This window comes from Cervus elaphus, chromosome 14 (assembly GCF_910594005.1).
Source record: "Cervus elaphus chromosome 14, mCerEla1.1, whole genome shotgun sequence".
In the NCBI taxonomy this organism is placed as follows: Eukaryota; Metazoa; Chordata; class Mammalia; order Artiodactyla; family Cervidae; genus Cervus; species Cervus elaphus.
The window spans coordinates 46,112,364-46,173,311 of record NC_057828.1 but is presented as its reverse complement, the minus strand read 5'-3'; the positions used below and the strand labels follow the sequence as shown (position 1 = coordinate 46,173,311).

The following is a 60,948-nucleotide window of genomic DNA, read 5'->3' as shown; positions in this document are numbered from 1 at the left end:
ACAAAAAAAGATTCCCCCAAAGTGAGTGATTTATGAGAGGAGAGGGAGGTGGATACCAAAATGGTCACACTTCCCTGAGCTGGCACCTCCAGGACTGACTCCACACTCAGCAGTGTCCTGGCAGCCTTCATTCAGCCATTAGGACCCCAGCAGTGGTGTTTGTGGACAAGGCTCTGGGCCTACAGAAGCATTCTGGTCTCAGCAAACCCCAGGAAGGGAAAGGACTCCCCAGTAGAGCACTCCGGCTGTGGCTGATGCCCTGCTGCTCTCTGCCATCCTCAGGGCCACTCTGTAAAAAGCCCAGCCACCCCCACCTCCCACATCCTGTTCATCTGGACTCCAGGGAACTGAGGCCTCCATAGCTTAAGTCACTCTGCTTGGGCTGGGCCCTGAGGCTCCTGTCCTGGGGAGAAACAGGTCCCTCTGGGCTGGGGGCTAGACGCGCTCCTGGACCTGGCAGGCTTCTCCCCCAGGAGGGATTCCAGAGTCCAGAACCCTCCGCTTAGCCATCAGTGACCAGCAGCTGGAGAGATTGAAAAGGACTCTTTGGTGAAGCCTTGTTTGCAGTGGACAAGTCCGGGCACTGCTCAGCTGGCACAGGGCCCCTGGCCAAGGCTGGCTAGCCACACCCTTGGACAAGCCAGGTTTTTCCTGAGTGGAAGCAGGGTTCAAATCCCATGTGCTCTGCAGGACCCAGGAGTCAGGCAGGCCATCCGGGTCCCGTAGGAAAGGTGGGGAATGCTGGCCGGCAGCCGGGGAGGGGATGAGAGAGGATGCGGAGACGCTTCCAGGCTGCTTCTCCACCCTCCTGAGTCACACGGGAACGTTTGAGACCAGAGGCAGGTGGCCGGGGCAGGGGGAGGGGGGCAGGGGGGACGGGAACCTTCTCACATTCCCTGCTAGGATCACCGTGGGGATAGGAGGAGCGGGGCCTGGAGGGGGTGAGGGAAGCTGGGAAAAGGCGGGGAGGAGGGTCAGCTGCAGCTTCAGCCTGTTCGCTGCTTCCTCTCCTCCCCACCTCCCTCCTGGCCAGGGATGTGGCCCACCAAGACCTCATTCTCTGGACTCACTGGTGGGCCCCACCCACAAGGACAGGGGACTGGCCTCCCCACTCCCCTCAGATCCCAGGGCAGCCTGGACTCACATTCACCCCACCCCCGCTCTCTCTCACCCCCGTGGGCTCCCCTTTCACTCTATCCCAAACATCCATCATCAAGCCAGGCAGGCCCTTGCAGGGCAGTAAACACCACTCTCACCTCTGTCTTGGCATCATGGCACAGTCTTTCTAGTCCCCACTATGCCCCAATGGGGTCCCTCAAAAATTAGTAACTAAGCAACCAGCAAGAGCTACCTTGCATGACCCTGGAAGAGGTGACTAGAGACCAGCCTGGGTTCCCCCCACCGAGCCCCTGCCTGGGCTTTTAACAGGAGCTGCCCTCAAGCCCCCTCCCTGGGAGGATCCCGATGTCACTGGGATCCACGGGCTGTTTCTGGGCACCGTCCTTGTTTGCCATTTGGTGCTTCGAGCAAGCAGAGCCCTGTTTTGCCAGCTGCCGGCTGGCAGCTCGACCCATCCTGCAGCTGGAGGCCGAAGCAGGGAGCCCTGAGAAGCCCTTTGAAGTCTCGTCTGGGCTGACAACAATTCCCCCTGGCCTCCTACCAGGGGATCCCACTGCCTCTGGTGTGGACAAACACCTCCAGAGCTCCGAAAAGTGCAGCCATCTTTCCAGAAAACATGCAACCAGGCTGGGCCTGCTGGAAACCGTTGCACGCAGTTCTTGGGGCTAGACCCATCGGGGCTGATGGCTCTCTGCAAACTGACATGGGCTTTGGGGTGCAAAGAGGAACCAGAAGACCTCAGGGTGTCGAGCTCAGCCCCACCCCGACTACCTCTTACACAGGCAGGACTGAGGAGAACCTGGCGGGGGTTGGGGGGGCAGTGTTTAGTGCCAGCTGCTGCCTTGTACCCAGGCCTAGAGGGCGGGCAGCGGGGATTAGTCAGAGATTCCAAGTTGGGTCCTTGGCGAGCCCAATCATGGGGATCTTCTCCAAGTGAAAACCTCGGCCCGGGCTTGCATGGAAGTTGGCCTATGAGCTGGAAAGAGCCGGGTCCACCTGGCTGGAGATGTTGATGGCCCAGGCCACGCCAACCTCCAGGGGTCTGGAGCGGGGAGGAGTTTGGCTTTGCTATCTCTGCCCCTGGAGAAGAGGGGTGGGTTCCTTCCTGTCAGGACACATAAGGGGTTTGGGGACTTGCAACTGAGCCTCCAATTCAGCTGCCCACAAACATCCCTGAACAGTGCTCTCTGCCAAGCCCCATGGATGGTGGTGAGATGTGGAAATAGACAAAACCAGTCCCTGTCTTAGAGGAATTCCCAGGAGATAGGCAAATGGCATCACAGATGTACAGAAGCCCAGAGAAGCCACTGAGAACCACCTGAGAAGTGCCCCTGAGTTGAGCCTTGCACTGGGTCAGCAGGAAGGGGTAAGGATGCTGGGAGAGCCCTCTGTAGGCGTGAGGGGGGCCGGGGCTCAATTGCTCAGCCATCCCCTTCCAGTGCCCCCGTGTGCCAGGCCCTGGGAGGTGTGAGCCAGCACACAGCCCCCCACCCTGAAGCCTCTGTCGTCCAGGAGGCCAGAGGCCGCAGCTGCACCTGCCCGGCCGACGGCCAGGGGAAGTGACTCGCCTCCCAGGCTCCTGCAGGCTGCATCTCGAGGGAGCCCACAGGAAAAAGTTTGCAAGTTTTATGGCCACTGAAGTCAACTTGGGCCTGGGCTGGGTGCAGGCCAAGCCGGCCGGTTCTAATTAGAGGACTGGGCTCCTTGCAGTGGCCCTCGGGGCCGGGGGCGACGCCAGGTTTGCAGAATGGCCAGCACTGTTTTGTACTGGTATCTCCTGGCAACGGGGGCCACTCTGACAGAGGAGAGGCACCCCGGGAGCCGGTGAGAGCTGAGGCCAGCCTGCTGCACGGCCTGTGAGCAGCCAGGCCTGGCTGCCCTGGGCTGGAGCTGGGCCTCCCACCCTTGCCGGCCCCTCGAGGGACTGAGCTTGGGGAGACCAGGTCCCTGTGGGGCTGAGGAACCACTGCCCTCTCCTGCCCACGGCACCAGGGCCAGGACCCAAAAGAATGAGGGCAGAGCCTGGTACTGGAAATTACTTTATTGCCTTAGGTTGCCCTGAGCTAGCATTCTAATACCACGCCTGGCACACACATAGTAGATGCTCAAAATAATGAAGGACAATGGGAAGTGGAAGGGAGGTTCGAGAAGGAGGGGGCATATGTATACCTATGGCTGACTCATGCTGATGTATGGCAGAAACCAACATCATACTGGAAAGCAATTATCCTCCAATTAGTGTATTAGTGAAAGTCACTCAGTTCAGTTGCTCAGTCATGTCCAGCTCTTTGCGATCCCATGGACTGAAGCACGCCAGGCTTTTCTGTCCATCACCAACTTCACCAGGCTCCTCTGTCCACAGGATTTCCCAGGCAAGACTACTGGAGTGGGTTTCCATTTCCTTCTCCGGGGATCTTCCCAACCCAGGGATCAAACCTGAGTCTTCTGTATTGGCAGGTGTGTCCTTTATTAACAAGGGAAGCCCAATCCTCCAATTAAAAATAAATTTAAAATTTTTTTAAAAGAAGCCCCCCCCAAAAAAATTAACTTGAACCCAGTGTCCAGATAACACCTAGCACACAGTAGGTGCTCAAAAAATATAGCCTGAATAGCCAAATCCAGTGGTTAGAACTTTGACTGGCCTATGGCAGGAGCCCACTATGAATGTGTTGAATGAAGGAAGCAATGAGATTTATCTTCAGCACAACAACATCGGCTAGAAGCAGGTACTCTGCTGTGCTTCCCCCCCACCCCACCCTGCACCCCCAGTACCCAAGCCGGAGGTTCCTGCCCCACTGCTGGGGGTGGGGGTGGGGGAGAGACGCCCGCAGGCAGCTGGTCAGACAGTGTGAGTCTGGCCTTTGAGTGCTATTCCCGGCAGTTCCTCTGATTCACAGCTGTCCCAGGAACAGTCATGGCTATGTCAATAAATATTGGTGACTCTCAATGACCTCTCCGTCTCGCAGGGCTGTTTGGGCCTTCCTGCTCCAAAAACCCAGTCCAGGCCATTGTTATTCCAGCCAGCGTGTAACTCCTCTGGCCAGTGAGAGGGCCTCGGAGAATGAATGACCTTGCTGAGCTGATAATCCAGGAAGCATGTGCTGTGTCCCAGCTTTGCCTTTTCACATACCCACAGCGCCCCAGACCGCCTGGGAATTTGTGAACCTGGATGTGGACGGCTGGGCAATGTTGGGACCCAGCGCAGAAAGAGGCAGAAAGATACTCAACTTTGACTCTGCCCTTCCCCCCGCACCCCTACCTTGGCTGTCCCTTGTCTGCCTTGGTGATCTGAATGGACACCACACGCTGGGCAGAGACAAGCTGCCCTTGTGGTTTTCAAGGTCCTCGCTTTCCATGGTTCAGACTCAAGAGTTCGAATTTGCAGTACTTCCTCTATTGCACCCTCTTTATGGGGTGCAGATTTTATCACCAAAGGACAACACAGTTATGAGCACAGGAGATTTCCTGTCATCTCCTAGATTCAACTTCAAAAAATATTTATTGCCTGCCATCTATATGCCTGGAACTCTGGGGAACAAAACCAAACCAAAGACAGACTCAGCCCAGCCCTCAGAGAGCTGGCAAAGCAGATGATTAAAGAAGCTACTGCTTAGAGAAGGATTAGGGCTTCTGTGGGCAAGCTCAGATGCTACCAGAAAATCACGAAGACAAAAAGGGCCTGCGACCAGCCACCACGTGTAATTCTTGTTTGGATCCTGGATTAAAGAAAAATAAGGCTGGTCACTAATTTTAGGGACTATTGGAAAATTAAATTATGGATTGCATATTGGATCATATTCCTGTATCAAAGTTAAATGCTTGGGCATAAAAGTGGAATTTGGGTCATGCAGGAGACTGATCAAGACTGATCTCGATCTTAGAAGGCCCTTGTTTAAATATTCAGGAGATGGGACTTCCCTGGTGGTCCAATGGTTAAGACTCTGAGCTTACAGTGTAGGGGGCCCAGGTTCCATCCCTAGTTAGGGAACTAGATCCCACAGGCCTCAAAGGAGATCACGTATGCTACAACTAAGACCTGGTGCAGCCAAATAAATTTTATAAATAAATATTCAGGAGTGAGGGTCACTGTGTCTGTGATTGGCTTGACTATGTGCGTGTCATTGAAGAGTCATCACCTGCAGGCTGACCAGGAATTAGCTGAGAAAAGCGGGGAGAAAGTACACAGGACTGGGGTTAGCCTGGCAGAGGCCAGCATTCAGGAGTGGATGCAGGGAGAATAGGTGAGAGGCAGGACGTCCTAGGACGTAGCAGGCAGGAGGCAGCCAGAAGGCAGGATGGGGATGGTGGCAGTGGGTATGGAGACAAGCAGGGGTAACTGGAGGTAGAATTGACAACGCATGGTGCTGGATTGTATGTGGGGAGAGGGAGTGTGGAAAGGTCTAGAGACCTTCTGGTTTCTGGCATGAGATCCAGGACAATTGGAGGTACACAGTCAGAGGCAGAGACCTGACCTGGAGAGAAGCAGATTTGGAGTGGGAGAAGGTCCAGGCTCGGATCAGACTTGTCACATTTGGGGCTTGTCAGTTCAGTTCAGTCGCTCAGTCATGTCCAACTCTTTGTGACCCCATGGACTGCAGCACGCCAGGCTTCCCTGTTCACCACCAACTCTCAGAGTTTGCTCAAACCCATGTCAATCGAGTTGGTGAGGCCATCAAACCAACTCATCCTCTGTTGTCCCCTTCTCCTCCTGCCTTCAATCATTCCCAGCATCAAGGTCTTTTCCAATGAGTCAGTTCTTTGCATGAGGTGACCAAAGTATTGGAGTTTCAGGTTCATTATTAGTCCTTCCAATGAATATTCAGGACTGATTTCCCTTAGGATTCCTTTGGAGCTTGTAGGGAATCTCAATTAGAGTCCCAGGTGTCCTCCTGCCAATGGAGGAGACGCAGGAGATGGGTTCGATCCCTGGTAGGGAAGATCCCCTGGAGGTGGAAATGGCAACCCATTCCAGTAATCTTACCTGGAAATCCCATGGACAGAGGAGCCTGGCGGGCTACAGTCCATGGGGTTGCAAAGAGTTGGACAAGACTGAACATGCATGCACGGCATGCACTGCCCCCCTAAAACTGTGAAGCCAGAACTCTGACCTCAGAAATGGACTGTGGGATGCTATGTCCTTCTGCAACGCCATCCAGCCTGATGGACATCCAGACAGAAGGACGTCTAGAGCAGAAAATGTGTGACTGCCCATCCCGTGTCTGTTTTCCCAGGTTCCTCCCCATCTGCCTGGAGTGATGGGCAGGACTGGGACCCTGGGACGGTGACATCCTCCATCCCCACGGGGCTCTCGACAGGAGCCAGGATCCCGACATGCACCCAGGGGCCACCCGCCTCCTGTCACAGGTCTGATTTCCCAGAACTCAGTGGAAACAAAGCCACACACTTCAGCCTGGATTTTCTGTGTTCCCACTTGTCTTGTTTACTTATCACTAGCGCAATGCTGCGGCAAGGTTTGATCAAATGGGAGCAGTCTGGGTCAACGTCAGGAATCAGGCTGTGTGCCTGGGCCCTTCCTGACTACCTGCAGGCAAAGAACTCCCCCCACTATTTAGTAGTCACTCAGCATATAATTACTGAGCACCTACTGTGTTTCAAGCATCATCCTTTTTTTTTTAACCAAAGATGATTTGTTTTTTTCTCTCTTTCTTTTTTATTTTTTGAATTATGAAAGTGTAATAATACATTTACAGGAGACTTGGAAAATACAGAACACAGTTACATATAGTTCCACTATATATTCAAATTCTTTTTTAATATTACAATTCTTTTTAAGTAGATAAATTAAGATTTTTAGTTGGAGTTTCAATATCAAGCCCTCAAAAATTAATAGAATGAATAGACAGAAAAGTAGAAGGATATAGTAGACCTGAAAATCACCATGAACCAATTCAACATAATTAAGATTTATACAATTTTCACACAATAGTAGGATATAAATTCTATTCAAGTTCCCACAGACTATAAACACTGAAACATATCCAGGGACATAAGATCAGGTGCAAAAGTTTGATGGTCTAAAAGTATTGAAATCCTACAGAGTCTGTTCTCTTATCACTGTGGAATTAGGTTAGAAAACAACATCCAAAGATATTTGAAAATTACCCATATATTTTCAAATGCAGTGTGACATTTACCAAGAGAGATCTTAGACTTAGCCATTGAAAGCCTCAATAAAGTTGGAAGACTGAAAACATTATTTTTTTTAAAGAAAGTATTTATTTGGCTGTACTGAGTCATAGTTCCAGCACACAGGATCTTTAATCTTCATTGTGGCATGCAGGATTTTTTAGTTGCAGCATGTGGGATCTTAGTTACCCGACCAGGGATTGAACCCAGACCCTCTGCATTGAAAGTGCAGAGTCTTAACCACTAGACCACCAGGCAAGTCCCTCCAGGCATCATTCTAGATGCTGGCAATAGACTAGTAGGCAAAACAAGATGTTGAGCTATGCTAATAATCATTTCTTATTGTGATAAATAATTAACAAAATACAGATAATAATGGGTAAGCCTGTGGTCATGCCTACTATTTATGGAGCACTCAGTTTATGCCAGGCTCTGTGCCCAGTGCCCTCCTTCAACCTTCACAACCACCTATGTGTACTAGTAATATCCCCACTTGACAGAGAGGACAACACAGGCTCAGAGAAGCTAGGTGCCAGCAGCCCTTCAGTAGGTGGGAGTTAAGAAGTTTGAGACTCGATCCTGGTCTAGGTCTGCCCTCAGAGGTTCAGCCTGATGCTTCTGCGTCCTTCAGCTCCTGGGCTCCTCCTCAAGGCTTCAACTGACCACCTTGCTCCAAGCTACCCCACCCAAGGGGATGGCTAGAGAAGAGGACCCAGGGGCCAGTTCAGGCAGATGTGGGTGGCACAGAGTTGCCAAATGTTGCAAGGGACATACTTAGACTAAAAAGTTATGGGTTGTTTATCTGAAATTCTAATGTAACTGGAAGTATTACTTCCACTAGTGAAATCCAGCTGTATTAGGGGTTGGGGTGCAGAGCAAGGTGGACATTCCCAGCAGGAAGAAACATGGGCAAGGGGTTTGGGGGGAACATCCCAGGAAGATTCACCTTTGGGCCCCTTGTTTGTTTATAATTGAAGTCTCATTGATTTATAATATCATGTCAGTTTCAGGTATTCAGCAAAATGATTCAATTATAAATAACCTGTGTATGTATGTGTGTGTGTGCTCAGTTGCTCAGTGGTATCTGACTCTTTGCAGCCCCATGGACTGTAGCCCACCAGGCTCCTCTGTCCATGGGATTTCCCAGGCAAGAATACTGGAGTGGGTTCCATTTCCTCTTCCAGGGGATCTTCCTAACCCAGGGATCGAACCTGTGTCCCCTGTGTCTCCTGCGTTGGTATATGGATTCTTTACCACTGAGCCTCCTGGGAAGCCTGTGTACATATCTATATTCTTTTTTCCCATTCTGTTCTATTATAGTTTATTATAAGACAATGAATATAGTTCCCTGTGCTACACAATAAATCCTTGTCATTTATCTCTTTTATATATGGAAACATGCATCTGTTAATCTCATACTCCCACTTTATCCCTCCCCCACCTGTGGGCCTTTAACATAAAGTCTGAAAAGCTGACTTGGCTCCTGGCTGACCTCGCTAGAACCACTGGGGCCAGTCCAAGCCTGCCAGGCAGGAGGTGCATGACCTGAGTCAAAGACTCATGGCACCCCATCAATTGTTGGGGTGCCCAGTTTGGTGCTCTGTGGTGACCTAAAGGGGTGGGATGGGGGTGGGGGAGTGGGAGGTCCAAGAATGAGGGGATATGTGTATACATACACTGATTCACTTTGTTGTGCAGCAGAAACTAGCACAACATTGTAAAGCAATTATATGTCACTGGGGACACGCTTTTAGCTTCTGCCTGGTCAGGTCGGGGGGTTCCTTGCAGTCTTTGAACCTCGCTCCTGGTTCACTCTCCCGGAATGATGCTCACGCAGGTTCTCAGACATTCGAGAACCTTTCCTTCCTGCCACCTAGAAGTTCAGGTGTGAGCTTCCTGTCTTCTGATGGCTTTCATTCAACCAACATTTGCTTATGAGCTTTACTAGTACAAGAGTGACGTGTGAGTCTGGCTTAGTGCTTCCTATTTACAACGGTAACTAGGACACTTCCTCATCTACTCCCCCACATGCTGCCAACCCCACCCTCACTGATTCCAGCCACACTCTAGAGCTGCTGGGGCCTGTCCCTTCTGCCTAGAACACTGCCTCCACAAGAGAAAGAAAGATAAATGAGCTAGATGACTAGCACCTAACCCGAGCTGGCACAGACAGGATGTTTTGTGAACAAATGGATGATTCAGTGTAAAGGGCTCCGTGTCTAATATTTTGCTTGCTAGGCTGGACTCACCCTGAGTGTGCCCCTCAAGGTCACCCCCCCCCCCACACACACACACCACCCCCAAAAGGCCATCTAGGCCCACAATTCGGCCCTTCCAACCAGCTCAGTACAGGTTCACCTGGGTTGTCTGGGTCATCTCCAAGATGGACCAGCCCAAACCTGGAGGCTCCCACCCTGGGTTCTCAAATACCTCAACCTGGCACACATACCTATGTGCCACATAGCCCCAAGGATGCCCAGCAAAAGTGACTTGATAGGCAGGGAGATGGACCCTCCAGGCCATGGTTACAAGAACCAGTTCCCACCTCAGCTCAGACACACACGTCACCTTCCCACAGTGCTCTGGCTGTGGGGCCATCAGCTGAACTGACACTGCAGATGGAACATTGTCTCTGTGTTAAGAATTTTGACGTGCATACTCACATTCTGTGCTGGGCTGGTAAGTGTTTAACAACCGACTCTCTTGGGGGGAGGTGTGTCCATAAATATATGTGCATAAGTATAAACTTTGCTACAAATAAACACTTGATTACTAAATCCACCTCAACAAAAGAAATCACTCATGTCACTGAAGAGTGAGTGCCATTCTGACATGAAGGTTGATTAATATTTCCATTTAGTGAGGAAGAGAGGAACAGTGAAAATGTGTACTGGAACTTCACTTTTTTGCTGAATTGCATCAGTGTTTAGGGCCTCCCGATATCTCAGCAATAAAGAATCCCCTTACGATACAGGAGACACGGGTTCAATCCGTGGGTCAGGAAGATCCTCTGGAGGAGGGCTTGCAGGACAGAGGAGCCTGGTGGGCTGCAGTCCATGGGGTCACAAAGAGTCAGACAAGACTGAAACAACTTAGCACACATGCACACATCACAGTGTTTGAACACAGGAAGAATACGTTCTTAATTTTTTTGTGCTAGTCACAATGCAGTGACCAGAGACATGACTCACTTTCAAGTTTAACCTGCATTATTATCATATTCTCCATCACTCTCTTAAACCTATAAAATCAACACGACAACAAAGCAAGCCCTGATTAATAGTGTTTACCAACTTCCTTGGTATAAATCTTCCACCATAACTGATTCCAAGCCACTGAGTTGGCGTCACCAGCCATGGAATTGAGAAGAGACACACAGCAGCTGCCACTGCGCAGTCTTTCCAGATGGAAATAAACTGAAGGGCAAAGACAATAGTAACACACAGTAAAATAATAAAAAAGTGATGACTTTTGAATACTTGCTTTCTTTTTAATGTAATTTATTGAATCGTAAGTTGTAAAACTAAATTGTTAGTGATGACCATATTTAACCACTGGCTCACAAAATTCCTGAAAAGTGACCATTCCACTCTCATGAGGCAGTACAAGTCAGCTCCCACAATCCAGTGAGTACAGATCTCATTCCCCTACAGCTCTGTAGAGTAGGTTTTACTGTCCCTGTTTCACAAATCAGGATGTGGAGGCTCAGAGGCCACTAGTCAAGTGCTCGTGCCCAGGATGGTCTGATGCCGAGGTGATTTTAGACACCCACCTGTCACTCAGCTGATGTGAAGTGGGACTGAACCACAGGTGTGTTGGGGGTTTGCTGCTGTGTCAGGAATCTGTGAACACACTATCTCAGCCTGATGAGGCCTCAGATGTCACAGCCCCAGCAGGTAGAATCCACTAAAACAAAGTTAACAACAGCCTTCAAGAGAAGATAACATGGCAGCAGACTTTTCCCTTCCATAACATAATACAGGGGAGCTTTGCCCATCAAGTTCTAAGAAGAGAGGTCAGAGATTTCCCTGGTGGTCCAGAGGCTAAGACTCTGTGCTCCCAATGTAGAGGGCCTGGATTTGATCCGTGGTCAAGGAGCTAGATCCCATATGCAGCAACTAAGACCTGGCACAGACAAATAGATAATTTTTTTTCAATTTTTAATTAAAAAATAAAATAGAGGGGTCAAGGACTTTCCCTGGTACTCCAGTGATTAAGACTCTGCACTTCCAATGCAGGGGGCACAGGTTCAATCTCTGGTCGAGGAACTAAAGCCCCCACATGCTGTGCAGCGAGGTGAAAGAATAAACAAGAGCATAAGCATTAAAAAAGAGAGGCAGGGGTCAAATCTCACAGCCCATATGCTGAAACTCTCCAGCCAAAAATAGTTCAAAAGTATGGGGTTGGGCCTCAAGGTTCCTTAAGCTCAAGACTACTGACGTTTGGGACTGGACTTTCTTGGTTGTACTAGAAGGGAGCCGTCCTGGGCATCAGAGGATATTGAGAGGCACCCCCAGCCTCTGCCCACTATATGCCCTGAGTGGGCATAACACTCCAACCCAGAGTTATGACAACGACCATAAGTGTCTCCAGACATTGCTAAATGTCCCTGGGCAAGGGGTGGAGGAGAGGAGGGAAGAATCACCTCATGGTGAGAACTGTCAGGCTCAGGAAAAGAGGGGCCGGGGAACCCAGCTCAGTGGAAATATGGAGGGACAGACTGATGAATGATCTATGTGTGCCCTGGGCCCCAGAGTTGGCCTAGGGCACTGGCTGAGCAACAAGAAGGCTTGGCCAGAGTGGAAGAGCCCAGGTAACTCTCAGAGCCAGCAAAACGCACTCCAACGGACTGCCAGCCTTGAGTCTTGAAGTCTGGGCTTTTTCTAGAATGATAGTCATGCGTATTTGTGTGAGGGTGAGGCCTAGAACTGTGGACTTCTTTCAGACTCACCAGCTGTGTCTCTGATTAATTTCATAGCTATGGAGGGACTTCCCTGGTGGTCCAGTGGATAAGAATCTGTCTAACAATGCAGGGGACATGGGTTGGACCCCTAGTCAGGCAAGATTCCGCATACCACAGAGCAACTAAGCCCATGCGTCACAACTACTGAGCCCATGTGCTGCAACTACTGAAGCCCATGCACCTTGAATCTACGCTCCACAACAAGAGAAGCCACCAAAATGAGAAGCCCGAGCACCGCAGCTGGAGAGTAGCCCTTATTCAAGGCAACTAGGGAAACTCTGCTCGCAGCAACAAAGACCCAGTGCAACCAAAATAAAATTAACTAACTTTTTTAACATTCTTAAAAAAAAAAAAACATATCTATGGAGTCCGCCATGTGCCTGATGCTGCAGGTGCCAGGGAGACACAGTTGAGAGGGGAGCAGACCCTGCCCTCTGTCCCCTCTGGAATGAAAGCTCTGAGGGGGCAAGAATGTTGGGTTTTGCAGAACCCACAGCAGGTGTTCCATGTGTACCTGCTCAATGGAGGAATGGGAGATGGGAGTTTTCAGTGTGGCTGGGGGCGCAGATACATAAACCTATAGTAATACAGGGTTAAGAAAAACTTTGTGAACCCCTGAGTTGAGAGGAAGCACCGGCAGGAGCCAGCCAGCTAAGAGTGCCGGCAGAAGGCAGAGCACGTGGGAAGACATGAAGGTGAGAGAGCATTGCTGGTCGACTGTATTATTTTCTGGACTGCTGCTGCAACAAGTGACTACAAATTTAGTCAGTTACAATAACATAAGTTAATTCTCTGACAGAACTGGAGGTCAGAAATATAAAATCAGTCATTGAGTGTCACAGACTAACTTGGGATCCTCCCCCCAAATTCCTATGTGGGGTGTGTGTGTGTGTGTGTGTGCACGCATGTTCAGTCGCTCAGTCCTATCCTTTGCGACCCTTTGCACTGTAGCCTGCCAGGCTCCTCTGTCCATGGGATTTCCCAGGCAACAATACTGGAGTGGGTGCTATTTCCTATATGCACAGGGAAGAGGTCAGGTGAGAGCACAGCAAGAAGGCAGTCACTACAAGCTGGGAAGAGAGCCCTCCCTCAAAATCAAATTCTCTGGTACCTTGAACTTGGACTCCCAGCCAACAGAAGTATGAGAAAATAGATCCATGTTGCTTAAACCACCTAGACTACGACATTTTGCCATGGCTTACCCAGTAGACGATACACAAGGCGAAAAGCAGTGTCATGAGGGCTGCTCCTTTCAGAGACTCTAGAGGAGAATCCTCCTTGCCTTTCCCAGCTTCTAGAGGCACCTGCATTCCTTGGCTCATGGCCTCATCCTCAATTCGCTCCAGCCTCTGTTCCTGTTGTCACATTGCCTTCTCTGACTCTGATCCTTCTGCTTCCCTTTGATAATGATCCTTGAGATGACAGGAGGCTCACCTGAATAATCCAGGATCGCCTCCCTGTCTTGAGGCCCTTAACACTAGCCACGTCTGCAAAATCCCTTCTGCCTATGAGGGCGCATGGTTATAGGTTCTGGGGACTGGGACCTGGACATCTTTGTGGGCTCAGTCACTAAGTTGTATCCAACTCTTTGTGACCGCATAGACTGTAGCCTGCCAGGCTCCTCTGTCCATGGGATTTTCCAGGCAAGAATACTGGAGGGGCTTGCCATTTCCTTCTCCAGGGGATCTTCCCAACCCAGGGATTGAACCTGTATCTCCTGCTTGGCAGGTGGATTCTTTACCACTGAGCCACCAGGGAAGCCCATTTTTGGAGGGCCCCTATTCTGTCTAGCAGGTTTCCCCGGTGGCTCAGTGATAAAGAATCTGCCTGCAATGCAGGAGACCCCAGTTCAATCCCTGAGTTGGGAAGATCCCCTGGAGGAGGACGTGGCAACCCACTTCAATATTCTTGCCTGGAGAATCCCATGGACAGAGGAGCCTGGCGGGTTACAGTCCATAGGGAGGCAAAGAGTCTGACACAACTGAAGCAACTGAGCATGCATGCATGCATTCTGCCTAGCACACTGCTGCTGCTGCTGCTAAGTTGCTTCAGTCATGCCCGACTCTGTGTGACCCCACAAACAGCAGCCCACCAGGCTCCTCTGTCCCTGGGATTCTCCAGGCAAGAACACTGGAGTGGGTTGCCATTTCCTTCTCCAATGCATGAAAGTGAAAGTGAAGTTGTTCAGTCATGCCCGACTCTTAGTGACCCCATGGACTGCAGCCCACCAGGCTCCTCCATCCATGGGATTTTCCAGGCAAGAGTACTGGAGTGGGGTGCCATTGCCTTCTCCGCCTAGCACACTACAGTTGGCCAAAGAGAAGCTGTGTGTGTGTGTGTGTGTGTGTGTGTGTGTGTGTTGGGGGCTGCACCAGGTCTAGTTGTTAAAAAATCGACTTGAATTGGTTCCTCCTGAGGACCCAAGCCATATCCTTCAGGGTGGAGCAAGCAACAGTAACCCCTGCGGGCTTCTCTCTTAACAGTACCAGAAGCCAAATCCATCCCCACTTAAGGGAAAAACTCATCCCCACTTATGAACCTTGATCTGAAAATTCGGCCAGCTTCAGGTTCAGGTACAACAAGATCAACAAGGTCAAGTGATATCATCAGGCCTCCATCTTTCCCAAAGATAAAGTCTCCTCTAGGATCAGATTAGCTGGGCAGGGGTGGGGGGGGGGGTGTCACCTGAAACCTAAAACTTGCCATCCTTACCACTCAGCTGCCCCCCAAGGTCATCTACAGGAAAGATAATACCTACCCAGCAGAAAATGCCTAGGAAGACTGGTGTCAGAGATGTGAGTGGGTACCCTGATTGGCAGGTTCTGAGTCACGGGCCCACCCCCAAGAAGAGGAGGGCAGGGTCTTAGAAATGCTGAGAACAGCCTCTTGTGTGATAGTGGGTGCTGCTACGGGGAGGGGGGTGGTTGCTGGTCCTGCAGAAACAGCAGTGCCCCTGGTTGTGGTGGCCCGGTTGAGGCCCCTCCCAGCTTTAGCTCTGCAACAATCCTTCCAGCGGACCCCTAGTCTCTGAGGACCTTTCTGTCCCTGAAACCAGAGAGTCCAATCACAGCACAGAGGGTGGTTCAGGCCTCCATCCTCTGCCTCCAGGTCACCACTTGTCCCTGGCAATCAGTGACTTTGTGGGTTCTGCCATTGATTCTGGGGCACCCTGGTGTCTGAGGCCCCCTGGTACCATCCACAAGGATGTTAGAAGCACAATCTCAACCTAAAATGATTGTCTACTGTATCAAAGGAAATGTGGTAAGAAGTTTCACTTGAATTCCAACGCACCAGGTCTAGACAGGAGGCCAAGAGGTGAGAGACAGCGTTGCTCCAAGTCTGGACTGGAGGTAAGCAGTAGGGTGATGGAGGTTTCCTCTGAAAACAAACCATATACTCTGCACCCAGTGGGTGATTAGCAGATGTTTTTTGATGGATGTAGGCTGTTAGAGAATGGAACCAAAATAATCCCCCACGTTGAAAAATAAAACATGGCCATATCCTGTGCCACGTCCCCTTGGGCCTTGGGAAAGAGCACCTATGCTACAAAACCAGTGCCTCTGCATGCTGGGTTCTGGAGGGCAATGCAGACGGCAGGTCCTGGCCATCGTGTCCCCCACTCCCAAGCCTGCCCTGGTCCCTGGTCCCAAGCCCAGCCTCCCCACCCTGTCCTCATCCTGACCCAGCAAGCAGGGCTTGGCTAGCCTGACCTGTTTTGCCTTTCTAAGTGGAAACAGGCTGCTGAAAAAGAAAGTCAGCTCGGGGCAGAACCTGGTAACTCTTGATTCATGTTCACCTCTGACCAAGACAGAAACTCAGCTGTGGTTATCAGAAAGCAACTGAGAGGCTGGGAGTGGTGGGGTGGGAGGGGAGCAGGAGGAGGAGGAGGGAGGCAGGATGGGAGGTTGGGGGAATAGAGAAGTTCTGAATCACAGGATCTTATTCATGGAGCCCATGTGGCCACAGGGTGGGATGGGGTGAGGGTGGAGAGTAGGAGTCCTCTGTGGGGGCAGGCTGCACAGAACAGGGCTTCCATATCCCCCATCTCCCTCATGCCCCCCACCTCTCCAGAGTGCATAGCATTTCCATGGAAGAGTGAGGGCAGCAACTCTCCTAAGATCAAGGGCGTGGAGATGGTCCCAGGCCTGGGAGGGGTGAGCTGGCCCAGTCTGTTGGGGGTGTATGAGTCAACAGTCACCTGAATCTTGCTAGCAGATTCCAGGGGACCAGGGTGGTGGCCTTGACAGAACCCTGGAGCGAATGTCCCCACCTAAGCAGGGTGAGGCAGGGCAAGGCTCAGCAAGCTCAGGCCCCAGCGAACCTCCAGGGCCAAACCCGCCATTGATTGGCCAACCCACGGAATGGAGGTGGAAACCCACCCTCCCCACCCCCCACCCCCCACCCCCCCTGTGGCCAACAACTGTCAGAACCACTTGAAAAGGGGAAGTCTCCCACTGGTTAGGAATTTCAGACTTTGGAAAGGTCAGGATTAATTAGCAAACTGGTTGCTTCGAGGAGCTTAGAAAGGCAGTGGAGGGGACGGGACCAGGATTAAGAGGCCAGAATGGAGAAGGTGTGTCTGGGGGCAGCCCATCAGCAAGCAGGCTCCCTGGGGTACAGTGGCAACTCTCAGGTTGATGGTGGGGGGCTCACTCTGACCTGAGACTCCATGCAGGGAGCAGCTCTCACCCCAGGAGCCTGGGCCACTGCTCTCTACCTCTTCCCACAACCACAGGGAAACTTCCAGGGAACTGGGACCTCCAAGCCCAGAAAGAACGCCTCCAAAATTCCTTGGGATTTTTTCTTTTCTAGTCAACTATGTGTCTATTTATAGATGTGGAAATATGCGTGGAGAAAGGACTGGAAGGAAACACACAAAATGTTAACATGCTTATTTTCTTCTTCTTGGTGTCATTTTATTTTTTTTAAAAAAGACTCTCAAGATAAGAAAAAAGATACTTTTAAGTATAATTAATCTTGATATAAGTGTTCATGCTTGTTACAGGAGAGTGGAAAGGAGAAATCAGAAATCACCAAAGCACTTCAACCATTAACATCTTGTGTTTTCCTTTCACTGTTCCTCCCATGCAGACATTTTGGATGTAAGGCTGTTTGTTTAACATATCCATGATCATCTTAGATTACTACAAAGCTTTTCCATGTGACCACAGAATCACCATAATCATCTTTCAAAATGTCTATCTAATATTTATGCAGTAGATAATGTTAATACCATTATTCATCTGGCCATTCTCCCATGTTAGCATATCTAAGTAGTTTCCAACTCACGATTATAAATAACACTGCTGTGAACATCTTTGTATGGAAAAGTCTTTCATTTTTTTGGAGATTATTGTCTTCAGATTCTCACATTTATAGATATGGGATTACAGTGTGAAAGGCGGCCACACGTGAAGCAACAGGGTGAACCTGAACCAAGTTAGTCTCACTCCCAATTCCCCAATCTTTAATCCTAACAAAGGAAAATGGGAATGGGACATGGCACATGGCATGTGCCTCTGGGACATGGCAGGAATGTGGTGTCTCCTGCCTCTACCACGATCCCCCTACCTACCGCATCCACCCAACATGCATAGTTTTTACTATTATTATTATTATTCTTTTTTTTTTGGCCACACCACATAGCATGAGGGATCTTAGTTCCCTGACCAGGGGTTTAACCCACACCCTCTGCAGTGGAAGCATGGAGCCTCAACCACTGGACCTCCAAGGAAGTCCAACATGCATGGTTTTTATTGTTAGCAGTAAATAAAACCCTATGAGTCCAGCCCTGCCACTTTTGACAGGTTGTCACAGAGAGTGAGGAGAATTAAAAGACTCCCCAGCAGAGTTGGGAAGCTAAGGTCTTAGGAATGAGCTGCCTGGACCATGAGGGAGAAATCCCTTGCGCCACAAGTGGGAAGGCTTCTCAGCCATGAAGCACCAGCTACGTCTTCCAAGATGGGCAGAGTTCCTGCTGACAGAGCAGAGAGTGGCACACTCCCAGAGCTGGGGCCCCAGGGTGTGGGTTGGCAGTTAGGGCACATGGAGAGGAACCCAGGAGGTAAGAAACCTGTGAGAGGCCAGACTGACAGAGGAGCAAGTCAGTTCCAGGGGGGCAGGGACTTAATTTGTCCCCCCAGTGAATCTCCAGGGATGTGAGAGAAAGCCCTCCCCTCTTTCTTCAGTGTTTTGGAGGATTTCCACTTTCTCACCTTTCAAGCACCCCATCCCCTGGACTCCCCCATCTTCTCCAGGCCTATGTCCCATCCCACCCTCTCAGCCATTGCCTCCTCTACTCCCTCCCTGGTTCCCGTTTTTCTGCAGAGACCACAGCATCCTGTCCCCGCCCAGGAGGGCTGCTGCATGCATGGAGGGTGAGCAACTTCCTGTCCCTGCCAGACTCCAAGGGGCTCCTGTCTCCTGGCTGGTCCAGCCCCAGAACAGAGGGCCATCCCACACTCACACACCTCACAGCGGCATGCTCACACTTACCCACACACACTCACTCCCACCTTCACTCACACTCCCTGTCCACCCTCCCACTGACTCAGAACACCTTACCATGCTGCCCCACGAGAGAAGCAGGGTCCTGGCCAATGGGACCAGCTGGCTGACATCCACTGTCCCCAGCAGCTGTACCCCGCCCCCGCCTCAGCTCCTGCCCCCTCAATGGACACAGGGTGACATGTCCAGAGGAAAGACCCAGGTCTGTGTATACAAGGTAACACACCCAGAGAAAAGGCCCAGGTCCATGGACACCAGGTGACACACCCAGAGAAAAGACTCAGGTCCATGGACACCAGGTGACACACCCAGAGAAAAGACCCAGGTCCCTGGATATAAGGTGATATGCCCAGAGGAAAGACCCAGGTCCCAACCCTGGTCCCTCTACTTGTTACCTGGGAGGAGACCAGGGTTGTGGCCTCTTTCCCTGTCTGCAGGAGGCTTCAGTGATTAAATGACATAACGTGTGCTAAAGGCTAAGCAGGTTGAGTGCTATGCAAGTCACATGGACTGCAAGCGGACGGTTAAACATCCTCACCACCAGAACACCTCAGACGTCTAGCTGCCAGGCCAGCCCTGGGGCCCTGGGGCTGAGCACCCTGCAGCTGCTCTCTGCGCCCACAGACACTGGAGCCAAAACCCAGCACCCTGGCCCTACCTCGCTTCCTGCCAGCCAGACACACCCAGACAGCACTTATCCCCAAACTGGGGCATCTCCGCCCTCGAACTGGGGACCCCTCAGCCCCTCCTGCCCAATGGCTTTGATCAATATTGTTTTGTAACTATTTTATGGCTCCCCTCAGGTTTCCCTTGTGGCTCAGAGGGTAAAGAGTCTGCCTGCAATGCAGGAGACCTGGGTTCAATCCCTGGGTTGGGAAGATCCCCTGGAGGAGGGCATGGCAATTGACTCCAGTATTTTTGCCTGGAGAATCCCATGGACAAAGGAGCCTGGCAGGCTACAGTCCATGGGGTCACATAGAGTTGGACACAACTGAATGACTAACACACACACACACACACACACACACACCCCACTCTACTGTGCCTCTCTGCTCTAAATATTCTGATGCTTTTCTTCCTCCAGTCCGGGGATGCACACTACCCACCTCCCTTTTCTGGCCTCAGAGCCCCTTTCTGCTCCATCATTCCCTATCCTGTCTGTCCACACCCCACCCTGACCACTTGGCCACCGTGCACCTCCACCTCCTCCCTCTCCCTCCACACCTGCAGCCTCTTCCTGTTACCTCCTCCCCCTCCCCCATCCTCACCACCCAATCAGACCAAGCCAGCTCCCTGGAACCCAGCCAAAATTTCAGTCCAGGCGAGTCCTTCCTTGAGCAGTGCTTCTGTGGACAGGATGGCAGTGGGAAAGGAGGTGATTCCAATTGGAGCATCAGGGGACCGGAACCGAGTGTGACCAGTGTGAACTGGGCACAGGGGTCACACCCGTGTCCATCCTGCCGGGAGCCCCAGGTGGCTGTGGGGTTCTTGTTGGCTCAGCCCTTTCGCTCTATCAGGCAGTCATCTGAGGGGCGCATGTTGGGGTAGACTGGACTGAGGCCCCCTGCCTGTTCTGAAATAGCTTTCCTGCCACTCTTGGAGAGACGCCCACAGCCAGGGGAAGAGGAGCGCCCAGCTGCTCCTGTGGAGTCCTGAGCCCATCCCAGGCTGATCTGCAGCCCGTCTGCAGATCTGGGAGGCCCGCCTCTGCCCCCAGCAATCTTCCGAGGACCTTCCCATGGCCTGCAGGTGGGGATCCATGCCAGAGACTGGGAAATCTCCACCCTGGCCATTGCCCAGGGAGCAATCACACTGGCGGCAGGCATTTGATATCCAACTGCCCAGGATGGCTCGCCTTGTGTGGGCCTGCTGATTATGAATTCAGTGTCGCTGGGTGCGAAAGACAAATGTCATTTACGCTGCTTTGCACTCTGTACAGCTTGGAAGCCAGGTTTGGGACCAGATGGACCTGAGTTTGAAGCCCAGCCATGCCTCTCCTTAGCTGTGTGACCCCTGCAAGTGACTTAACCTCTCTGAGCATCAGCTTCCTCAGCTGTATGATGGCGATTGCTGAGAGAACTTACCTTCAGGATTTGGAGGATGAAGTCATCTTGTGCTTATGAAGTCAGTCATGGGGTGGGCACTCAGATGGTCTCCTAGGAAAGAAGTAGAAGTAGCTGCTGTCATTGATATTATTTCTTTTTTAAAATATCTATTTGTTTATTTGGTTGCTTCAGGTCTTAGATGTGGCACACAGGATCTTTGTTGCATCTTGCGGGATCTTCCGTTGTAGTGCATGGACTCTCTAGCTGTGGCTCACGGGTTGCAGCAGTTTTGACATGCGGGTTTAGTTGCTACCCCGCATGTGGGATCTTATTTCCCAGAGTAGGCATTCAACTGGTGTCCCCTGCATTGCAAGGCAGATTCTTAACCACTGGACCGCCCAGGGAAGTCCTGATATTATTTCTTAACTCCCCTTGAGACTTAAGTAGGCAGTGCTCAGGAGGTAATAGCAGCCTTAGGGCCCTGAGCCAGGACCCAGGGGTGGGATTGAAGCATGAGGCCTGATCCAGGCTTTTCTTTATTTGCAACCTGGAGCTCACTCTCTCCCATACCCTGGAGACAGAAAAGGAGAATGAGTCCATACCGAGTTTGTTTCAACTCCCTCTCAAAGGACCAGCAGGTGAAGTTCTGCTGGGCTGCCTGTTTGCTTTTGTCACACTACTGTTCTGTAAGGCTCTTATCACTGGATGAAGGGTCACGGTAACTTGGCTGGTTTCCAGGGCTGGCAGAAGAAAGAAGACCCACCTTCAGTTCTGCTTCTCCCCTCTTCAAGAGGGCTGTGTCCTTCCATCCTTCCTTCTTCTTATCTAAGAGGTCCCAGGTGGTAAATGGTGGTGGTGGTTCGTGGTTTAGTCACTCAGTCATGTCTGATTCTTGCAACTATAGCTCGTCAGGCTCCTCTGTCCATGGGATTTTCCAGGCAAGAATACTGGAGTGGGTTGCCATTTCCTTCTCCAGGGGATATTCCCAACCCAGGGATCGAACCCACATCTCCTGCATTGCAGGTGGTCTCCTGTATTGCAGGTGGATTCTTTGCCACTGAGCCACCAAGGAAGCCCCTGGTAAATGGGTGGGTGGATAAAAATCACGGTAACAGGTGGAAGGAGGAACCAGTTGGTGTGAGTTACAGAACCATCCTCTGGTTTCATCTTCTTTTCCTATCTGAGTCTTTACCTGGCAGAATTAGATATGAAAAAGCCACTCCCACCCACAACACACATACCCCTCTTTTTTTTAATTTGTAGCATCTTAATTGAGATATAATTTACTTACAATAAGATGCACCCACTCAAAGTGTACAATTCAGTGAGTTGTGGCAGATAAATACACCTATAAAACCACCACCACAATCAAGACAAACACCAAATCTATTTAATTGGCTATGGGTGACCCACTTGTATTATTCATGGTATTTTTATTGACAGGTGGCAGGAGCTCAATTCATGCTACCTAGGCAAAGAAACAGGAATATTTATCTGTGTAACTGGAACATTCAGGAATACACCAGCTTCAGGTATGGCTGGATTCAGGCATTCAAGTGACATCATGAGTGTCCTATGCTCCCTCCATCTCTAAGAAATTCTCTCCCTGTGTCTGGCAAGATGACTGTTGACATCCTACCTCCTTAGCAATGCCAAGGGAAAGAAATGGTCTTCTCTGACAGCCCTAAGAATACGGCCAAAAAGCCTGTGACTTGCTTTATTGTGCTATTTGCTTTATCGTGGTAGTCTGGCGGGGAAAAAAGCCCTGCAATGTCTCTGAGGTCCACCTGTGCTCCCACCACGGCCAATTTCAACCATCATCTGAAGCGACTTAGCACAGAATGGAGACACATAGAGAACAGACTTATTGACATGGGGGGCAGCAGAAGAAGAGGGTGGGATGTATGGAGAAAGTAACATGGAAACATACACTGTGGTTTAGCTGCTCAGTTCATGTCCAACTCTTTGTGACCCCATGGACTGTAGCCCACCAGTCTCCTCTGTCCACTGGATTTCCCAGGCAAGAATACTGGAGTGGGCTGCCATTTCCTTCTCCAGGGGATCTTCCCAACCCAGGGATCAAACCTGGGTCTCCTGCATTGCAGGGAGATTCTTTACCAACTGAGCCACCAGGGAAGCTCCAACATATACACTACTGTATGTAAAATAAATCAGTCAGTTCAGCTCAATTGCTCAGTCATGTCAGACTCTTTGCCACCCCATGGACTGCAGCACGCCAGGCCTCCCTGTCCATCACCAACTCCCGGAGCTTGCTCAAACTCATGTCCATTGAGTCAGTGATGCCATCCAACCATCTCATCCTCTGTCGTCTCCTTCTCTTCCTGTCTTCAATATTTCCCAGCATCAGGGTCTTTTCCAATGAGTCAGTTCTTTGCATCAGGTGGCCAAGGTATTGGAGCTTCAGCTTCAGCATCAGTCCCTCCAACAGATAGCCATTGGGAAAACAGCTAATGGGAATTTGCTTGATGACTCAGGAAACTCAACTGGGGCTCTGTTACAACCTAGAGGGGTGGGATGGGGAGGGAGGTTCAAGACAGAGGGGACAGATAATATACTTATGACTGATTCAAGTTAAGAATGGCAGAAAATCACACAATATTGTAAAGCAATTATCCTTCAATTAAAAATAAATAAATTTAATTTAAAAAAAGAAATCTTTCTTGGGGGCAGGAGTGGGGGGAACAAACACCTTCTGTCATGAAAGAGGGGAAGGAAGTAGAGACTGGTCAGACAGAAAGAACAGAACTCCACTTTATACAAAGCTGCCTGAACAGATTTCAGAAAGGAATCTTCCAGGGTTTCCTCCCACCTGAAACTCTGGTCAAGGGAACCTAGGGTCAAGAGAACACTGACCCTGACAAGGCTGGACCCCTCATAGAAACAGTCCGGTCAGTATGCAGGATAAGGGTCCAGGCTGTGTTCCCCACCTCCCTACCCACACTCCACCACTGCCAGTCACATTCTACAGAAAATTCAGGAACTTTCTGAGCCCACAACTTTCTGCAAAGCCATTCCAACAACCAGACCCGTGATTTTCAGCTTGTTCAGCTCTTTTAAAACAACCCTTTCAAAGCAGCCCAGAAAATGGGGACTGTGGCTTGATTTGAGGTTAAACAAATAAGTACCATTTATCCACCAACACTCGAGGAATGAGAGATTTCTCAAGGCAAATTCCCCAGCTACGTGCTCCAGAAAAACTGCTGCCCCAAATTGCTGGGTTCCAGTCCAGCGTTCTCCATTTCCGAAGATATTTGGGCTGCTTTCAGCTCCTCTCTGCGCAGAGCACTCCGAGGAGGGTGGGGCTGGCGGCCAGGCACACCGCCTCTAGGCTGTGTCAGCCTCCCACCCAGCGCCCACAGGACCCTGGGAGCTCTGGGGTATTTCTCAGCCTGCTGGGAGATGGCTCCCCTCCAGCCCAGGGAGCCGGGCCAGACTGCTGGCTGCTTGAGGCAGACTACTTCTCTTCCCATGTTTTGAGGGCAGGCAAAAATGAGAAGGAAGAAGAGAGAGAGGAAAAAAGACAAAACAACTACTACATTCTCAAACAGATAAAACTCGGCTCTACCAGACAGGAAAGCTGAGCTTCTCAGAATGTAGGGTGCAGAAGCAACTAGACAGAGAAATCTTCCTTCCTTTTCTCTCTGAGAAACATTGGTCTTTGTGCCCTTGGTGGAAATCTGGGCCAAGAGTTTTCAGATCTCCCTACTCTATGCAGGAAGTACCCTGCAGCAAAGACAGTGCTGCTGCTGCTGCTGTTTATTCACTAAGTTGTGTCCAGCTCTTGGTGACCCCATTGACCGTATCCTGCCAGGCTCCTCTGTCCATGGGATTCTCCAGGCAAGAATACTGGAGTGGGTTGCCATTTCCTTTTCCAGGGGATCTTACCGACCCAGGGTTTGAACCCACGTCTCCTGCTTGACAGGTGAATTCTTTACCGCTGGGCCACCTGGGAAGCCCATAACTTAGCCTAGCCTACCTGAAATGTGCTCAGAACACTTACATTAGCCTACAATTGGGTAAACAGTGCTCCCCAAACATGCCATTTGCTCCCCTGCCTTTCCCAGCTGTGCATCTGACTAGTTTCAGCTGATGAAATTGAGCAGAAGGGATGCATGCCATGGCCAGGCTGAGGCAGTAAATCGCCCAGGCCCCCATCTCTAGTCTACTCTGACAATGGAAGAGTGTTCCAGATGGCATACTTCTGCCCAACATCTTCTGCCTGGGTCCCTGCATGAGTTTGTGGAGCAGAACTACCTGCCGATCTGCTGGGATATACAGCGTGATCAAGAAATAAGCCCTCAGGACTTCCCTGGTGTCCAGTGGCTAAAACTCCGAGCTCCCAATGCCAGGGTTCCAGGTGTATTCCCTGGTCAAGGAACTAGATCCCATATATGTTGCAACTAAGAGTTCGCATGCTGCAACTAAAGATTCTGTATGCCACAAGGAGGACTGAATATCCCACATGCTGCAACCAAGACTTAGCACAGCCAAATAAATAAAAGAAATATTAAAAAGAGGGAGAAAAAGAAACCCTTATTGTGTTTAGCCACTGAGACCCAGTGTTGGTTCGTTACTGCCCCATTACCTGGCATGCCCTGACTGATTCAGGCTCTGGTGCACTTTGCCATGTTGTCACTGGGAGAGACCAACGTAGGAGAGGTGGAAAAGCATACTTCCTCCCCTTCTGGCTAACAGCCTTCACCAAAGAAGTGATTAAGTTCAGGGGCCCACAGTTCCCTGTTTCACCAAAGATTTAAGGAACTTCTCTGAGGTTTGGGCCTGGGTCTGTGCCTTCCTTTGAATTTCTCCACAGCACTTGGTTGAGCATGAACATAGAAATAAATGGTCACCACTCACACTCTCCCCTTGCACAGTGAATGAAGCACTTTCGCTGGTGGTCCCCCATGAGGTGGGTGGGATTGGCTTAATTCCTATTTTAAAGATGAAAATATTGAAGCTCAGAAGGGGTCAATATCCTCCTAAGGTTGCACAGCTATTTAAGGAACTTGAACCTAGGTCTGCGCCTCTTGCCACACCACCAGTATTTCTCAAAATGTAGCTCCTAGACTCTAAGGTGGGGCCTGAGAATCTGCATTTTCAGAGCTCCTCCAGCAATAATGATGCTCACTAAATCTGAGCATAACACTTCACACCATATCCCACTGCCTCTTCTGTCAGACGAAGCCCCATCAGAGCATTGGGATTTGAGGGGTACAGAAAAGTACCACCTCCCCAGCCAAAACCACCACAATAAAATGTCTTCCTGGCCAGGCTGCTATTTGTGAAATTCTCCCCAATGAGCCATGTCTTTGATTATTCCCAGCTAGGCACAATCATCTATAAGACGTCACTCTTCAAGGTACATTTCTGCAGGGAAGCAAGACCTTTCTCTGAAAGCAGGGATGCAGCTGGAGGCTGCAGGCAGGGAGGTCTGCAGGAGGCGGCTGGGCCTTGTGCAGTGGGAGTGGGAGGAGGGGTCCCAGGAGGTGATGAAAAAAATGCACCTGCAGGAGGCGGTTAAAACCTCACGCACACACAAGAAAGAGTCAGAGAACTGGGGAGGAGTCTCAGTCTCACTATTCACTACCTCGGTGAACTTGCAAAAATGACTTCATCTCTCTGAGCTTCAGTTTTCTCATCCGTGAAATGGCACTACTCACAGAGCCTATCTGTAGTTAGGTTGCTGTCAGAATCAAATGTAACTGAACACTGATGACAGTTAATATTTATCCATCCCTTACCAACTGCCAGCAGCTATTCAAGTGATTTACATACATTAACTCATTTAAGCACCGCCATTACCTTATGATGTAGTGATGATCTTTAGTGAAAGTGAAAGTGTCAGTGGCTCAGTTGTGTCCGGCTCTTCATGACCCCCTGGACTGTAGCCTGCCAGGCTCCTCCATGGAATTTTTTGTCCATGGAATTCTCCAGGCAAAGATTCTGGAGTGGGTTGCCATGCCCTCCTCCAGAGGATCTTCCCAACCCAGGAATCAAACCTGGCTCTCTTACATCTCCTGCAGTGGCAGGCAGGTTCTTGGCATATTATAGACAATAGATATTACTGTCTCCATTTTACAGATGAGGAAAGTGGCCTAGAGAAGTTAAATGACTTATGGTAAGTCAGTAGCACAGTGCTGCTTCAAACCGTTGTCAATTTGAATCTAGAGCCACTTATGACACATGATGGTGAGCCAGGACTCGTAGATTCAACCCCCAAAGTATTCAACCCCAATATTTTGGCTACCTAATATGAAGAACTGACTCATTGGAAAAGACGCTGATGCTGGGAAAAGGCAGGAGGAAAAGGGGCCGACAGAGGATGAAATAGTTGGATGGTATCACCAACTCGATGGACATGGGTTTGAGCAAGCTCTGGAAGTTGGTGATGGACAGGGAAGCCTGGTGTGCTGCAGTTCATGGGGTGGCAAAGAGTCAGACATGACTGAGCAACTGAACTGAACCCCAAGATGAAGATCCCTGTCCCTCATTCATTCCTCCATATGCTGAGTGTTTCTGAATGGTTATTCTATGCCAGACACTGGCTTAGTGAATGTGGCAACTCAATGTCATTCTATTCTATTCTGCAGCTTCATTCTATTCTGCAGCAATGCAGATCTATATTAATAGTACATTTGGAGAGAGATTTCTATTGTCCCCAGGATCTAGCTGACCATCAGCCCCAGGGTTGCTCCGCAGGGCTGGGGGCACTCAGCCTCCTCCTGGGAGAATCCAGGCTCTGGGTGTTTCAGGAAATGTCTGACCTGCCAGGTTTCCGTGTGACTGATCAGTTAGAGCTGAGGAAGGGGGTGGGCCGAGAGGGGAGGTTTCCCGTCAGCCCAGCTTTTGTCTCTCACATGAGCCCGAGACAGACAAACCACAACCACAGACCCGACCAGCTGTGGAAGCATCGAACAGGAAACCCAGAACATCTGGTGCTTTACTTCCTCTGAAGGCTGTGTGTGTGTGTGTGTGTGTCCGCCTGTGTGCATGTCTGTTTTCTCTCCCTCTGTTGTTTAGCAGGACGGGGATGCAGACAGGGTTGGAAACCACAGGCCTTGTGGTGACAAGGGAGCCAGACACTCGCTCCCCAACGCTTATGGTGCCTCATCCCTCCCCGACAGTGACCCAGGATCTGACCTAACCTCATAGGCCACCCTCCAACACCTAGTGTCAAGCCTCCACGCACTTCAAGAAAAGGATTTTTTTTTTTTCCGTTTGGATCTGGGTGGTTTAAGAGGAACTTGTTTGCAGATGAAGTGGGAGAGTTCTGCTTAAACCTAACTTGGCCTCAGCATGACTGTGTGTGTTAGTTGCTCAGTCATGGCCTCAGCATACAGACCCATAAAAAGCTGCGCCTGGTTGAAAGCTGTCTCTGAAATAACTTGAGCAGAATCTGTGGATGACCTCTGAGGCTGTGTGCTGGTCAGGGGGCTGTTTTCCCACTAGTGGTGTTGTCCTATGTGTAAGGCCTGAAAAGACAGGCACTGAGAAGGGGAGAAACATAAAGAAGCGCAAAGAAAAGCCCCCTCAGCCAAATCATAGCACGAGGTTTGCCTCGTAGGCCTGTTGTCTTTAGGAGGTAGGATTATGCTCATTTTTACAAATCATAAAATTGAGATGCAGAGGGGGCTCATAACTCACCCCCGGATCATTCAGCAAGTCAGGAGCAGGGCCAGGTTTCAATCAAGTCTGACTCCTGGCTGCACCGTATCTCCTAGATCTCACTTCATTCTTCAATGAACAGTAATCATGCCCAGCACACAACTGGTGCTGAAATTCATGTTTCTGTAATGAGTCAATGAAATGAGCTGGGTGCTTCCAAAGTTCCTGAACAGTGACATTTCATTTACCTGGAGGTCATTTACCTAGCCAGGTCAACAGCTTAGATCCTGGCTAAAAATCTGAAAGAAGGGAGAAGGAACAACAAGCTGTCAACAGAAGTCACAAATCCTTAAAAGTTCAAATACTTAACTCAAGAGAACTTTTCAGGCTCTCGGTCAGAGTTGGCTTATCCTTACTTTACCTATTTCCAAACAAGGCTGAGCACCAAAAAATTGATGCTTTCAAATTGTGATGCTGGAGAAGACTCTTGAGAGTCCCTTGGACAGCAAGGAGATCAAATCAGTCAATCCTAAAGGAAATCCACCCTGAATATTCACTGGAAAGACTGATGCTGAAGCTGAAGCTCCAACACTTTGGCCACCTAATGCGAAGAGCTGACTCATTGGAAAAGACCCTGATGCTGGGAAAGATTGATGGCAGGAGGAGAAGGGGGTGACAGAGGATGAGGTGGTTGGATGGCATCGCTGACTCAATAGACATGAGTTTGAGCAAACTCTGGGAGATGGAGAAGGACAGGGAAGCCTGGCTTGCTGCAGTCTGAGGGGTCAAGAAGAGTCAGACATAACTGAGTGACTGAACAACAAGTGTTAGAAAGTCTGCTTGCTGACCTTACCAAGCACTGGCTTAGAAAGGAGATGGTCTGCTAGAGGAAACTTGCCGGCAACACAATCTGGGAATTCAACTAGAATTTTCAAGACTAGTAGGTGGCATTAAGGATGCAATGCACCAGGGACACGACTGAACGACTTCACTTTCACTTTTCACTTTCATGAGAAGGAAATGGCAACCCACTCCAGTGTTCTTGCCTGGAGAATCCCATGGACGGGGGAGCCTGGTGGGCTACAGTCCATGGGGTCGCAAAGAGTTAGACACGACTGAACGACTAACACACACACACACACACACACACACACACCCAGTGTGTGCCTGAAGAATCACACACACACACACACACACACACCCCCAGTGTGTGCCTGAAGAATCCCAGGTACGGGGGAGCCTGGTGGGCTGCCGTCTGTGGGGTCGCACAGAGTCACACAATACTGAACGACTAACACACACACACACACACACACACACCCAGTGTGTGCCTGAAGAATCACACACACACACACACACACCCAGTGTGTGCCTGAAGAATCCCAGGTACGGGGGAGCCTGGTGGGCTGCCGTCTGTGGGGTCGCACAGAGTCACACAATACTGAACGACTAACACACACACACACACCCAGTGTGTGCCTGAAGAATCACACACACACACACACACACACACACACACCCAGTGTGTGCCTGAAGAATCCCAGGTACGGGGGAGCCTGGTGGGCTACAGTCCATGGGGTCGCAAAGAGTCAGACACGACTGAACGACTAACACACACACACACACACACACACAGTGTGTGCCTGAAGAATCCCAGGTACGGGGGAGCCTGGTGGGCTGCCGTCTGTAGGGTCGCACAGAGTCGGACACGACTGAAGCGACTTAGCAGCAGCACCACCAGGAGCGGTAAGAGACAGGAGAGACAAACTGTCCGATTCTCAGGTATCTGCCCTTAGGCCCTTAGAAAGCCAGATGGAACTGAAGCAAATCTCTGATGGTTTCTCTGGCTAAAATTAAAGGCATAGCAGCGCAGGCACGCAGACTTTAAGAGTGCTCGCTCACAACTTGGTGTTTAAGAACTATACAGGCGCCAACCTGAAATGACACGTGCGCAGTGTCCGAGGCCTTGCTCGTTTTCATACCTGCGGGCAGGCTGAGCCCCCTGCTCTGGAATCGATGTCACGCAAGCGCCAGGGGTGCATGACGTCATCCGAGCGCGCCTCCCACGGTACCCAAGCCCTGGGCTCAGACAAAGGCGTTGCTGTGGAGACGGGGCTTTGAGCCCCGTCCCCGATAAGAGATTGGAGGACAGCCGGTCAGCTAATGTTGGTAAGGTTTACCGAAAGCTTGCGGGCGGCGCTGTAGGTCTCTGTGTGCATAGGTTCCCCTGGCAACTCAGACGCCTTCTCGAAGTTCGCCCCGCGACTTCCAGGAACCCCGCAAAATTAGAGTCAGAGCCTAAAATTTAATTTGAGGGGTTTCTTGACTTAAGGTAGTAAATTTAGGTTGTACCTCTGGTCCAAGTAAAGTAAAAATTCAAACTGCCCTAGATCCTATTGTGGGCCGGGCAGAGAGACCCCAATAAGGCTTAAATTTATCACTTAGGCAGCGTAGGGATGGGAAGAAGAATCTGGACCAGACGACTTCGTTCTGGGGGGTAACCTAACCGTTTTGAGCCTCAATTTCCCATAAGCATGAAAATATTTTTTCCTAAGAAACTTTGATTCCTTTCTCCCTCGGACTCACACCGCCGTTCTCTACCTTTCTCCAGATATCAAAGCTCCTTGAAAGAGTGTTTGTAGTCCCAGTGGCCCCCTCTCCCCCTCTTTGTTGAATCCTTTACCTGCACAGTTTCTTCCTGTTGTTTTCTCACCTGCTCTGTCAGCAACATTTGAAACAGTTTATCACTTCACCTCCAAGAAACACTTTCTTCACTTGACTTGCAGGACTGCCCACTCTCGGTTTTCTTCTTCCTACTGAAACTGAACAGGACCCTATGGTCCTTGTACCCCACATCCTCTGCCTGCCTTTTGTCTGTGGGGAAAAAAACAAACTTTAGCCAAAGAATAAGTTTAACCAGAGAAGTGAGGAAACTCAGAAACAAAGAAAAACAGTCAAAGGAGAGTAAATAATAATATACCATTAAGCATAGTTCCTTCTTAGTTCCTTCTCAGTTCCTTCTCAAGGGCTATAGATAATATTCTGAGCCATATCTTGTCAGCTGTCTTATAGACACTGAAACCCCAGGTGGAAGAAGTTAACTACATCATGACCAGACTTCACCCATGACATAAGCCACCAGAATTCCAAGAACTGGATGCCAGAAATGGAAACAAACTAACCCTGGAGCTGAATATTAACTGCACTTAAAACTGTCGAGATGACGCTGGTCAGACCACTGATGACCAGTTTCAAGGTGACTGTCAGCTGGTAGTTCTGTTTCTGTATGTAGCCCCCTCCCTCAGCCTCTAAAAGCTCTTGCCCACTGACTGTCAGTGGCAGGGAGTTGGCCTTTGGACAGGCATCCACCCTCCCTTTGGTTGCTGGCATCCAAAATAAAGGAAATGTCCCTTTCCACCAACCTGGCCTCGTTAATGGCTTGTGAGCAGTGAGCAGCCAAACCCCACTTTCGGTTATACTACTTCTCAGTCTCAATTGTTAGTTCTTCCTCATTCCACAGAACTTTCAATGTTGCAGTGCCCAGAGTACTGGCTCCTTGAATTTCTTTCTTTCCACTTACTATACCTTGGTGATCTCATGTAGTTTCATGACCTTAGAGACCATCTATATGCTGATAAGAGCCTCTCCCCTGAACCTCAGTACTTAAATATACAACTATCTATTTGGAATCAAAACTTGAGTTCCATTCAACTACTCAAACTCATCCTGTTGGAGCAGAACTCCTGAGCCTCTCCACCAAAATGTGCTCCCCATGCTCTTCCTTCTCTCAGAGAATGGAACACCCAACCTTCGAGCTCTCAGACTCCAAACCTTGTACTCGTCATCCTACATCAAATCTGTCAACAAATTTTTGAGAAACATTTTTTTCTTAAAAATATACCTAGAATCCTACCTCCACTTACACCATCTTAGACCCAGCCCCTCATGTCTCATAGATTATTGTAAATGGGTTATTGTAATGGCCTCCAAACTGTTCTTCCAGACTCTACCATTACCCATCTCTTTCTCAGTCTATGTTTCACATGAAAACAGCCTGAGTAATTCTGTTCAAAGTCATACCACGTGGCTTCTTCTGTGCAAAACCTTCCAAAGACTTCTCTCTCACTCAAGTAGAAGCCAAAGTTTGACCATGGCTACAAATGTCCTCCGGGGCTTCCCTGGTGGTTCAGTGGTAAAGAATCCTCCTGTCAACCCAGGAGACACAGGTTTGATCCCTGGATCAGGGGGATCCCCTGGAGGAGGAAAAGGCAACCCACTCCAGTATTTTTGCTTGGTTAATCCCATAGACAGAAGAATATAGTGGGCTACAGTCCATGGGGTCACACAGAGTCAGACACAACTGAGCAACTGAACACACACGCATAAATGTCCTCCATCACCTGGCCCCTGGAAGCTTTCTGAGCCCCTCTCCTAATTTCAACTTACTTAACTTCCTTTACCCCAGCCATATAGGTCATTTTGCCAGGCTTCCGTCTGCCTACAGGACACTGAACTTGCTTTTACCTCCTTGGAGCTTGTCCTCAAATAGCCCCAAGTCTCCCTCTCTCACCTCCATCAAGCCTTGACTCAAACAATCCTTATGCAGATACGCATTCTCAGACTTCCCTGGGAGTCCAGTGGTTAAGACTTTGTGCTTCCAATGCAGGGGGAGTGGGTTCAATCCCTAGTTTGGGAACTAAGATCCCACATGCTTCAAGGCATGGGAAAGAGAGAGAGAGGGAGAGATGGAGAAAAGAACGGTATTCTCTAACCTCTGATTTTGAGTTACAGAATCCCACACTTCCACTGGGCTTCATGGCATTTATTCTTAATGTCAGTGAAATAATATTTCAGACTTTCATTCAACAACAGGGAACACCTCACCCCCATGTGACCAGCAAGCACCATGCTTGCTAGTTGCTGGAGACTCTGTGGAGAACCTAAACACACATTTCCTCCTGTCCGGGTGTCTGGATCCTGAGGATGGGATACAGTCGACATCCAGGTAGTCTTCCAAATATGTGACTAATTGCAAACTGTGATGTGCATGACAGAGGAGAAACAATATAGTGCTGAATGGGGAGTGTTGGTGGGGAATCTCTCTGAGGGAGTGACTTTTTAATAGCATTAGTCAGCTTGGGCTGCTGCAACAGAATACCGCAGGCCAGGTGGCTTCAACAACAGACAGTTATTTTCTCACAGTCCTGGAGGCTGGAAGTCCAAGATCAAGGTGCAAGCAAGTTTGGTTCCCCCTGAGGCCTCTTTCCTTGGCTTACAGACTGACACCTTCTCCCTGCATCCTCACATGGATTTAAAAAAAAAAAAAAACAGTTGTCCATACTGCACAGTATGTGGGATCTTAGTTCCCAGAAAAGGGATTGAACCCATGCCCCTTGTGGTGGAAGTGTGGAGTCTTAACCACTAGACCACCAGGGAAGTCCCACAAGGCCTTTCTTCTGTGCACTTGCAACCACGGCTTCTCTCCAGATGTCCTAATCTCGTCTCATGAAGACAGCAGCCAGATCGGATAAGGGCCCACATTAATTTTCTCATTTTAACATACTTAACTCATTAGAGGCTCTGTCTCCAAAAGCAGTCATATTCTGAGGTGCTGAGGGCTGGAAATAACATTAATTAAGGCCCAGAGGATGCATAGGAAGGAGAGATGGGACAAGGGGAACCCCAGGGATAGGGAAGAATATACACAGAAATTCCATGACTGGAAAGAGTATGACAACTTGGAAGAGACGATAGGTCCATGTAGCTTGAGCTTGGAGTGAGGGGTCTTGGTAGGAGATACACTGGGGTTTGGGGGCAACAGGACCCTGGAAGCCACCTAGGCCTGTGATTGATGATGTGATAAGCGTTGTCTTATGAAAAGATTCCTCTGAGCACAATGAGTGGAGGGAGGCTGTCCCCAGCTCCAAGGTTGTGGGCTGGTGAGGATTATCTGATAGATTACATGATGAGTGTCTCATTCAAGGGCTCAATGAAGAATTAACTATGAGTATTTTTAAAAATAATTGTATTTATTTATTTTATTTTTGGCTGTGCTGGGTCTTCATTGCTGCATGGGCTACTCTCTTGTTGTGGCGAGTGGGGGCTATTCTCTAGCTGAGGCAGGTGGGGGCTACTCTCTAATTGCAGTGCATGGGCTTCTCACTGGGGTGACTTCGCTTGTTAAAGAGCATAGGCTGTAGGTGTACGGGCTTCCGTAGTTGCAGCACATGGCCTCAGGAGTTGTGGTGCTTGGGGTTAGCTGCTCCGCTGCATGTGGGGTCTTCCCAGATCAGCAATGGAACTCTGTCTCCTGCATTGGCAGGCAGATTCTTTACCACTGAGCCACCAGGGAAACCCCAAATATGAGTATTTTTAATAGTGCCCCCCGACACAGTTGATAGCCGAAAAAGAGACCAGACACAGGCTTAACAAACTGAAATGATAAACACACAAGCATAGTAAGAAGCATCCAAAAGAAACCAGTCTCCACATTCGGGGGCGTTGGATACAACATAGCTTAGACAGATGTGATTTGTGATTGAAACGGAAAGTTTTAGATGAAACTAACACAAAGAGAAAATGTGTAGATAGAGCAGATGAACACTTACCCCTGGAAGCCAAAATACAGTGGAAATGATTTGGCGAGAGGGAGCACTCATCTTTATTTTTTTCAGGCCCAGCTAAAATGCTTCCCTTAGGCTTTACCTTTGGCGAAATGGATTCACAGCAGGTAGTCCTAAAAGACTTGGGATAAAGGGGGTGGTCATCTCCCACAGACTCTCAGTAATGGTGGGGACAGAGGGTTCTCAGTTCATTCCTAGAATTCATATCAGGAAGTGAAACCCGGTGTCATCTCCCTCCCACCTTGGTGAGTGGAGAGTGGTGAGTCTACCCTCTGATGACTTCATGCAGCAAAGTTCGTTGTTTCTTTGCGTTGGAGGGGAACAAGATGAGCATTTCATCTCAGGGGCTAAGGAGCAATAACTACCCACTTTGACAGCCTGGACGAGGGGCCATCTGCCAGTGACTGGGAATCTACAGGACAGCCCATCCTAACTGGGGCCAAATGAACTTTGGAATCTGCTGCTTCCCTGGTGGCTCAGATGGTAAAGAATCTGCCTGCAATGTGGGATACCTGGGTTCGATCCTTGGGTTGGGAAGATCCCCTGGAGAAGGGAATGGCAACCTACTCCAGTATCCTTGCCTGGAAAATCTCATGGACAGAGGAGCCTGGTGGGCTACAGTTCCTGGAGTCTCAAAGAGTTGAACACTACTTAGTGGCTAAGCATGTGTATCATGTATATATATTACCTCTTGTAAGTCCTGGTCTGGCCTTGAGCTACACAGACCCTAACGCCTCCTCTTTATAGAGTCAAGTATTTGATAATAGCTGTATGGTACCCTTCTTAGGCCTCTGAGACTGATACCAAAAGCTCAGTTTCTCTGTACACCAGTGCTAAATCAAATCTCGGAGACAGAGTTTTGAGTGAAGTAGAAAAAAAAATTAGCTGTATTGCTTAGCCAGGCAAAGGGGGACACAGCAGGCTCATGCCTTCAAAACCATGTGTCCCAACTTGGGGAAGACAGTGAGAAGTTTTCTAGTAATTGTTCAAAGAGGGTGATTAACTCATGGACATTCTTCCGATGGGTTGGTGGTGAGGTAAGTAGGAGTCCACATCGTCAACCTTCAGGTCAGCTGCTCTGGGGTCTGCATGCTTGTGAGTAGCATACCATCGTTAATCATTAACTTCTCCCACCTGGAGGGGGTTTCGGTATCTGCAAAATAGCTCAAAGATATTATTGTGTGTATACCTTGATAGGGAAATGGGCCCTTGCTCCAAGGCTGCTCTTGACTGTTTATTCCTCCCTGGTCTCACATCCCCTCCCTTCCCTAATTAACAAGAGCTTGAATCTGCCCATTGGAATTTAAGGAAGGTCATGGAGGCTGAATGAAGGCTGTTTCCTAAAAATAAATACATAAGCAAAATTATTTTTAAAAGAAAAAAGAAACAGGGGACACAGAAAGGCCTTGTGCCTAGGAGCTCCACGGGGCCCTGCATGGTGCTGAGACTTCTGTCCCCAAACTGAACACCACCCCCTTCCCCAAAAAGTGTTCTTCTCTTAAAAGTAATTTTATGACTCTCCTTGTACATAAATCATAACATAACTGTCTTTGGATTCATTCTGGTAAGATAAACCACTGGGATAAGTGGTACATTTAATAGTTTCTGCTCTACACTTCCAGATCACCCTCCAGAATGGGTGCTTTCTGTTTATATGCCCACAGTCAGTTTACAGGAGAGCCTATTTCCTCACTCCCTCACCACCAAACTGGGGAATTTTCACTCTTTTAATTGTTGCCAATCTGATAGGGGAGAGTGATTATCTCACGCTTGCTTCTATTTCATTTCTTTGATTATGGGTGAAGCTGGACATGTTTTCCAACCACATCCTATACTTTTGCAATCGAGTTTTGGAGCTAGATGCGGGAGCTTACATGTATTCCAGTTACATTTTATCTTGCTGGATTCCATCAATCATTCCTTCCTGTTGAGATAATTTGGATCCCAATTCTGTGATTCCAACATATTGGCCTTCCCACACAGCCCTGTGTTGTTTGCACGGTTGATAAGCAGTTATCTTTGGCTTCATCCAAGTTGTTGATAGGATGTTGAAGAGTTTAGGGCCAAGGATAGGACTGTTGGGCAGGCCACTGGAGAACGCCTTGGGAAGACACTGTCCCGGGCACTGTTTGGATTCCACCTGACCACACCCGGGAGCCACGGGGAGGAGGGGCAAGGGGGCAGAGCCTGCAACTGGGACAGGGGCCAGGTACAGACTCCAGCCCGAACACTAATTAGTTGTGTGGCCTTGAGCAAGTTGTGTCACCTTAGAGGGAGATGTGACACATGATTACCTACTGTCCCTTCAAGCTCTCGAAGCCTGTTGGTCACTATTTTGTCCATAAAGATTTCATGAGAAACTCTCAAACTAAAGTCAGAAGTCATCACTCTGGGATTTCCCTGGTGGTCCAGTGGTTAAGACTGCACACTTCCAATGCAGGGGTGCAAAGAATGTGGGTTCGATCCCTGGTTGGGAAACTAAGATCCCACATGGCATGTGGCACAGCCAAAAACTAAATTAATACACAAAGTCATGTGTGACTCTTTTGCGACCCCATGGACTGTAGCCTGCCAGGCTCTGCTCTCCATGGGATTTCCCAGGCACGAATACTGGAGTGGGTTGCCATTTCCTTCTCCCGGGGATCTTCCTGATCCAGAGATCAAACTCCAGTCTCTTGCTTGGCAGGCGGATTCTTTACTGCTGAACCACCAGGAAGTTCAAATAGATAGCTAAATAAGATTAAAAAAAATAATAATCATCAGACAAGATTATTCTAAGGAAGGAACAGTAAATACCCCCATGTAACATATAAAGAAACTAAAAGAGAAACTAAGTAACTGATTTAAGTGACATAATGAGTCAGTCTTAACTCTGGCCACCTGGCTTCTTATAGCCATGTCTGCGAACTAGTTGTTGATTTTTCACCTTGTAAATTTACCACCAGCTTACGTAAAGATGGCCATTCCTTGCTGTGTGTTCTTGCTCATTCATACTAATAATAACTGTAAGAATGATAACAAAGGCTGCTACTTAGCTGTCCTGCGTGTGTGCCAAGCGCGGTCCTGAGTGCTTCACACGATTTAACCCTTTAATCCCAACAGCACCCCTGCAGTCAGTGCTGTTTTCACTTTTTTTTTTTCCCCACAAATGATGAGCTGGAGGTACAAAGCAGAGTTTAAGTGACTTGCCTGAGGTCACCCATCCTGAAGGGCAGAGGAGCTGGGCTTAGGACTCGGGCAGCCCTGCTCTCCCATTTACTTCTCTCAGGAAAGAGAAGTAAATGAGGACAAAAATGTAATAGCCATTAGAAGTTAGCGTTAGTCGCTCAGTCATGTCTGACTCTTTGCAACCCCATTGACTATATGTAGCCTGCCAGGCTCCTCCGTCCATGGAATTATCCAGGCAGGAATGCTAGAGTGGGTTGCCATTCCCCTCTCCAGGGGATCTTCCCAACCCAGGAATCGAACCCAGGTCTGCTGCATTGCAGGCAGATTCTTCACCCTCTGAGGCAAAATGTGGCAAGGATTAGAAGTAATTTCTCCCCCCAGTTATGAATGCCTTGCAAACAGTGGTCTCAGCTGTTTATGGAGGAGCAAAGGATTTCTTTCACCCCCTGAATGAGCTGTGTGTAAAAGGGAGAAGGAGCCAGGTGGAAACGGGAAGTCAGATCATGAGTAACCTCTCAGGTGGGTGCACAGGCCCAGCAGAATCCCGAGTGGAGAGCAAAAGCTGACGGTGAGCGTGACCTCCACGTGGGACACATGAACACCAGGACCCAGGAGCACAGCCAAGCCTGATCATGAGACAGGTCCCTGCTCTACAGCCCCCGCCTTCCAGTAACAAGATCCTGAGCACAGCGGCTGCTGGCACAGGGGAGGGAAGGGCTGTAGACCCGGCCAGGACTGGGCGCCAATCCACGGATTCCCAATCTCGTCTTCCAGTTGCTAGACTACACTGCTTTCCAGTACATTATTTGGGATATAAAAACGACAACGTAAGGAAAGCATTTTCACATAAATAATTTCAACCACAACGAGGCAAACTGGCTTCTGATTCCTTTGGCAGGAGCAGGTGATGAACTCACTCCAATTGACATATTGAGAGCTGCTCTTCCCAGATCCAGCTGGCAGCTTCATAATTATGGAAACGTCCGTGTTGTTCCCACTTACCCAGGGCTAGGCCTGCTGGTATCTGATTCAGTGTTTACTTCATGAATGAGGTCAGTTCCCAGCACAGCTGGGCTTTCAGCAAAGAAACCAGAGTGGTCAGGAGACCGCGTTCTCACTCGCATCTGACCAGGGATGTCAGGGCCGCCTTCTCACAGCTCACCCACATTAGCCACTTGCTCTGGCATTTTCTGGGGCTTGGCTCTCCTCCCCGCTTCGCTGACACTTCCCTGTAGAAGCAGACAGAGCCCGCGCAGCAGCCTGGGCTCGATGAGATCACGTCCAAGTTTCCCACAGTACAACAGTTCACTCTTCAACCTGCCCCCCCAGTATTGCAACATCTCGCCCCTTATGAGTTTCAGAACTGCCAGGAAACTGGGTAGGTTTTTGGGGTTTTTTGTGTTTTTTTTTTTTTTTTTTAATTATTTATTCCAGGATGGTTCCACTTGTGTGGTGTGAGAATGACTCAGAATGCCTTGGAAGCCACCTCCAGAGGTAACTATGTCCCACAGGCCAGAGCGTCCTCTGGGCCAACTCCCCACACTGATGAAAACAAGAACAAAAGCTCTGGAGGGCTCAGAACACTCGTTTATGGAGTGACATCCCCAAAGTTTGCGGAGGGGACCCGGAAAACTGTTGAGGGCAAAGAGGAAAGGTGATGATGCTCCAGGGAAAGGCAGGGCTAAGCTCCTAAAGGCTGCACGGGCAGCAGTAGACTTCAGTGTCACTGACCCACTCCCCTTCTTCCTGACTGCAGCCGTGGGTCGGCAGCAGGATAAAGCCTGGAGTCTGAGTCTGAAGCAGCTATTTCTCAGCTCTGGAGTGTGCGTGTGTGTGTGTGTGTGTGTGTGTGTGTTTAGTCACTCAGTCATTTCTGACTCTTTGTGACCCCATGGACTTAGCCAGGCTCCTCTGTCCATGAGGATTCTCCAGGCAAGAATACTGGAGAGGGTTGCCATTCCCTTCTCCAGGGGATCTTCCCAATCCAGGGATTGAACCCAGGAATCTCGCACTGGGAGCAGATTTTTTACTGTCTGAGCAACCAGGGAAGCCCAAATGTCTTTATCTCAATGAGATAAGGTCCTAGGAAGGTTAGAGATAGCAATTTGGTTTGGATTCCACAGTGATCATGGAAATCATATGCTGAGAGAGTTTCACTTAAAATCTGGGGCAGAGTGGAGGGGAATCTGGAGTAGAAAGTGGTTTAGGAGCTGCAGGCAAAGGCAGATTCAACAAGGAAGCTTCCTCTTTCTCAACCTTGACAAGGCAGAGGATGTGCCACAACCCACATTCACACCTCCTAACAGAGCAATGAGACCGGTGGCTGCTAACACACATCCTGGAAAGCAGTGTGGAGGAGCCACAGTTCCAGATGTAAAGACGTAAGCTCTCTCCTCCTCTGACCTCAGCAGGGTTGTTTTAGGAATACTCTGCTTTCTCTCTCATCCAAAGGGTGAGTCCTGGGGCACAGGAGACCTCAGAACATCTCTGCCCACCAGAGGATCTAAAGAGCCCATTCGAGTCGAGTCGGATTCAGATCACTTTCCTGACATCCTCCCTCTGGAGTACCACCTGAGACTTCTCTGGTGGTCTAGTGGTTGCAAATTCACCTGCCAATGCAGGGGACATGGGTTCAATCCCTGGTCCAAGAAGATCCCACATGCCAAGGGGCAGCTAAACCCGGGCACCACAACTACTGAGCCCAAGCACAGCCAGAAATATTTTTGAAAAAAAGAGTACAACCTGTGTCAGCCCCAAGGTGCTCCATCCACTCATCCCCGTGACCCAAACCCCCATGACTTGCTGTCAGTGCTGTTGCCTATTCTAGCCATCACTGTCATGTCACCTTCCATGTGCTTCTGGGAGTTTTTGAACACTAGACTCTAAACAAAGTTCCTTCCTTCACCCCCTCTGGCCTCATCACCTCAGCTCTCTGTCCACTCAGTTGCTGCCACCCCAGCCATCCTGCTGATTCTTTAACTTATCAGACACACGTGCACCTGGGGTCTTGGCACATGCTGCTTCCTCCATCTGGAACATACTCTCAGGGTCATCCATGTGGCTCCCTCAATCCCTTCCTTTAGGTCTTCATCCACATGCCTGCCAGCCAGTGAGACCTTCCCAACCACGCTCCTCCCCGGACCACGCCAGCCACCCACCCCTGTGTGTCCTCCTTCCACACAGATGATCCTTGGAGCTTTCATCCATATCTGTAACAGCAGCTGCCCCCTGTCTGTTCTCTGCCTGCCTCCCCCATTGAAACACCAGCTCTGTGCAGGCAGGGATTTTGATATTTGTTTGTCCACTGTCACAGCCCAGTACCTGTAACAGGGCTTACATATCCACCGTAAAGGAGGCTGAGCGCCAAAGAATTGATGCTTTCAAACTGTGGTGTTGGAGAATACTCTTGAGAGTCCTTTGGACAGCAAGGAGATCAAACAAGTCAGTCCTGAAGGAAATCAACCCTGAGTGTCCATTGGAAGGAGTGATGCTGAAACTGAAGCTCCAATACTTTGGCTACCTTATGTGAAGAGCCAACTCACTGGAAAAGACCCTAATTCTGGGAAAGATTGAAGGCAGGAGGAGAAGGGGACAACAGAGGATGAGATGGTTGGATGGCATCACCGACTCCATGGACATGACTTCGAGCAAACTCTGGGAGATAGTGGAGGATACAGGAGCCTGTTGTGCTGCAGTCCATGGGATCACAAAGAGTCAGACATGATTTAGTGAGTGAACAACATTAAATACACGTTGAAATATTTCCTGAGTGTCCCCTGCACACTGGATACCACCCAAGACACTGGATGTTTTTGCAAAAGTCTATTCAGTGATTAGGCATTCACTCTACTTTAAGGAACTCACTTCATGGCAAATAGAAGGAGAAAAGGTGAAAACTGACAGATTTTACTTTCTTGAGCTCTAAAATCACTGCATATGGTGACTTCAGCCATGAAATTCAAAGACACTTGCTCCCTGGAAGGAAGGCTGTGACAACCTCAGTTCAGTTCAGTTCAGTTCAGTTCAGGTGCTCAGTCATGTCTGACTCTTTGCCACCCCATGGACTGCAGCACGCCAGGCCTCCCTGTCCATCACCAACTCCCAGAGTTTACTCAAACTCATGTCCATTGAGTCAGTGATGCCATCCAACCATCTCCTCCTGTCTTGTCCCCTTCTCCTCCCTCCTTCAATCTTTCCTAGCATCAGGGTCTTTTCAAATGAGTCAATTCTTTGCATCAGGCAGCCAAAGTATTGGAGTTTCAGCTTCAACATCAGTCCTTCCAGTGAACACCCAGGACTGATCTCCTTTAGGATGGACTGGTTGGATCTCCTTGCAGTCCAAGGGACTCTCAAGAGTCTTCTCCAACACCACAGTTCAAAAGCATCAATTCTTCGGTGCTCAGCTTTCTTTGTAGTCCAACTCTCACATCCATACATGACTACTGGAAAAACCATAGCCTTGACTAGACGGACCTTTGTTGGCAAAGTAATGTCTCTGCTTTTTAATATGCTGTCTAGGCTGGTCATAATTTTCCTGCCAAGGAGTAAGCGTCTTTTAATTTCATGGCTGCAGTCACCATCTGCAGTGATTTTGGAGCCCCCAAAAATAAAGTCTACCACTGTTTCCCCATCTATTTGCCATGAAGTGATGGGACCGGATGCCATGATCTTAGTTTTATGAATGTTGAGCTTTAAGCCAACTTTTTCACTCTCCTCTTTCACTTTTGTCAAGAGGTTCTTTAGTTCTTCACTTTTCGCCTTAAGGGTGGTGTCATCTGCATATCTGAGGTTATTGATATTTCTCCTGGCAATTTTGATTCCAGCTTGTGCTTCATGACAACCTAGACAGTATGTTAAAAAGCAGAGACATCACTTGCCAACAAAGTTCTGTATAGTCAAAGCTATGGTTATTCCAGTAGTCATGTACACATGTGAGAGTTGGATGTAAAGAAGACTGAGTGCTGAAGAATTCATGCTTTTGAACTGGGGAGCTGGAGAAGACTCTTGAGAGTCCATTGGATAGCAGGGAGATAAAACCAGTCAGTTCTAAAGGAAATCAACCTGAATATGCATTGAAAGGGCTGATCCTAAAGCTGAAGCTCCCACACTTTGGCTACCTGATGTGAAGAACCGATTCACTGGAAAAGACTCTAATGCTGGGAAAGATTGAGGCAAAAGGAGAAGGGGGCGGCAGAGGATGAGATGGTTGGATGGGATCACCAACTCAATGGACATGAGTTTGAGCAAACTCTGGGAGACTGGAGGATAGAGGAGCCTGGCGTGCTGCGGTCCATGGGGTCGCAAAGAGTCAGACAGGACTTGGCAACTAAACAACAACAGCAAAGGAACTCAATAGTTCTAGAAGCTGAAAGAAGCTTCCTGATTCCTCAAAGAGATTGGAAGAGTTGGACAAATAGTTTGCCTCTCTTCCTCACTGCCCCCTTGATTCTGTATATTCTGCTTTTCCAACAGACACAGGAAAGGGGAGGTCATTCCAGAGAAAAGGCAGAACCTTCGATGATTTAGGAACACAGGTGTTCGCTCTGCCGGGGCCAACCGGGTCTGCTTTTTACAAGCTCCTGAGGAGGAAATGCATCTGACGTGTTGTCACCTCCCTGGTTGTTAACAGAGCCCTGGGACTGGCGGGGCAGTGGGTGAGGCAGCCACAGGCAGGCGGACGGCCGTTACACAAGCTTTCCAGAAAGATCGCGGGAGCTGATGCCCCAGCCACAGGAGAGGGACGGAGCCTGCAGCCAGCAGCCGGGCTGGAAAGTCTGTGTAAAGGACACCTGGAGGAAACGGGGCCTCCACCCCTCTCCGCCCCCCTGGAACCCTGCCTTTCTCACCCACTCCCCACCCAAGCGGTTCACAGCCCCGGAGGCTCACCACGTCTCGATCATTTGAAAGCTCACTGGTTTCTCCCGACACATCAGAAACTTTTTTTTCTTCCCTCCTTTTTGAAAAGCCTTTTTGTGAGGTTGGGAGTGACCCAAAAGTAACCTCTCTATTCCTGTCTGAAGGGAAAATATTTCCAGATCAGAGGAGCAGTCTGCAGTGCTAAGCCCGGGCATATATGAATACTCGATTATGCCTCTTAAGTCCAGAGTCAGTCACAGTTTCAGAAACGAGCCATAAGCAGAGCAAAGGCGTCGTGAATCAAGAGGTTTATTATTTTCCCCTATGAAGTATTTTGAAACTGAAGTTTCCACATTTTTAAGGGTTTGATGTCATAAATTCCCATGTAGGACTGCATTTTGAAAAACAGGGTTATTGTATGTGTGTCCGAATGTGAGAGGTTTAGTACATAACTTAGAACCAGGAATTTGAGATGCACAGGCAGGCCAGGCCACTGGGCATTTGCTGTCATGAGTTCATGTGATGGTAAGACTGTTTCGGAACTGTCTGGAAGTTAAATGTTAGTCTTCTGAAAAGAAGTGGGACCTCCCAGCCCAGCTGTTGTTATGGCAAGTGCAATGTAAGCAGGTTTCTATTTAAAACGCTCACACCTGGTAGTTGACTATTTCTTGTTTTCCAAAGGGTACCCTCTCTCCCCCAAATTTTCTTTTCCACCTTCCCTTTTCCATGCTAGTCTGGCTTAACCCAACCTTCTGGGTTTAACTCAACCCAAAGGCATGAAGAGGAGGACATTTTTAAAAGGAGTTGGAAAGTTGTGGTCTTGTGCTGCCAGAACTGGGCTCAGATGGAGACAAGACAGCCCTGGAGACAGTGATGGGGGTGAGGGATGGAGAGGCACGGGAGACTGGAAGAAAGGTTTCCCTGGCTTCGTGTGAAAGAGTTAAAGGCAGATACTCAGTACTTATGCCTTCACAGCCTGTCTAGTAGGCCCTTGGGTGCCCCCCTGGGATCCAGGGCACCTCATCTAAATAAACTCCAGATCTGTGGACAGTCAGTTGCCTGTATGAGGGTCAGGGAGCAGGGGACACTCAAGAGAGGAAGAAGGAGAATCTAGAAGGGGAGTGAGTGGGGCTGGAAATAGAGGGATCTGCAGCCCAGGCAGAGCCTGTGGATAAGCAGGGTATTAGGAGTCTGCCTTATCACTTAGATCCCAAATCTTCCTCACGTTCATTAGTGAAAAGCGTTAAGGCTTAGATACTCAAGGACCAGGGGGGTTAAGGCTGTGGATTTTGTTCTTATATTTTCTCAGCTGTGTAAGACTTCTCACTTCTGATCATCAGAGGGTCCTCCTCCCTCCTCCATCCACCCTTCTCCATCCTCCCTCTTCCATCGTCCTTCATCCTGTCCCTCTTCCCACCTTCATCCACCCTCATCCATCCTCCTCCATCTTTCCTCCATCCTCCTCTCTCCTCCCTCCTCCCTCTTCCATCCTCCTTCATCTTCTACTTCCTCCATCCTCCTCCATCTTCCATCCTTCCTTCTCCATTCTCCTTTCCCTCCTCCCTCTTCCATCCTCCTCCATCCTCTCCCTCCTCCCTCTCCCTCCTCCATCTTCCCTCCTCCATCTTCCTCTCCCTCTTCTTCCTCTTCCCCTTCCTCCTCCTGGACATAACCAGTCTCAGAGGGACAGGAACAGCTTGGAGTGACACTGGTGGGGATCTAGGTGTCCTGGAGCTGGGCCTGTGGTGGCCAGCCTCAGAACAAGGCAGCGCTTGTATACACAGAGGCTTTTCCAGGCGGTCTCACAGATACAGGGACGCAAGACTAAGAGGAACAGAGAAATTCCAGAGATTTTTCACGTGCAAGCAGATATTTCCTCTGAGAGCTTGTAGACTAAATAATACTCCTCGTGTCTGAGGGATGGTGCGTACTGCTGACCTGGCAATGTTCTCTGCACTCAGAGCAGGCACCAGGAGCCCCACAGCGGGCTGGAGGGAGGTGGAAGCAGAGCGAGGTGAGGCAGCCTGAATAAATGTCTTTATGGAAGAATATTGGGGGTGTTCTCCCACCGCCAAACACGACATCCATCTCAAATATGGAGGAAGAACTTGTTGGCAGGCCTTGGGAATGCAATGGGTTAGGCTTCTAAAAATAAATATATCCAGGCTTCTCTATTCACCATTTTCAAACACATACATATACTTTATTTCATTTTTAAAATTTTTGGCTGTGCTGGGTCTTCATTTGCTGCTCCGGTTTTTCTCTAGTTGCAGCGAGCAGGGGCTACTCTCTAGTTGCGGTTCGTGGGCTTCTCTTTGCAGTGGCTTCTCTTGCTGCAGAGAACAAGCTCCAGGGCTCATGGACTTCAGTAGTTGCAGCACATGGGCACAGTAGTTGCAGTCCCTGGGCTCCAGAGCACAGCCTCAGTAGTGGTGGCACACGCACTTAGTTGCTCCACTGTATGTGGGATCTTCCAGGACCAGGGATCAAACTTGTGTCTCCTGCATTGGCAGGTGAATTCTTTACCACTGAGCCACCAGGGAAGCCCTGTCCTAGAGTTTGATAGACATTTTCATGCCTTGAGTCCATCCCTATCATTAATCCAAAGAAGACAACTGTACTATTAAAACCAACTGCTAGCCTAGTACCCTCAGCGAATACAAATAGAATAAGATGTTAAAAAATGATTCTGTTTCAACTCTGGTGAAGGTCCTGAGGCAGAGAACAAACCAGTAGGTACCAACTACTCCTATGTTCCAAGGAGGCGCTAGACCACGTCTGCATGGCCCGCGAAGAGCTGTGACCTCCCACAGACCGGAGGTGGCAAGGCTGACAGGGAGAGAGAGGAAATTAGATGGATTCTGTTTTCTTTATTGGAATATCAATAACACTGGATTACAATGTTGCATTAGTTTCTGCTGTACAAGAACGTGAATCAGCTGTCTGTATATACACACCCCCTGCCTCTGGGGTCTCCCTCCCACCCCAGCCCACCCCTCCAGGTCATCACAGAACACCGAGCTGAGCTCCCTGTGCTATATAGCAGGCTCCCACTAGCTAGCGTTTTTCACATGGTAGGCAATGTATGTCAATCCTAGTGTCCCAGTTTGTCCCACCCTCTCCTTCCTCTGACCCCCAACTGTGTCCACATGTCCATTCTCTACAGCTGCATCAAAATTAGAAGACTTCTTTAAAGAGAGATGTTGGATGCTATGCCCCCTCCCTCATGGATGGGAGGAGGGGGCCTAGTAAAGAGGACTTCGAGGATGCCATTCACAGGATTGACAGACATACCCAGGAGCTTGGGGTTAGTCACATACTGGAGAAATCTTAATGGCAAGAAGCCCTAAAGTCATTACAAGGAGAGCTGGCTGCACAATTAGGGACAGAGTTCCACCTTCTACCTTTCCCATGGACCAGATATGGGCCGTGAGAAAGAGCTGGCCCCAGACAGCTGCCCCGAGAGGGGGGCTGAGTCACGAAGCTAAAACCCCAGCTGGGTGAGCCTCCATCCCCCTCAAGGGAACCACAGGTGAGCTGTCCCCCAGCTCCTGGGAGCCTCTGAGGGACCCCAAAGCCCCTCACAGCTTTAAATGTCTGCCATGGCCAAAGGAACCAATAGCTGATGACATGGGTGCCCCCACCCACTTCACGCTGGAGGACCCTAGTGGGAGGGAGGAGAGTAGACAGACAAGGTGGAGAAAGCAAGTGTGGGGGTCCATTCCATGTGTCGTTTGACCAGGCACAGGGGACTGGTACTGAGCCAAACGTGTGCGTCTGTGGACGAGCTTAGCGTTTGAGCCCACAGACAGAATGAAACCAAAGGCTCTCTCCCCACCCCCGCACCCTGTGGGTGGGCCTCTCCAATCCACTGAAGGGCTGAGTAGGAAAGAAAGCTCTGTCTCTGCCCTACTGTCTTCAAACTGGGACATTGTCTGCTTTCTGCTTCAGACTCTCGCTGCCACTGGAATGCACGCCTTCGTCTCTCCCAAGAAAGAAGTGAGGTCATTCAGTCATGTCCAGCTCTTTGGGATCCCATGGACTATAGCCTGCCAAGCTCCTACATCCATGGGATTTTCCAGACAAGAAGACGGGAGTGGGTTGCCATTTCCTTTTCAGGGAATCTTCCCAACCCAGGGATCAAACCCAGGTCTCCCGCATTGCGGGTAGACTCCTTACAGTCTGAGCCACCCAGGGAAGTTCATCTCTCCCAGGTCTCCAGCTTACCGTCTCCAGATCTTGAACACCTTCACCTGCATGATCCTTGAAGCCCAATTCTTGAGTAAAAACATACCTCTATCTCCTAACCGTTCTCTGGAGATCCCAGCTGAAAACACAGAGGGGACTTCAAGAAGGGGACTTCCCCGCTGGTCCAGTGGTTAAGAATCTGCCTTTCAATGCAGGGGACACAGGTTCCATCCCTGGTTGCATGCCTTGGGGCAACTAAGCCCGAACACCACATCTAGAAAGAAGCCTGCGTGCTGCAAGGAAGATCCCACATGCTGCAACTAAGACTTGATGCCACCAAAAATAAAAATAAATATTAAAAAAAAAAAGTAGTAGAAGAAGAAAGGCACATCTACCGCAGGGTCCTGGCTGGGTGCAGCCAGAGCTAGGGGTGGGGGGCAAGAAATTGAACCTCTGCCCATCTGCCTTGTGGAGAGACCCTGTAGACTTGAACTGACCAGAGAATTTTCTACCACCCAATGGCTGCTCAAAGGTCAAGAGCTGCCGAGAGTGCCCTGGTTGGGGGTGGGGGGCAGGGATGATACTAGAGAGAAACCAGCCCCCCAGGTGTGTGGGATGGGTCCTGGAGAGTAAAGAAGAGGCTCCACTCTGCTGTACCCACAAACCAGGCAGTTTCACAAACAGGGTGCGTGATGCCTGCAGTGGGCTTGTGTTTGCAGGAGGAACCGGAACATACCCCAGGCCCCTTCTCTCAAACACTAACCTCCTTTTTGCCTCCTTGGCAATCTGTGCAGGTTTTAGAGCACAATACCGTGTGGAATGGAGGTCTTTTGTTTGTTAAATGTAAAAAGGAGCTTTGAGGAGCGTAGAGTTACACGACTCCGTTTGAAATGTGCTTGAAAAGCAACTCCTTTCAAAGCCATATCATTTCCCATCCTGCAGGAATCCCACTGGAATGGGGAGGGTTGCCTCAAATTGAGTTCCAAGCTGTGTCTCAGCCGGTGAGAGACGCGGCAGACAGTGTGTTGAAAACCACCAGACCAGGAGTAGCTGATGTTTATCTGTCTCTGCCGGATTCCCAGGAATATTTTGGGGGTTTCCAAGCCCATGTGAGAAGTGTTGTCAGCCTGCGGCTGGAGATGCAAAAAGTGCGAGATTGGGCGATTTCTGCATCTTCACTCCCACCGCCCTCATCTCTTTTGGTGTTCGGTCCCCTCAAGTCCTCTCAGCCGCTGTGCCAAGGCAGGCTGGATCCAACAGGATATTTATAGACTGGGCAGCTAGTGGGAGCAGATGGCTTCTGATATGGGGAAAGGGAGCTATTTATACCAGGAGTTGGATGAAAATGAGTCAGAGGGCAGGCTGCAGCCATAGTTGGTGTTCCTTGTCCTACTGTTGCTGGAGAAAGTTCTCGGGATCTCTCAGCCTCGCTGTCCAGAGAATTCAATGCTGATAGAGCACCAGGTGCCATGTGGGCCCTGAGATGAGTAAGACTGGTCCCTCTCCTCTTTACCGTCCAAGAGGGGAGACCCTATGAAAATGGATCATGATAATGTAGTCCATCTCGGCCCGCTGAGAGCATCATGAGAACACAGACACCAACATGGTGGAGGCTGTTGGGCCCTGGGGAATGAGGAGGGGTTGGGGAGAGAGGAAGGAGTGGTCAGGACGGACCACCAGCCATGACCTGGCTCAAAAAGATAAACAGGAAAGGCCCAGAGAAGAAGAAATAGAATCTGGTGTGTGGAGGTTTGTAGCCTGACCTGAGGCATCCTGGGAATATTCAGGAATCAGCCATGAACTGAGGGATGAGGGGCTTCCTGAGGGATTTCAGAGGAGGAGGCTGAATAGGTGAGCTGGGGCAGAGCCTGAAGGGATCATCGCCCACACTGGGGAACATGTGCTAATGCTGACATCACTTCCAGGCAGGAGGATCTGGCAAAGCTTTCTAAGCAAGGAAGCGAGCATTATTCCAGGGAGCAATGGAAACTGTGGACCGATCAGCTGGTTCCTCCTGTGTCTCCTTTGGAACTGTGCCTGCCACACAGTCGGTGCAGCATAAATGTCTGTTGAAAGCGCAGACTCACCGAACTCTTAACATTAACACCTCCCTGTCTGGAGGTGGCATGTAGACCATCCACAAGATGAGTCTAGGCAGGCTTGTTGAGTGCCCAATGGGGCTGCAGGCACCGTCCCCTCCAGCCCCTTAGGCAGATCCAAGCCTCCCTGAGATTGCTTCCCATCACACTTCTCTGCCCCACAGTCCAGTCTGCCCTGCCCCTGCTCTGATTCTGCTTGTCGCTTTCTCTCCAGCTTGGCATCAACTCTGGCACGGGTGTGACCTCATGCCTTCTGTATGAAAACCAAGTAAGGGTAAAATAATGTCAAAAGACATTTCTGCATTCTTGCTGAAGGTTTGGGGAGTTGAAGCAAGTTTACGAATGTTAATAGCATAATATGAGCCTTCTGCTTGTTCTTAAACATCCATCAACTGTCTCTTCCTTCATACCCCCACCTCTTGCTTCTCTCTCTCCCTCCAGGCTTCTCCCCTTCTCTCTCTCCCCCCAGATACCTGTTCTTTGACTATGCAGAAGAGTTTAAAGTGGTTGGGGTTTGGTTTGGTTTCCTGTCTCCTTTTCTGTGGTTTTCACCTTTCACCCCTTCATGGGGTATTTTCCTAAACAAAGACCTTTTGTTCCCTGAGGAGAATGCTGGTCTCGTAGGTAAGAAGGTCATTTTTCCCACATTACAGCTTTATGGAGAAGCTGTGGGATGCACTTAATACCTGGCACCACATGGGGACAAGAAAAATCAGTACTTCCAATAGGCAAATATCGGAAAAGAACAAAGATTCTTTGCTTGATCAAACTTTTTCAGATTTCTGACCTTTCTAGGCCCATCTATGCCCTTCCTTGCAAAATCCAGTTTTAGCAAGAAGTCTCCACCCTCGAAATCCGATCAGTTTCTCATCCCCCCCCACCGGTCCCCAGGGGCTGTCTGCCCACCCTGTCCTGCCTTTAGCAAAATTCCGGTGAGGTTGGTTTAGCTCACCCCTGATGTTTCCTCTTAGGAATTTTCCATCCACCAACCCCACCCACCCCTGGTCTCTGGCTGTAAACCCCCACGTGCCCACCCTGTATTCAGAGTTGAGATCATTCTCCCACTGCAAGATCCCACTGCAGGGGTCCCTGTTTGAGTAAAAGTCTGCTTTCCTGTCTTCAAAATTGTCATTACAGACTTCCCTGTTGGTCTAAGACCCCACGCTTCCAATGCAAGGGGCCCGGGTTCCATCCTTGGTCCGGGAACTAGACCCCACATGCCCCAACTAAGAGTTCGCATGCCACAGCTAAAAGATCCTGTGTGCCCCAACTAAGACCCGACACAACCAGATAAATTTAAAAAAAAAAAAATTTTTTTTTTTAATGTCATTGAATAGTTTTTTCTTTAGCAGGAGACAAGACAACCTAGAGCACGTCAACTTAGTATTTAATCGCATGCTCCACGGGTGGCCACCCTATGTAAAGTGTAGAAAGCAGAGGTGGAATAGGCCTGTGGGCTGGGAGCAGACAGAAGAGGAAAAGCGCTCTTCCCCATGACCTTGTAAGGGAAGAATGTACAGTCCAGGACAACTGATGGAGGGAAGAGGAACGGCTCACGGGGTCAACTCTGGGGATGAGGAAGATTGAGGAAGGGAGATGACGAAACAGGGAAGATGAAAGAGAAGCTGTTTGGGGAAAGGAGAAAGTATAAGTTTTACACATATGAGAGACAGAAGTCAAAAGGCACCCCCCAGGCTGAGACCATTTTCTGAGCTGTGACATCAAGGCCAGAGCTGAAGGATGCTCTGGACCAGCAGGTCTGGGCTGTGCTCCTAAGGGAGCATCTCCAGGGGCATCGCCTGGTCCTCAGCCCCCAGGGGTGATAAATTCTCAGTGTGCCTTGTCTCTGTAGAGGGATTATGAACTTGCTGAAAGTTCTGGTAGGTTCCTGACCCTTCAGTGTTTGACTCAAACTTGGTTTCTTCTTGGAATGCTTCAGAGGTTTTCAATGCAAATCCAGACTTTCTCCCTCACCTGCATATTTCTGTCCCATACCCATTTGGTCACAGGTTAGTAGAGGAAGCTGGGAAACTTCCAAGTTGGATGCCACCGGCTTAGCCACTCTGAGCAGCGCCCCCAACCCACTGCCATTCAAGGTAATGAGGCCAGTTTGGAGGTGCCATGGGGAGATGTGCTAGGATAAGCATGCAAGAGACATGCAATGCAAGTAAATGTCTTGGTGAAAAGCCAATGCCAAGTCCCACCAGAGGTAGACACAGGACCTAAGGGAGAGGAGGGAAGGTGGGAGAGAGGCCCCAGGTCTGCAGGGCACACTGGGGCCTGACAACAGATGAGCGGGGAAATGCAAAAATACCAGGGAAAATGTGACAAGTGTTTCATAAAGCAAACTGTATTTCATTTAAAGGGCATCCAGGGATTTCCCTGGTGGTCCAGTGGTTAAGACTTCGAGTTTCCACTGCAGGGGGCATGGGTTCGATCCCAGATTGGGGAACTAAGATCCTACAAGCCACACCACGAAGCCAAAAATGAATAAATAAAAAACATACACTGGTCATTCATTCTGAGAGTAAACAATTTCCTGGGAAGAGCTTTCTTTTTAAAAAATGATCAGAATAGGGAATTCCCTGGTGATCCGATGGTTAAGACTCCATACTTTCACTGCCGAGGGCTCGAATTCAATACCTGGTTGGGGAATTAAGATCCCATTCGCCTCACAAAGTGAAAGTGTTACTCGTTCAGTCGTGTCCGACTCTTTGTGACCTGATGGACTGTAGCCCACCAGGCTCCTCTGTCCACGGAATTCTCCAGGCAAGGTTGCTGGAGTGGTTGCCATTCCCCTCCCCAGGGGATCTTCCCAACCCAGGGATCGATCCTGAGTCTCCTGCATTGCAGGCAGATTCTTTACTGTCTGAGCCACTAGGGAAGCCCTGTGCCTTGCAACAGGGCTAAATTTAAAAGAAGGAGAAGAATAGTATGTGGCTGTTGCCCTTCAAGTTCTTATTTGGCAAACATGAGAAGTGGTTCCATTTAAAAAGGAAACCATGGGAAGCCATGAACTGGAGAGCACCTCTCCATCACCCAGTTTGGCAGCAGCACCTGCAGAGCCAGGCCCTCTGCAGGAGAGCTCCAGAAGGATGGCCTGTGGGAGAAACAAGTTTTTCTGATGTCTTTCTGAGAGCCTTCACCCCTACAACAACCACCACATGAATTCTCTGTTGGAAAAATGTCCCAGGACAGGCTCTTCCCTGGTGGTCCAGTGGTTAAGACTCTATGCTTTCACTGCAGGAGGTGCGGGTTTGATCCCTTGTCGAGGTACTAAGATGGTGCATGCTAGACAGCATGGCCCCAAAATAATTTCTTTTAAAAATTATTTTTCAAGCTTGTGGGGCCTCCCTGGCCCCAGGCAGTAAAGAATCCACCTGCCAATGTAGGAGACACGGGTTCAATCCCTGATCTGGGAAGATCCCACATGGCTCAGAGAAACTAAGCCAGAGCACCACAACTACTGAGCCTGTGCTCTAGAGGCCAGGAACCTCAACTACTAAAGCCTGCATGTGCTCCACAACAAGAAAAGTCACCACAATGAGAAGGTCCTGTACCGAAACTAGAGAGTAGTCCCTTCTCACTGCAACTAGGGAAAGCCCACATGCAGCAACAAAGGCCCAGCATAGCCAAAAATACATTTTGAAAATTATTTTTTTAAAAAAGTTCCAGGGCAAAATCTTGCTCAAACTAGGCTGAGGGACATGGCATGCCTCCCAGCCAGGGTAGTGGTGGCCAGAACACAGACCCCAGGGGACCAAGGCAAGCTGACCTGTAGAGGTCCTGGACAAAACTAGAGCCTCTTTTCCCATCCAGGGCCCCCAGCGATCCCAGGAGAGGCGTGGAGGGGCTCTGCAATTAAAGTATCTAGATTGTGAGGCCTGCTGGGCAGCCCTCCCCAGCGATCCAGGCTCGCTGGAGCCTGTGGGCACCGGGCCAGGGGGGAAAGTCACCTTTATTATCAGTGACACGGAGCCTAGTAAGGCCAGAAACCCCCATGGGTGGAAGAGGCACAGCGAGACTGGCCACCTGGGGAAACAGAGCAGCACAGATCCCCAGACCAAGAACAGAGACAGCTCTAAGAACCTTCTGCATCCTGAGTGCAAACTGCACCAATGGGCAAAATTGGGGCAGGGACTCCCCCAGATTGCATCCCTGTGACTTTTACACACACATACACACCACAGTGAGGCACGACGCCTCCCCTTGCTCCCCTTGTGGGAGAGTTAAGATCCGTCTCCAAGGACTCCTGGGCTGGGCTCCCCCAGGTAGTGTTCTGAGAAGCTTTTCACTCAACCATGGACAGTGAGAGCTGTGCTGATGGAAGGTCTGTCCTTGGACCCCCTGTTCAGCCCATGTGGCAGAGGACAGTGGTCCAATCCCTGTGTGGCTGAGGGCTTCCGTCCTGTTCTCCTTTCAATGACCAGCAGCACCAAGAAAGAGTCTTGGTGCATTTTCTTGGCATAGTACAGCTGCACCCAAGATTAACAGGTGTGTAAACAGGCTCTTTTTAGAGAAAGGATCCACTTTTTCAGATGGACTTTTTTTTTTTTTTAATCTCTATGCCACGAAAGATCCCAGATGGAGTGGATGCTGTCCTTGGAAAAGGAGGAAATTATTTTTGAGTCATAAAATGGAATAGGAATCAAGAAGGAAACTCTTGCTTGCCGTCTGTGGTTCAGTACAAAAGCTGGTCATTTGATCAAAGAGCCTTTGTCAGGTCAGCTGAGTTTTCACTCCTAAAACCATCAAGCTGCCCAACAGGCAACGTGATGCCTCTGAGTCATTTGCAAAGCCATGATTGTGAGACTCTAGAAAGCGCCCACCTCCTTTACCTGAGCCTCTGAAATCTGGAAGCGAGACTGGGGGAGCAATAAAGGAGTGTGGCGCCCTCTGGTGAGAGCGGATCAAAACATCCCTCCTGAGCGCCCAGAGTGGGGCGTCCAGGGCAGTGGACTTGAACCTCCATCTCCAGTTACCCAACAACATCTTCTCACCTTTGTGCAAAACCCAAGATGACTAGCTTTACACACGGTCCTTCAGAGTCTGCGTCCTCAGAGTGAAGCTGACGTGGTTCAATCTGGGAAAACCGAATTAAGACGTTAGCCAAGCAGGGAGGGAGGTGTTTATCCCAGGGAAGATGCAGAGACCATTGAAGGGCTGAGATCATGGAAAGCCAGATGGGACCAGAGGGGTCCAGGCTCCTGGTCCCAAATGCAGACCACAGGACCCAGGGAAAGGAGCCATGGCCAGTCAGCCGTCACTGCTGGGGCCTCAGGGTTCTCCATGGTGAGGAGGGACCAGACAGATACCAGGAAGCCTCCAAGTTGAACCAAGCATCTCTGTCCATCTGGGATAAAAGCACTTGTCAGCTTTGATTACAGAAATTCCCAGGGAAGATTCAAAACAAAGGCTATATGCTTGTAAAAAGCCCTGGTCTCTGAATAGCCCAGCACTAGGACTCATCTTCTGGGTCAAAAGGAAAAGTCTGTGAAAGGCCAAGGAAGATGAATTTCATGCTTTCCAGGCCCCAGCTTGAAGCCTAGAGGAAGCTGTAGGCGGATGCAGGCCTGACACTGCAAGAATCTCTCCAGGCTCAGATTTACACTTGTGACGTTTCCAGGTCCCACATCAAGATACCATGGGTGGGTGATTTGATTTCTGTAAATCACGTATGTGACTGTGCAGGGTTAATCAGGGGCTCTGGGCGTGAACCCCAAGGAACTGGGGAGGAAACATGAATTTCTCTCTCTGCTATATGTGCTATTTGGGAGCCTAGTTCCTTCCATGCATTCTGTTATTCCTTGGAGGGATCGGCCATGGACTCGGAATCAGACAAGAGGGACTTCATTGCAGGCTGACACCGGGAGGAGGCAGGTGGCCACCTCCTGCAGAGGGTATGAAGGTCCCTGAGGCTGGGCTCTTGGAAGGCTCAGCAGGGACCCTGAGAAAGAAACTCAGAAGATCCCTATATGACATCATGGGCCCCCCTAGAGAAGAGCTGAAGCTTGCATGCACTCTCTGGCCTTAACACGTCAAATTACAGATAGATTTTTTTTTTTTTTCCTGGAAGTACAAGAATACCAATGAGCAAACCTGAAAATGTCTTTGTGTTTTCAGCAGGAAAGTAAGAGCTTTCTTAGGTTCAGCATCTTGGCAGCAGTATTGAGGGAAGGGGTCTGACCTCCAAGGAGGAATGTGGGTGTGGGGAGGACTCCACAGTCCTTCCCTCCCTCTAATGGGTCCATCCGTTCTTTATCTTTGTGATGCTGACAATGCTTACCCCATTCACATTTTTTTTTCCTTAGTTCCCCGACTAAGGATTGAACTGGCACCCCCTGCACTGGAAGCATGGAATCTTAACCACTGGACCACCTGGGAAGTCCCACTTTTTTCTTACTCTTCCCTTTATAACATACCCATTTTTTTTCTGAGATATAATTCACATACAATACAATTCATCCTTTTAAAATTATATGATGCCGTGGTTTTTAGTATATTCAGAATTGTGTAACCATCACTACAATCCATCTCAAAATACTTTTATCACCCCAAAAAAGAAATGTTGTGCTCTGTAGCCATCATTCCTTTAATCTTACCCTCCCCTCCAGCCCTAGGCAGCCACTAATCAACTCTCTGTGTCTATGAATTTGCCTATTTTGGACATTTCATAAATAATGGAACCACACAATACACTGTCCACTGTCTTTTGTATCTAGCTTCTTTACTTAACATAGTGTTTCAAAGTTCATCCATGTTGTAGCATACATCGTTACTTCATGTATGAATAATTTTCCGTTGCATAGTTATACCTCATTTTATTTATCCATTCACCAATTGATGACTGGGTTGTTTTCACTTTTTGGCTATTATGAGTAATGCTGCTATGAACATTTGTGAACACGATTATGTTTATACACAGGTTTTCATTTCTTTTGAGTAGATACCAAAGTAGATGCCATTGCTGGATCATATGGATAAGATGGTTGGATAGCCTCACTGACTCAATAGACATGAATTTGAGTAAACTCCAGAAAATAGGAAAGGACAGGGAAGCCTGGCAAGCTGCAGTCCATGGGATCACAAAGAGTCGGACACGACTGAGTGACTGAATACACACACACATGGAAATTCTATCTTTAATCTTGCCAGGAATTGCCAGGCTGCTTCTACCCTTTTCGTCTAAGAATTGGTTGGTCATGTTTGGCAAAACAATAACAGTATCACTGGATCTTTCCAGAAAGATTCTAGATAAGAACGAGGATTAAATTCCAATTTTAGCTAAGAAAGTTGGCTAACTGGTTACTTTGGTTAGATGAAATTCAAAATAACACTTTAAAAATCCCATTTTTAAAAACTTATGTTGAGAAATATGCTAATTCAATTTCGCATCTTATAATTGCATCTGTTAGAGAAGGGTGCAAGGAGGATCATCTGACTTTCCTTGGAGGTTAGGCTGCACATCTTCAAGGATCGCTTATCCATTCACTAACATTTTTTTAAAAATTAAGTATAGTTGATCTACAGCTTCCCTGATGTCCCAGTAGTAAAGAATCTGCCTGCCAATGCAGGAGGTGTGGGTTCAATCCCCGGGTCAGGAAGATTCCCTGGAGTAGGAAATGGCAACCCACTCCAGTATTCTTGCCTGGAAAATCCCATGGACAGAGGAGCCTGGCAGGCTGCAGTCCATGGGGTCACAAGAGTCAGACACAAATGAGTGACTAAACAACAACATAGTTGGTCTACAATATTGTGTTAGTTTCAGGTATACAACAAAATGATTCTGTTACACATCACACACACACACACGCACATATATGTATTCAGATTCTTTTCCACTTTAGGTTATTAAAAGATATTATAGTTCCCCGTGCTATACTATAGATTCTTACGTATTTATCTATTTTATATATAGTGTGTGTATCTGTTAATCCCAAACACCCAATTTATTCTCCTCTGGCCTCCCCCCTCACCAACACTAATTAAGGGCCAATTGCAGGTCAGGCCTGGGGGCTGGGACTCCAGATCCACAGGTGAACAAAATAGATAGTCTTTCCCCTCCTGGCTAAGTCATAGTATCAGAGAGAGTCAGACAAAACAGACAAAATTACTGCTTTGCAGGTAACTGAAGGGCTGAGAGAAAATTACAAAGTTGTTGGGTGGCTGGGGGTGGGGGCTACTGCAGACAGGATGGTCAGGGAATCTCTCTGAGGAAGTAGATGAGTTTTGCTGTCATAACAAGTTACCACACATTCAACAGTTCAAAACAACACCCATTTATTGGCTCTCAGTTCTGTAGGTCAGAAGTCTGGGTTCTATGCTCAGGATCTCACACAGCCAAAATCAAGGTGTTGCCTGGGCTGGGGTCTTCCCTGGAAGCTCTTAGAAAGAATCCACTTGTAGGCTCACTCCAATTGTTCACAGAATTCAGTTTCTAGCAGTCACAGACCTGTCTTAATCCGTTGGAACTACTGTAACAGAATATTATAGACTGGGGACTTCCATGGTGGTCCAGTGGCTAAGACTTCACGCTTCAAATGCAGCAGGTGCAGGTTTGATCCCTAGTCATGGAACTAGATCCCACATGCCATAACTAAGACCCAGAACCGCCAAATAAATAAATACAAACATAAATATTTTAAATATATATGTGCACGTGCTCAGTTGCTTTCACTCATGTCCAACTCTTTTCAACCCCATGAGACCCTGTGGACTGTATCCCACCAGGCTCCTCTGTACATGGTATTCTCCAGGGAAGAATACTGGAGTGGTTGCCATGCCCTCCTCCAGGGGATCTTCCTGACACAGGGATCGAACCCATGTCTCTTTCATCTTCTGCATTTCAGGCAGATTTTTTACCCACTGAGCCATCTGGGAACCCTGTGAAAGTAAAAGTGAAAGTCGCTCAGTCATGTCTGACTCTTTGCAATTCTCCAGGCCAAAATACTGGAGTGGGCAGCCTTTCCCTTCTCCACGGGATTTTCCGAGCCCAGGGATCGAACCCAGGTCTCTTGCATTGCAGGCAGATTCTTTACCCGCTCAGTCACAAGGGAAGCCCAAGAATACTGGAGTGGGTAGCCTATCCCTTCTCCAGCAGATCTTCCCAACCCAGGAATCAAACCGGGGTCTCTTGCATTACAGGTGGATTCTTTACCAACTGAGCTATCAGAGAAGCCTGGGAAGCCCATAAATAGAAACTGGAAAGTCCAAGATCAAGGCACCAGCAGATTCAGTGTCTGGTGAGAGATCACTTCTGGGTTTGTAGACAGCCGTCTTCTGGTTGTATCCTCACTTGGCAGAAGCGGGCAAAGGCACTCTCCCGGGTGCCTTTTATAAAGACATTAATCCCATCCATGAGGGATTCACCCTCCTGACCTAATCACCTCCCTAAGGCCCCACCCCCAAACGCTACAACACTGGGGACTAGGTTTCAACACCTCAATTTGGGGGAATATAAACATTTAGTCTATAGCAAGGACTGAGGTTTCTTGCTTGCTCCTTGGAAGAAAAGCTATGACCAACCTAGATAGCATATTAAGGAGCAGAGACATTACTCTGCCAACAAAAGTCCATCTAGTCAAAGCTATGGTTTTTCCAGTAGTCATGTACTGATGTGAGAGTTGGACTATAAAGAAAGCTGAGCACCAAAGAACTAATGCTTTTAAACTGTGGTGTTGTTGAAGACTCTTGAGAGTCCCTCGGACTGCAAGGAGATCAAACCAGCAAATCATAAAGAAATCAGTCCTGAATATTCATTGGAAAGATTGATGCTGAAGCTGAAACTCCAATACTTTGGCCACCTGATGTGAAGAACTGACTCACTGGAAAAGACCCTGATGCTGGGAAAGATTGAAGGCAGGAAAAAAGGGGATGACATAGAATGAGATGGTTGGATGGCATCACCGACTCAATGGACATGAGTTTGAGCAGGCTCCGGGAATTGGTGATGGACAGGGACGCCTGGCCTGCTGCAGTCCATGGGGGTCACAAAGAGTCGCACACGACAGAGCGACTGAACTGAATTGAACTGAAGGACTGAGGGGCTATATTCTGGCTGGTGTCAGCAAGGGTGGAGGGATTACTCTCAGCAACTCAAGGGCACCCACATCCCTTCTCATGTGGCCCCTCCATCTTCAAAGCAATGATTGTGTCCAGTCTTTCTCACACCCTGCGTCCCTCCACTTCTTCTGTCACTAGCTGGAGAAAGCTCTCTGCTTTTAAGGGCTTGTGTCTTCCCATCTTAAGATCAACTGTGTCATACAACATCACACAACTGCAGGAGTGATGTCTCCTCCTATTCACAGGTTCCAAGGATTAAGACATAAAATGTGTTAGTCACTCAGTCATGTCTGACTCTGCCACCCGATGGACTGTATGTAGCCTGCCAGGCTCCTCTGTTCGTGGGATTCTCCAGGCAAGAATACTGGAGTGGGTTGCCATTTCCTACTCCATGTTTTTGACCTGGGGATTAGTATATACGTTTTAATTCATTTTTATTGGAGTGTAGCTGATTTGCAATGTTGTGTTGGCGTCTGCTGTGCAGTGAAGTGAATCAGTTACACAAATACATATATCCACCCTTTTTTCAATTCTGTTTCCATATA

General features: G+C 49.2%; 2 long non-coding RNA genes and 1 other non-coding gene across 3 annotated transcripts; all 3 read right to left on the bottom strand.

Moving 5' to 3' along the window:
- Positions 1-7,451: 7,451 nt before the first annotated feature.
- Positions 7,452-7,524, bottom strand: TRNAE-UUC. Its single transcript has one exon. It is a non-coding gene; the product is annotated as a tRNA-Glu (tRNA).
- A 9,668-nt stretch (positions 7,525-17,192) lies between these two features.
- On the bottom strand, positions 17,193-21,743 carry LOC122707876. Its single transcript, XR_006344944.1, has 3 exons — positions 21,545-21,743; positions 20,821-20,892; positions 17,193-18,238 (listed from the first exon to the last, which is right to left on the bottom strand). It is a non-coding gene; the product is annotated as an uncharacterized LOC122707876 (long non-coding RNA).
- A 1,378-nt stretch (positions 21,744-23,121) lies between these two features.
- On the bottom strand, positions 23,122-31,503 carry LOC122708264. The gene is made up of 3 exons (XR_006345080.1): positions 31,388-31,503; positions 31,121-31,281; positions 23,122-23,303 (listed from the first exon to the last, which is right to left on the bottom strand). It is a non-coding gene; the product is annotated as an uncharacterized LOC122708264 (long non-coding RNA).
- Between the last annotated feature and the right edge of the window lie 29,445 nt (positions 31,504-60,948).